Source organism: Microtus pennsylvanicus, chromosome 9 (assembly GCF_037038515.1).
Source record: "Microtus pennsylvanicus isolate mMicPen1 chromosome 9, mMicPen1.hap1, whole genome shotgun sequence".
Lineage (NCBI taxonomy): Eukaryota > Metazoa > Chordata > Mammalia > Rodentia > Cricetidae > Microtus > Microtus pennsylvanicus.
Genome location: NC_134587.1, coordinates 724,034 through 784,981, shown reverse-complemented (window position 1 = coordinate 784,981; position 60,948 = coordinate 724,034). Strand labels below are relative to the sequence as shown.

General features: G+C 52.4%; 2 protein-coding genes across 6 annotated transcripts; one reads left to right on the top strand and one right to left on the bottom strand.

The window, feature by feature from the left end:
- Positions 1-1,319: 1,319 nt before the first annotated feature.
- Positions 1,320-25,648, top strand: Slc43a1 (solute carrier family 43 member 1). Of its 2 annotated transcripts, none has more exons than XM_075984683.1 (15): positions 1,320-1,447; positions 2,570-2,736; positions 11,089-11,266; positions 11,364-11,419; positions 11,524-11,600; positions 14,219-14,311; positions 16,171-16,304; positions 17,221-17,399; positions 18,560-18,706; positions 18,819-18,854; positions 18,981-19,134; positions 21,106-21,247; positions 21,679-21,752; positions 23,423-23,546; positions 24,948-25,648. In XM_075984683.1, exons 1-15 carry the CDS (start codon positions 1,332-1,334, stop codon positions 25,092-25,094), a joined length of 1,824 nt encoding a protein of 607 aa, XP_075840798.1. In that variant the 5' UTR covers positions 1,320-1,331; the 3' UTR covers positions 25,095-25,648. The 2 variants fall into 2 exon arrangements, with proteins under 2 accessions (XP_075840798.1, XP_075840799.1); XM_075984684.1 differs by lacking the exon at positions 1,320-1,447 and adding an exon at positions 2,070-2,231.
- A 7,081-nt stretch (positions 25,649-32,729) lies between these two features.
- Rtn4rl2 (reticulon 4 receptor like 2) lies at positions 32,730-49,206 on the bottom strand. 4 transcript variants are annotated; one of them, XM_075984678.1, is made up of 3 exons: positions 48,792-49,206; positions 42,468-42,949; positions 32,730-34,117 (listed from the first exon to the last, which is right to left on the bottom strand). In XM_075984678.1, the coding sequence occupies exons 1-3, from the start codon at positions 48,820-48,822 to the stop codon at positions 33,368-33,370; spliced, it is 1,263 nt and encodes a 420-aa protein (XP_075840793.1). In that variant the 5' UTR covers positions 48,823-49,206; the 3' UTR covers positions 32,730-33,367. The 4 variants fall into 4 exon arrangements, with proteins under 4 accessions (XP_075840793.1, XP_075840796.1, XP_075840795.1 ...); XM_075984681.1 differs by lacking the exon at positions 48,792-49,206 and adding an exon at positions 48,386-48,627; XM_075984680.1 differs by lacking the exon at positions 48,792-49,206 and adding an exon at positions 48,410-48,627.
- Between the last annotated feature and the right edge of the window lie 11,742 nt (positions 49,207-60,948).

The window sequence follows — 60,948 nt, the reverse complement described above, 5'->3', positions numbered from 1 at the left end:
AGTCAGGATTCCACATAACCCAGGCTGGTAACCCAGGCTGGCCTCTAACCAGCAGTTTGAAGATGACCTTGAACTTCTGACCCCTTCCACCTCCACATCTCCTTTGTTAGGATTAGAGACTTTGGATAGACCCTCGAGGCTCAGGCATACTAAGCAAGCACTGTACCAAGTGAGCCATGTCCCCAGCCCTACAGTTTCTCCTCTCTCTCTCTCTCTCTCTCTCTCTCTCTCTCTCTCTCTCTCTCTCTCTCTCTCTCTCTCTCTCTCTCTCTCTCTCTCTTTCTTTTCCGGAGACAGGGTTTCTCTACATAGTCTTGGCCATCCTGAAACTGGCTCTGTAGAGCAGGCTGTCTGACCAGGAACTCAGAGACTTCTGCCTCCCAAGTTCAGGGATTAAAGGTGTGCGCCACCACCGCCTCGTTTTGTACACTTAATGCGCTGAATTGACCCGCATCTGCACTCTCCTTCAGCACAACTGTTTCCTTAATCTGCACCATTGTCCTCGTAGGTACTGAATACCTTCCCTGTTTTACAGACGAGGAACTTGAGGCCAGGTGGGGATGAACGATTTACCAAAATCAATCACTTGTCGACCAGAAGTGCCTGACCATTGAGTCTTGGGAAATAACAAGGACAACAGTCGCAACAATTAAAACTGCGCTCAGGTGTACCCAGCGTTACAGTGGCATCCTGATTCCAGCTCCTCTCGACAGGCAGGCAAATTCTACTGCCATCCCACTGTGTAGCGAAGGAAACTGAGCTCCGAGAGGTTAAGTGGCCCAGAGTATCCCAAGTTAGTCAGTTTTCAAAATGCAGACTCGAAATTGAAGCATATAAACTCTCAGAAGAAAACACTCCTCTTAATTTCACAGTTCAAAACCCCATCCAAGCCTTTCCCAGCATCCAGACTAACTCCAGTCAAATATTGGGTTGTTTTGAACAAAGATACAGAGAATGCTGTCAAACGTTAGTTCAAGGGGTCAACAGAGATGGTGCGGGGGTCGAGAGTGGAAATTTAGGCGCCCCGGTCTAATTGGGTAAGAAGAGTATCTGGGGACCAACAGGCGAGTCACGTGTGAGTGAAACTCGACCTAAGGGGAGGGGAAGGGAAGGGAACCCCCGCCCCCACCTTGGGGCGCCGCTCTGGACGCCTGTAAATACAACAATCAACTCGGCCGATCGGTAGTCCATGCCCCGGCTTCCCGGCTTCCCGGCTCTGTGGCGCCCGGACGGTTCCCAGGTCTACCGCCTCTTTCGAGGGCGCAGACGAGGAGAGATCGGCAGGCTCCGAGGCCCGCTGGGTCTGGCACGCCCGGAAGACCCCCGCGTGGATGCGACTTGGCATTGGGATCCTGGGTCTCCGGCGATCCGGAGTGTGGGAGCGCCGCGGAGGCTCTGCGTTACACCGGGTGTCAGCGGCTGCGGAAGGCAAGTTTGCCGGGGACAGGTGAGCAGTTGGTGCAGCTCAAAGTTACCCAGCCACATTTGCAGGTCCCCTCGAAGCGCCCGTTACCTGAGACACTGGGCATATTGTCCCCTCTCTCCGATCCCTCCATTCTTCTAGTCCACTCTGTTTAGAGCCACAGTTGTCACTTTGGGAAGGGACCTCCGGGAATCACTGAATCGAAAGCCCCATTTTACAGATGAGAAGCTTGACCACCCTCTGGAGAAGGGGCTAGCGTCTCCTTCCCCTTCGTCTTTCTAGCTTGCTGTTCCCTGTGTGCCCTCTCTCCGCGTGCCTGGGTCTCGCCTCCCTTGTTGGCGGTGGCGACCGCGGCCCGGGCGAACTCCGATTTCTACGTTCCCTTTGGTAAACACACCCGCCCGCCAGCCATCCCACTCTCCGCCACTGTCCTTATAAAGTCTGCAGGCACAGGATTTCCTGCCGGAGCCGCAGCCCTCTCCCCGGGACCGAAGGGCTGGCGGGTTCCCAGGCGCGCGGCGGAGTGAGGGGCGCGCGGGGGCGCCACGGGGCCCGCCCAGGGTCTCCCTCCACGTGGCAGCTTTGGGGTTGGCCCAGGAGACCGGAGGGACACGAGCGCCGGCTGTGGCGAGCGGGAGGAGTTTTTCTACCCGGGCCCTGAAGAGGAGGAGTAGAATGAAAGGCGTAACAAGAAGAGAGGGTCTCGGGCTAGCCCCAGACTTCCCTTTCCGCCTCCTGCCCGCTTCTGAGAGTTCAATCTGGCGCCAGAGGCTGGCTAGGCGTGGGTCAGCGGTGGCTACAGAGCACGGTCCGCCCCTTGCTGACTTTGGAAGACTTTGGGAACTTGGGGTTTGGCTCCAGGAGCGGGCTCTGTGCGCTCTGGCCCGGGTAGATGAGCCCGGCAGCGCGCCAGGAAGTTGCTTCGCTCTTTCTAGTTCCTGATAGTGCCCTGCGGGCCAGTGGCGCGTTCGCCCCTGGCACTGCCAGAGCGCGCGGAGCCAGCTCCGCAGCACCGGGCTCTATGGGACCCCCATGAGGGCTCCATCTCGGGTTGGCTCCGGGGGTCTCGGGAGCCACCATGATGGAGTACCCTTCTCAAGGGCCGCTAGGAAGCCCTTCTTCTCTCAGCGCTCTGTTTCTCTGCAGAGTTTCGGCCACCATGGCCCCCACGCTGAAGCAGGCGTACGGCAGGCGCTGGTGGATGGCTTGCACCGCTGTGCTGGAGAATCTCTTCTTCTCCGCGGTGCTCCTGGGCTGGGCCTCCCTGCTGATCATGCTCAAGAAGGAAGGCTTCTATTCCAGTCTGTGCCCAGGTATATCTGAGAAGGGTTTGGGATTGGGGGTGAGGACCGCGAGGAACGGTAGAAGAGAGGAGGTAGGAAGTTGGAAAACAAGGACAGGTGGTCAGGCGTAGACAAAGCAGTGCTGCCCAAGACTGGAACTCTGGGCAAATAGGAATTGGACAGCCTCACTTCTTGACTTCTTCCAACTTCATGTGCCCACTCCGTTAGGATTCTTTGATTCAGTGGTCCCTGAATGCCGGTGTCCTGCTGGTCATCCAAGTCCCTAGACTGCCTTTGACAACCTCCAGTCTCTAGAGTAGTATGTAGATTCTTTGAAGTGCTGTACCTACGTGGGTAAGAGTTAAACCCAGGTCTTTTGCATGCTAGCAAGCATTGAGCGACATCACCAACACATAAGAGAGTTCTTATGAGACCAAGCAGAGGCACACAAACGGGAGTATGAAGGGCCTGCACTCTTGGCCTTTTCAGGACCTTGGAGTCCCGAGTTTAACAAATCACTCATTTGCATACAGTTAACAGCTCTGTTTCCTCTAGAAGGGATATCGGTGGTGGATTTCTGGTTTTCTAGTAAATCAACTTGGTCTCGTGGAGTGGGAATCCTAAACTCTTTGAGAACAGTAACTGCAGCCAAAGCCCTACTGCCTGCATCCGGGAGGTGGGGGGTGGGGCGGGGCTCCTAACTTGGTGGCTAGGACTCGGTGGATATTTGTGGATATTTTTCTTTCCCGGATAGGAGAGTGCTGTCCTCAGCAAAGGAGCTGTGTGGGGGTGCGGTTTGGTGTGTCTCCCTCTGTCCCTTTTCCCGCCTCCGCCATGTTGTAGAGCAAGCATGGAAGGGATTTCGATCCCAGCTTCCACCTCATTTAACCAGTGAGTCCCTTACAAATTGAGCATCCATTACCTAGGGACATTAGTAATATCTGCCCGTTGGATGTCCGCGAGACTCAACAATACTTGGCAACTGTAAACGTCCTTCTGGCTTCCTCAGCTCAACCCTTGCCGCATAGCTTATATGGAGAGTGGGGAAGGTCTGAAAGCCATCTCCTCGAGGGTGGAGGTGGGAAGGTCGTGATATCTGTTCTTATTTGCAGCACCAGCTATACCGTGGAGGCTGCCCCACCCCTGCCAAAATTATCTCTAAGGAAGCAATGGGTTGCACCCAAGTATGGCACCCTGCCCCTGTGGTTGGCCCCAGTTACCAAGGGCTGGGACTGGAGATGAGGGAGTTAGCATCAGCCTAGGAAGTCAGTAGGAAGACTGAGGTGGGATGATAGGCATTCTGGGAGGGTTGAGACGACCCAGTGAGAGGGGACCTTAGAAATGGAGGACCACCCCACAAACTCAAATCCCTCTGAGTTTTTCCTGGAGACTAAAGAGAACCTTTCTTTTATTGCCTGGTGGCCTTGATGTCTGCTATAACCCATGCAGTGGCTTCTTCCTGACTTCTGCACCTGGAGGTAGTAGGGTTTCACTCTACTGAAAAATTACCTTGTACATTTTTGGTGATGTTTGACATATTGATACATTCCAGTATTCATTACAACAGCCAATATTTACATTTCTACCACTCCCAAGACTTTTAAGGGCCTACAATTATATCTAAATCCCTCATTTAAGACATACAATATAAGCCAGATGGTGGTAATGCATGCCTTTAACCCCAGCACTCGGGAGGCAGGGGCAGACCAATCTCTAAGTCTGAGGCCAGCCTGGTCTACATAGTGAGTTCCAAGGCAACCAAAGCTACACAGAGAAACCCTGTCTCTAAAAACCAAACCAAAACATACAATACAATAGGTTCTAGTGTATTCGGTCTCACATAGTCACCCCATAATTTAGAGCATTTACGTTATCAACCCTTTACCCATTAGCAGCACCAGCCCCCCTGTTTTCTCTCCAGGCAACCACTTGTCTGCTTTCTGTTGTAGGTTGGCTGTGACGAATACCAGCTATACCTATTCGGAACATTTCCTATAAATGGAATCTTGTCTTTGTGGCTGGTTTCTTTCACTTTGCCTAACATCTTCTTGGTTCACCCTTTGTCCACATACAAGCTAAGCTCTTTTTTTTAAAATTATAGCTAACTCTCCATCATGTGTACTGATGACTTTTCTTTATTAGCTGATAAGCACCTGGGCTATTTTCACTTTTTGGGTTGTGAAGGCTAATCCTCCTGTGCCTATGTATTTATTTTGGAGTGACTCACTGGGTTATGAAGGTGACCTTAATGTGTTTCGAAATGAGTCCCATGTTTTAAATTCTCACCAGCAGCGTATGAGGGGTTCCAGTCGCTCCACATCCCCAATAGTGGTTGTTTCTAAGTAGTGTTATTTGCTTGTTTATTTTCTAGAGCTTGGGCTCTGGGCCTTACGTGTGCTAAGCACTGAGCTGCTGAGCTGTCTTCCTCGTCCTGTCTTTCCCTTATTGAAGTGTACGAGTTCTTTATATATCTCAGTCGTTTTTGTAGTTTTCTTTTACTTCTTTCTTTTTTCTTTTTAAACGTTGGTGTTTTTCTTTTTGCGTATGTGTATCTGTTTCGAATGTTGTTAAAATCCTATTTGCCTATTTTTTTTATTCTGCTACTCCATCCTGTTTAAGAAACTGTTGACTCAATTTAAGGTCACAAAAATCTGCACCTGTGTTTTCTTAGTTTTGTGGTTTGGGCTCTTGCGTTTAGATCCTTGATCTTATGAGGTACCGACATGATGTTTTGAGTTGCTCAAAGGCGGGTGTGTGGTTGAGGCTGGTTGTTTGTGGTAAACTAAGTGAACGCTTGTCATTTTCTCCCAGAGCGGGTTTGTTCCTTTTTAGAAAGCAGCAGACAGCGCCTCTCCCCAGCTCCTCGTTTCAGGGGCTCTGCAGGCTGGTGGATGGGATGGCGCGTACCTCCGTTCTGTCTTGCTCCTGCTGTCTGATCAGAAGCACCCCTTTCTGCTTCCTGGTGCCTCACCCATCGTGAGTCCTCACTGACCTCTCTAGGAGATGCAGACTCTCTGCAATCCTCCTCCTCTTCTGGCTTTTGCAATCCTCTGTCCCCGCTCCCATTATGATCCTTGAGCCTTAGGCATAGGGGTTGTGAGGTGGATGTAAATGAGGCAGCACATGGCTGCTTGTTTTCTGCGTTTTCATTGATCGTGATTTTCTGTAATGGCCCCCACCTGCACAACTGCTGTTTTTCTTGCCGCAGAATAACACGCGACTCAAAAGGTGCCCTTTAACAAACAGTTGAAGAACTCAGCAAATGCCAAGCTCATAACTGAGGTTGATATTAGTACAGGCTTTGGGGTTTCTTGGTCACACTGTATGTTTTGGGGACCTTCCCCCCAATCTCTGGGGTGGGAGCTAATGGGGACGGTTACTTAAAATTTAGTCAGGGCCATCTCAGTTCATGACACACTAATAACAAAACAAAACAGCGCTGCAGCCATTAAATATTTACTCTCCGTTAGGTCTTCAGATCTCATTGTAAACCCCATTTTGGGGAGAGAAACCTGCACCTGGGGGATGCTAAGCAATTCACCTAAGGTCACCCAGCTGGTAAGGAAGAGAACAAGGGGTGCGCCCTAGCAAGTGCTCAGCTGTGGGCTCCGCTCTTAATACCTCTAGGTGTGTGAGGATTCACTTCCGCTCTGAACAAAGAACTTCATTACAGAGCCTCATGAAATAGCTTGTATGTCCCAACCACCAATAGCTGACGATCGTGTCCAGCTGGCTTAGTTGCTGTTCTATTGTTATAAAGAGACACCGTAACCAAGGTAACTTACAAAAGAAAGCCCTTAATTGGGGACCTGCTTATAGTTTAAGAGGGCGAATCCATGGCCATTATGGCGGGGAGTCCGGCAGCAGGCAGGCAGGGCATTGGAGCAGTAGCTGAGAGCTCACATCTGACCCACAAGCAGGAGGCAGAGAGAGACAGGCTAAGTCTGGCTGGAGTTTTTGAAACCTCTAAGTTCACCCCAAGTTACCCACCTCCTAACCCTTCCCAAACTGATCTACCTACAGGGAAGCAAATATCCAAATACCATTCCCATTCAAACCACCGCATTCCGCTGCTTGCTCCCTTGACTTAGGGCCGCATCATAATACAAAATGCATTCAGTCCAACTTCAGAAGTCCTCGTGGTCTATAACAGTCTCGACATTTAAAGTCTCTTCTGAGATTCAAGGCAGTCTCTTACCTGTAACCCCTGTAAACTCAAACCCCTGTAAACTTCCACACGCAATGGCACAGAATACTTATTGCCATTCCCAAAAGGAGGCAAGGGGCATGGTGAGGAGATACTGGACCAGAGTGAGACTGAAACCCGGCAGGGCAAACTCCAAATCCTATAACCTCATGCGGCTTACACAGGGCTCTTCCGATCTCCCGCCATCTTCCCTCTTTGTTGACTGTATCCTGCTTCTCTGTCTTGGGCTGGTTCCACTCCCTGTTGGCAGCTTTCCTTGGCAGACATCCCATCCATGGCTCGGGAATCTCCAACAGCTTGGGGTCTCCAGTGCAGCCAGGCTTCCCTTTTGTAGCTTTCATGAAATGCTCTCTCTGGGCCTCCAGGTAGAGACTTCCTAGCACGCGCTGGGGCTCAGTGACTTTCCTTAACAAAAGAGAATGATTCAGCGAAGTATTTACCACTATCCTTGAACCCTGGACTTGAGGCTGCCAAACTCTGCTGGTGCTGGAACCCGGCCCCCTCCTTAAATTACATTTGCATTCGGTGGCTTTGACTCCTTGGTGCTTTTTGGGCGTCAGGCCCCTCAGGTCTTTTCCTTTCACAGGCTGCAGGACTAGCTGGGTGGGGTCTCACTCTGAGGGGACCACTCCTTTTACTTCACTTAGCATCAGGCCTGTCTTTAAACTTCTTATCTCTAACGGAGCACAGTCCTTGAGACTCCAACATCACGTTCCCAGTGCCATAGACAAGACTTAACCAGCTAGAACTTTGTCCAATACCAGCAGGAAAATAACATAAGGAGGCAAACATGGATTAGGAGACAGGGAAAATCATTTTCAGTTTGCTCTGCATGTACGGTCCTCAGCCCATCCTCAGATCCAGGGGTCTCGGGTCATTGTCCCCATTTCAGAGGTGGGGGCTCAGAGGATTTCAACAGCATAGCTAGTGAGGCCAGAACTTCATTAGAGGTGCATGCTTACCCATGATCTATTTCCCAGGGTCTCTCAGACATGATCATTTATTTACAAACCCCCTTTGGAGTTCCTGTGTGCCTTAGTTACTGTTATTTAAAGTGTGATATAACCTTTGGTTTGATGTTGTATACACACACATATGTATATATAGTCCTGAGAAATACATATATTCATGCATGTTTCTAATGCACAAGTAACTAATAACTGGAACCTCAGAATTCATTCCACATACTACCTAACCCCAATTTGAAAGGCCCTGTTGCGTGCACGGCCAACTGTGTTGTGCGTAGGTCACCCAGCTAACAAGGAGCAAACAAGAGCTGGAGCATAGAGGTGGAGACTCCTTTCCCTTGGTTGTCAACCCAGCAGCCTCACTCGCTCACTGGGTGCCTTCACTTTCCTCCTCTCAGGCGTTATCCGTCTGTGAAAATGGGGCAGCTGGATGCCGGACTTATTCTGCTGTGCGTCTCCTGGACGCAAGTTCTTTAACCAGTCACTCAGAGTGATTGGGTTTCAGGAGCCAGCTCATATTGAACTCCCAAGAAGCTGACTGATTACAGCAGAAAAAAAATTACATCTTAGCGGGCCTTGAGCAGCCGTCAGCAGCCTGCTGGGCTGGGTACCTGGAGCGGGGTACACGTATTCACTGGCATTAGAAGATACTTGGGAAAGATTCCAAGCTGGCCTCTGGGACAGCTGGCATGGTGGTGTGACGAATCTGTGCTGCTGGCTCTGGGTCACTGTAGGCCGCTGGGTGGCTGAGTACTTTTGCTTCCGGGAGCCTCATCATCTGCATACAGACCTCTGTATTAACTTTTTAGGGTTGTGGTAAAGATAGAGTTTTGGCCTGGCACAAAGTAGGTGTTTTCTGCGAACGCGTGGGATTACATGGGAGGATGCAAACTCGTGGAATTACCTGAGAGGAGACTTGTCATTTGATGGTGAAATTATCTAACTCAGGGGCTACGGATTCAGCTGCCATGTAAGGGCAGGAGGATGGTTATAAATGAGGCCAGCAGGGCAGGTGTGAGGTAGCTAGCTAGCATCCAGGAGCTGTGAGACAGACATAAACCTGTTCAAAAGAGAACAGTCCTGGTGGAAGAGGAGGCCAGAAACAGCTAGATCTTTCTGGCTTTCTCTCCCTTCCTCCTCTCTCTTTCATCCTCTCTTTTTACTATATTGCTCAGATTGGCCCAGAACTCCTGGGCTCCAGCGATCTTGCCTCAGCCTCCCAAGAAGCCAGGACTGTGGTTGCATCCCACCATGTCCAGCTGAGGTTCCCAAATTCCTAAGAACTAGAAATCTGGATTTCTTTTTAACGTGATGCTCAACCCAAGTTACTGGTGGTCTACCAAAACATGGGTAGTGAGAGAATCGGGGTGGTCACCCGTTTGTGGCCTTTGGTCTGACTTCTCCTTCTGCCCCAACACAGTGCTGTGGAGTAATCAGAATACACCCACGTGGACAAACCCAGTGGAGAAGTGGGTGGCATTCACAAAGATAGCGAAGGAAGGAGGTTAGCGTGAACCTCAAAGGCTGAGTGGTCGAACCCCTAAGTCCTTTCTCCAGGTGTCCTAGCCCTGGCCCTAGCCTCCCAAGGTAGTTGGTACTGCCCAAGGCAGTTCCTTTCCTGGTAGCCTGCTCTTCAGATCTGACCCATCTTTATGTTCTTTCTATGCTAACACACAGATCTCATTACCTACTGCTACCTGTAGGTCCTTTGACAGCTCAAGGTTACTTGAAGTCGGGGTCAAGGGCCACCCTCTTTCCCAGCACCCAGGTACAGCCCTGTCCCTTCACAGAGCTCACCACACGTTTGTATTTTTAGTTAATGATTCTCTCTCTCTCTCTCTCTCTCTCTCTCTCTCTCTCTCTCTCTCTCAGAAAAATCTCACACATAGCTTAGGCTGGTCTGGAACTCACTATGTAGCTCAGGCTGACTGCAGGGCTATCCTCCTGCTTCACCCTCCTCAGGGCTGGGATTACATTCATGGGTCACTACAAACAGCCCTCCTCCCCTCTAAACAGCATCCATTCATTCCCTGTCTCAAACCTTTGCAGAACTTCCAGTCTCAGGGTGTGATCCGGTGGGTCTGTGTTCAACCTTATTGTCAGCTATTTCTGGAGCTCTGGAATGGGCCTCAGTCCTTTCCCCTGGGCCAGGAACTGTGCAGAAACTCTCTCCCTTGTCTCCAGCTGAGGCTGCTTGTTCTCTGCCCTTGTTAATAGACAAGGAGCCTGAGGCATCCACGGAGGGAGTCAGGTGGGCAGTGGGAATGGAGATCCTGTTTGGCCTGTCTCCTAGGTAATGCCCTGTTTTCCCCTGGCAGCACAACCCAGAAACAGTTTGGAGGTAGCCAGCCACCTCATGGCTCAATGCACAGAGTTAAGTCAAGTCACCCTCTGTCCCCGCTCCTGGCTCTTTGCTTTACCTTGTCCCAGTTCCCAAGCTCACAGCTGAAGGGCCCCAAATGTCGCACTTTGGTCTCATCATGTGGGGGATGGAATGTTTTATTCATGGACCCTTGGAAGGTTGTTGTGACTCACAGGATCTGTGCAGAGCAGTGCCTGGAACACAGTTTAATGCTAGATAGTAAATGCTGAATACTGAATCCGAAACAGGACTAGCTGTTGCTATCAATATCACTTATTGAGGCTTCCCTACTTTTTATGTGCATTCCTGTTACGTGCATTAGAGAACGAGCCCCTGATTTTGCCTTCTCATTTGGGGTGTTCTCCACTGGTGCTCCCAAGCGACATCACAACCTGGTACACATTTTGCTGTCCACGTTCTCAGTTGAGCTTGTTGAAGCCTCGGATTGAGAATGTGTGTGGGGCCGGGTGATGGTGGCACACGCCTTTAATCCCAGCACTCGGGAGGCAGAGGCAGGCGGATCTCTGGGAATTCAAGACCAGCCTGGTCTACAGAGCTAGTTCCAGGACAGGCTCCAAAGCCACAAAGAAACCCTGTCTCGAAAAACAAAAACAAAACAAAAAAAAAAGAGAATGTGTGTGGTTCTCTCTAGGCCAGATGCTAAACTGCTCTCACTCTTGGGCTCTTTTCCCATCCCAGACAGAGCATGTGGGACTTGGCATTAACTCTAGGAACCCCTGGTTAGTTCAGGCCAAGGCTTCAATCGGTAGGCAGGACCCCTGGGCCAGGCTGTTTTCCTGTTTCTGTTGAGCAAGCTGAGCCCTCCCATCCCCCCACCCCCGCAGCCGAGAACAGGACCAACACCACCCAAGATGAACCGCACCAGTGGCCGAGCTGTGACCAGCAGGACAAGATGCTCAATCTGGGTTTCACCATTGGCTCCTTCCTGCTAAGTGCTACCACACTGCCTCTGGGGATTCTCATGGACCGTTTTGGGCCCCGGCCCCTGCGCTTGGTGGGCAGGTGAGGTGGCTGGATTGTGGGGCGATGCCGGGCCAGAAAGATGATGCAGGGGATGGGAGGCTAATAAATTATACCGCACTTTTCTGTGCCCTTGCAGTGCCTGCTTTGCCGCATCCTGCACCCTTATGGCCTTGGCCTCTCGGGACACTAACGGTGAGCCGTCTGTTCTCTCTAGAATGGGTGGGGATCAAGGTGGGCTTTGACGCCATGGCTCCACAAATGCCCTCATCCGTCCTTCTCTCTCTCTCTCTTCCCAGTCCTGTCTCCGTTGATATTCCTGGCACTATCCCTGAATGGGTTTGCTGGCATCTGCCTAACGTTTACCTCACTCACTGTGAGTATGACGGACACGTCCGGGCAGCCATCCAGGCACCTGGGAGTGGGCGGGGTTAGATGTGAGTGAAGGGTGGCTGGAGAGGCTGATTGGCAGTTAAGACCATTTGCTGTTCTTGCAAAGGACCAGAGTTTGGTTGCCAGCCCTCCCTAAGTCCTGCAGCAGCTCCCAACTGCCTTTAAGTCGAGCACCAGAGAAACTGACAACCCTCTTCTGGTCTCCAAGGGGACCACACACATGGCGCACACACAGATACACGCATATGCGTAAATAAAAATAACTGTAGAATCTGCCGAGAGGATGACTAGTAGCCAGATCAAGTGCCTGCGTGTCAAACCGTGCAGGTGGGGAGCTAACGGGAGGCACAGAGCTGTGTGTGGGTGAGGCTCTGTGTGTGTACTGAGCCCGTGAGCGTTGGTCGAGCTCTGTTCCTGCACAGAGTCTACAGTACAAACAGGACTATGTCCTCATCTCCCAGAAGCTTCCATATGGGGCTTAGGGAGGGGTGGAACAGAATAAGCAAGCACACTAATAAATCACGTCAACCGTCATAACTACTAGGAAGAAAACTCAGCTGGGTCAAGTGGTCGCGAGGTTGAAGGAGCAACTTAGCCGCGTGGACCTTTTGCCACATTCTGGGGAATGTTGTGAGAGAGCTTGAGAGGAAACAGGCATGTGCGAGGTTGTACTCGTATGAATTTACAAATAGTTAACTAGTTTTGACCCGCTTTCGTGTGACCCCGCCTATCACGTATCTGTGTGAGTTTGTTTTACCGTATTTATTTGTGGATGTCTGTGGATATACGGGTTAAAAGTTTAGCAGGGTGGCGGTGAGAAAGGAGAGGTCCCGTTGGGCCGTTTCTGGTTGTTTATCTCTGATGCGGCCAAACTGGATGTTTTGGCCCAATTTCTCATCCCAGCAGCTGCTTTTAACTGCAGCTGGGGACACATTTCACAACTTTCAAGGAAGCTGATCCCTTCCGATCCACCCTCTGTGCAGCAACCCCTTCCCGCTGTGCAAATTGACTCCGGTCTCTAAGTCTCTTCTGGGGCTGGAGCCGGAGGTTTGACCTGGACCCTGCCCTGGGTTGTGGAGGGGATTGGAGGGCCAGCCAGTCTGCGCTCCTCTTCCGGTCATCCCCTCATCTCCAGCCAATGGTATGGCCTGGCGCCTGCCACACCCCGCCCCTCCGCTTGTTGCCCTGACCCTGACCTGTTGCTGTTTCAGACCAGCAGTAGGCGCTAACTAAGGCAAATTGGCCAATCAGCTACCTCCTGGGTGAGCCTTTGGTTAGCTAGACTGAGGCTGAACCTCTTCGAGGGACAGGGATCTAAGTCCTAGCATCTTTCCCTTGCAGGGAGCATGGCAGAGAGAGGGCGCTAGGGAAACCTCTGCTCTAATGGGAGTTGCTTGGCCTCCCCTTACTTTATTCTCTTGGGATTGAGGATAACTCCTTTCTCTGTTTAAATATTTTACTTCCCATCGCTGTTTGGGTTTCCTTGACTGAGACGTTGTTCTTGTGACCTCTGTATGACATCTAAGGTCCCATCCAGCTATGTTGTCTCCTAACCCTGGAAGTCAGTGGGATTAAGAAAGGAGGATACAGATGATCTTGAGGACTTCGCCTTCCCTTTCTTGGAGGGCCTGGCACACTGTTAGTGAGCAGAACATATCACCATCAATTAATTCATTACTAGTGGGTGTTCTAGGACACCAGAGCTCCCACCAATTCATCCTTGCGTTCCTGGTCTTTCCATGATTTATCCTGGCTAAGCAGAGCCTGCAGGCTGTGGTATTCGGGCCCCAAGACCCAAGAGAGGATTATAGGTCATCTTTGTGTGATAGGGTCATCCACAGACACAGCCTCCATGGGGCCAGCTGAACTTGAGTCTTCTTCACTTCACAGCTTCAGTTTTCTCGTGTTAGAAACGAGTCGGCTTACATCAGTGTTTCTTTTAAAAAAACTTATTTGTGGGGTGGGAGGAGGGGGAGAAGAATGGGAGGAGGGGGAGGGAAATGGGAGGCTGGGAGGAGGTGGAAATTTGTTTTTTTTTCTTTCTTTTCTTTATTCTCCTTTTATCAATAAACAAAAGAAAAAAAAAGAAAAAAAACGTATTTGTTTATGTACATATATGTTTTGTCTACATGCATGTCAGTGCATGCAATATACATACCTAGTGACCTGCAGAGGCCAGAAGAGGCTATCAGATCTCTGGAACCGGAATTATGGACAGTTGTGAGCCACTCTGTGTGCATGTTGAGAATTGAGCTCAGTGAGCTCTCCTGCCCTAGATCAGGGTTTCTTCTTACCTGCTCTTGGGGGTTATCCAGGGGTCACTGAATAAAGGGGTCCCCTGAATAAAAACCCTGGGCAATTCTAGGAAGAATTCTAGGAAGAGACAAAGTTAAAACTTCTCTCTAGGGATATTTCTGGACCGCTTTTAGGTGCCCAAGGACTTTTCTGTAGGTCTTCTGGGGCCGCCCTTCCTGGAGCGCTCCTTGAGAAATGCCAGACTGGAGCCCCGAGCTTTTCTGTGGAGTGCTAAGACGCTAACACAGGGGAGCCTGGCATGATATTAGCATATCACCAGCTCACAGAGTTGCCCCTCTCCCTCAGCTGCCCAACATGTTCGGGAACTTGCGATCCACATTCATGGCCCTCATGATTGGTTCCTATGCGTCTTCAGCCATCACGTTCCCTGGAATCAAGGTATGGAACCTTTGGTAGGGCTGGGCTGTCATTTTCCTTCTTTCACTGTGCGTACGTGCATGTGTGTGTGTATGTGTGTGTGTGTGCACATCTGTACGTGTGTGTGCACGTCTGTGTGTGCGTGCGCGCATACACCTGTACATGTGTGTGTGCACGTCTGTGTGTGTGAGCGCGTGTCTGTGCGTGTGTGCACGAGCGTGTGTGTGCGAGTTTGTGTGTGTGTGTGCACTTATGCATGTCTGTACGTGTGTGCTTGTGTGTGCGCGCACACGTGTGCACGCCTGTGCGTGTGTGCACGCGTCTGTGTGTGAGTGTGTGTCTGTGCGTGTGTGCACGTGTGTGTGTTACAGTTGAACTAACTCATGCTTGCTCATGTGGCAGCTAGAGGTTGATATGGGGTCTCCTGTCGCTCTCTGTCTTGTTTTCTTCTTTTTTTAAAAAAAAATATTTATTTATTTATTTATTATGTATACAGCATTCCTTCCATGTATGCCTGCAGGCCAGAAGAGGGCACCAGACCCCATTACAGATGGTTGTGAGCCACCATATGGTTGCTGGGAATTGAACTCAGGACCTTTGGAAGAGCAGGCAATGCTCTTACCCTCTGAGCCGTCTCTCCAGCCCCCTCTGTCTTGTTTTCTAAGACAGAGTTTCTCACTGAACAAAGCTTATGGTTTCAGCTAGACTAGCAGGCCAGGAAGCCCTCTGGGGTCTGTGTGTTCCCACACCACAGCCCACACTGGGTTGCAGGTGTGTGCAGCCACACTCTGCCTTTACATGTATGATGGAGCCCCAGACTTTATCCACTGAACCATTTCCTTCATCCCCTGAGCTGTCTGTTTGCCTCGACACCGGAATTGGACGAGGCTGGGTGAGTGGTGCTTTTACATGGAGGAGGCCAGATATTTAGGCTGTATCTCCCTGCTGGAGAGGCCGAGTAACTTGGTCTAAGGTCACAAGGCAAGTCGGCCAGAGTAGATCCTGGTCAGGCCCGCCTGATGGGCCTGGGAACTGGAGGTCTGAGCTTTAAGCTCGGGTGTGTGTGGGGGAGGGGGGCGGCTCCTCGGTCAAGTTTGTCCGAGCAGCCTTTCCACCGGATCAGAGCTGATCTTGAGTTATTTTGTTAGTTTTATGGGCGTAGGAGTCCTATGTTATCCCTACGTGCTTAAGGGGTGCTGTTTATTGAAGCTTTGTCTTGCCCCCAGAAGGAAGGACACAAGGCCCAAATTCCAGGAAGAGTGGAGGTTTCTCCCACACAGTGACTTGAGCTCTCAGTAGGGGGCTGTCAGGAAAGACAATGGGAAACAATTCTCTTATCAGAGGGGCTGTCCCATCTGAACTAGATCCCAGCCCATGCAGAACCTGTTTGTTCTGGGGTAGAAACTTTCTGGATCACCCCACCTCTCTACTGCCTGTGCACCTGTGTGCACCTGGGAGCCGTGAGATAAGGCTTCTCAGGTTTGATTTGCCTCTCCGTGAGGAAATGTGCTAGCTAAACCCAGAACATTAATTTCCCTGTGCATATGATAGGAAACATTATTTTTGTTCAAAAAGTGAGCATTTCTAAGGAGTCATGGGCAAACACTGGGATTTCCCAGGCACGTTGAAGGAGTGGCGGACACCTTCAGTGCTTTGTAAGGATAATTCCACGCCCCCTTAGTGGAGCTCAGGTAAAGGAAGGGATGGGACAGCGGACTTTCTGGGTCTGACTTTCAATTTCTTGCTTTGGTTTCTCCGCCTGCACATTGGGTATAAGGAATGGGATGGAAGGGACCTTGGAGGCCCCAGTCCTCCAAGGGTTCTGCCTCTGTGGGGCCCGAGCAAGCTGGCTCCCTCCATGGCCTGTCCTTCTCCAACAGCTGATCTACGATGCTGGCGTGTCCTTCATGGTCATCATGTTCACTTGGTCTGGCCTGGCCTGTCTTATCTTTCTGAACTGTGCTCTCAACTGGCCCGCAGAAGCTTTTCCTGCCCCCGAGGAAGTTGATTACACGTGAGAGGCTGGGAGAGGAGGTTGGAGACTTGGATTCCTGTTCCCTGCCCCCTGCAGTAGAGGGTTGAAGCCAGGGCAGTGAGGATGTTATCGATAGAACCAGCTTTGCCCTTACACTTGGACTTCAAATTTGGTTTTGCAAATGGCCTCAGACTTTCCAGCTCTGCTTCTGCATCTGATCCACCGGCTGGCGGGTGTTTTTTTTTTTTTTATAGTAGAGCTGGCCCATAGTAGGTAGTCAACAAGTGCTTTGTTATTAAGGGTAATCTTCTCTGACTATGGAGGAGAAGGTCAGAGTGGGAGGCCCCACTCCCACTCCTGAATTAGTGTTAAGTGTCCCATGGACCCAAACAAGGCGCTGCCACGCTGCCAATTTAGCATACTGCTTTTTGTGGGGGCAGCCTGCATGCCAGCCTCTTCCAGTCCCCTTTCAGTTAACAGACAGCAGGAGGAGGTGCTGCAGAACCTAGCTCAGAAGGTAATAGTCACATAGCTGATATTACTGAGACCTGCTATCTGCCATAGACTATCTGCCATACGCTGTCCTGGCTGTGGGTTGGAAATGCTGTTATTAACACTATTAATGACAAACTGACTCGCTGAAGGTTCTAGCCTTGAAAAGAGGCGAGGCGAAGTTTGGATGGGACCTGGCTGAGCCGGTGTCTGAAGCTGCTATGCCACCTCCTCCATAGAAATAGACCAAGAGGAAAACACTCATCTGCCTTTCGGTGTCTGGATATCTGTATAAGCAGGTGTCCAAGCCAGGCTCTGAGCAAAGAGATGGGGGCAGCATTCGGAACTTATTTCTAGGAATGTCAGTGCTAGATAAAGAGGTGTTTATCTTGGACAGGCTGGGACGGTTGAAGTTTGGCTTTGCATGACTAGCTCTCATATGCTCTGGTCTGACTGTTGGCAGGAAGAAGATCAAACTCATTGGGCTAGCCTTGGACCATAAGGTCACAGGTGACCGCTTTTATACCCATGTAACCATTGTGGGCCAGCGGCTGAGCCAGAAGGCCCCCAGCCTGGAGGAAGGGGCTGATGCCTTTATTTCATCCCAGGATATCTCTGGAACTTCAGAAAAACATCACGAGAGTGAGTGTCTGGTCAGGTTTCCAGCCTAGGGGGGCAGGTAGGGTGCACCCTCATCCCTCCTTGGTCTTCACAACACCCTCTGTAGATGTAGATATGGGAGCCAAAGCTCAATGAGACCAGGGAAATTCAGATTCGGGGTACCCTGCTGGATCCTCTGGATGAGGACAGGACCTGTTGAGGCAGCTGAGTCTCTGCTCACTACTGAGCTTAATCTCTCGGCCAAGTCCGAGCTCTGAGACAGTGCCTTCCATGTCTGGCATGCCTACACCCCCTGCTGGCCATAGGAAGAGCTGCACTAACCTGAAGTTCACTTCCAAATGTACTTTAGCTCCTTCTGGGGCTCAGTGACTTGACTGGGGGTGGAGCATGCACCTTGGAGTGCAAGCTTGAGTCTTGCTTTCCTTGTATGACATCAACATTGGTCCTCACCCTCTCCTTCTTCATTTCTGAAACCATCACCCAACAGGGAGGTTAGTTATGAGGACCGGAAGACTCAATGGGCAATACAAGCTATTCATATATATAGTGCAGGATGGGTCCAGTCATAAGATTTATCATCCCCATTGCTCAATCTTACAGGAGGATGATTAAGAGTAGGAGACTGAGCTAGGCGGTGGTGGCTCACGCCTATAATCTCAGCACTTGGGAGGCAGAGACAGGTGGAACTCCGTGAGTTCAAGGCCAGCCTGGTCTACAAAGCGAGTTCCAGGCATCGGGACTGTTACACAGAGAAACCCTGTTTCAAAAAACAGACAGACAGACAGACAGACAGACAGACAGAGAGAAGCCAGGTTGCTCTGCTATTTCAGTCCTGTGAGCTCAGGCCAACCATTTATCTGCCTGGGGAGCAGTTTCCTCGCCTGCAACATGTGGGAAAGCCTGTCTCAAAAAGGGGAAAATTTTGATTTGGTAAAATAAAGCTTGTCATATATGTGGCTCAGAGCAGCTGCTTCATAGATGTTGGAAGCCTTTAGGTCACCTAACCGTGTTCTACAGAGGCTGTCACAGAGCTTAGCAGGATAGTGCGCCTGAACCTTTTGTCCCTCAAGAAGCTTGTTCCTCTCTAGAGTCCCACAGTCACCGTCTTAGCACTGCTAGACCCATGTAAGCTGGGAAACAGGAAGTCCGGGGGCTTGACTGCTAGCCCACTGTCTCCTCAGAGTCTGTTCCCTTTCGCAAGAGCCTCTGCTCCCCCATTTTTCTGTGGAGCCTCGTCACCATGTGCATGACCCAGCTGCGCGTCATATTCTACATGGCTGCCATGAACAAGATACTGGAGTTCCTTGTGGCTGGTGGCCGGGAGCATGGTGAGGCTCTTCGGAAAGCCTGCGTGGGCGGGGCCGGTGGGAGGGGCGGAGGGCGGGACTGGAGGGCCGGTTGGCTCAACTTTCCTACACCACGTCTTTCCTCTCCCCACAGAGCAGAACGAGCAAAGACAAAAGGTGGAAGAGACAGGTAGGGAGATGTCCCATGTCCCATTCCTTGGGGGTCAGAGGGAGGCTGTTTAAGCCTCGTCCCCCTCCGCTGGGGGTCGGGGGCTGAGCTGCTGGCGTCCTGACCCCCGCTTCTGTTCTTGCCCAGTTGAGTTCTACTCCTCCATCTTCGGAGTCATGCAGCTGCTGTGTCTTCTCACCTGCCCCCTCATTGGCTACATCATGGATTGGCGCATCAAGGACTGTGTGGATGATCCGACCGAGGGCGCCCTGCATGAGGGTGCTTCCTCCGGAGATCCCAGGTGACCCACAGGAGCCCAGGCAGCCTCTTGCCTTTCCTCCAGGCTTAGGCATATAGCATCCCACGTCATCCCAGGAGGTCCGAGACAGCACTTCCATATCTTGCAGATAGGGAAACAGGCTGGAGGAGGCTTGGCCTGTTTGGCATAAGGATGCCTCTAGGTGTGGGCTGGGAAGATGCTAGGCACTTTGCATCATTTCAGTCTCTAGCAGGTGAGTTCTTCATGGGCCCTCATGGGCAGATGAAGATGCTGAGACCTGGGTTGTACCACTAAGTAACCAGCCCGAGACCACACAGCAGGCTTCTGAACCGGTGTCCTAAAGCTCACATTCCTAAGCTTGTCTGAGCATGGTGACTTATGCCTGACATCCAAGCAGGAGGCTGAGACAGGAGGTTGCTATGATTTGAGGCCATCCTACATCATCATCTTTTGCCTACTTCAGCTATAGAGCGAGGCCCTGTTTGAAAACAAAGGCTAGGAAAAGGAAGGATTGGCCTGTCAGCTGTCCATGGCTGTGGAATGCACAGCCCTGTCTCCAAACAACAAATGTTGACTCTTCCCTACAGCCGCTGAGGGTATGGAGTCTGGGCATGCCCTAGTGTGATGGACTTGACCTGGGCTTTCTCATGAGGTTGTGTTCTGTCTTCCTGCCGGAGCTGTGCCATCCGAACCCTTCTGTGTCTGGGTTGGAGAACTGCTTCTGGGTTTGCTTGTATAACTGGACAAGAAGTTCAGGGCCTTCCAATGTGGCTTAAATTAGGGACACTTTTGGTATGGAAGGTGGCTTCCTGACAGAGTTCTGAGAAAGGGGAGAGCTGTTGTGTCTTCTGATACAGTCTGAGTGGTAACTGCCATCATTTCTGCCTCGTCTGTGGTTACAGAGTGAGTCTGGTGTTGCAGAGGAAGGCCCGGGGTTACCATGGGCATCTTGCCGGCTAAAGACTGAAATTGGGTCTTGAACTCAGAACTCCTGACTTTTTTTCCCTGAGAATGTGGGAGGGGGGATTAGGAGAAAAGCACCCAAGGATGGACCCAGTGGCTTCCCTTTGTTTCCTAGGCTCCAGCCTTCTCTCTTTACCTTCTGCTCTTGAGGTGCCAAGGCTCATTTGCAGAGGCCACCCTAGACAGACGGGCAGCCGGTGCTCACCCCAGCCTGCCTGCTGCCCTTCCTTCCCGAGCCAGCCCAGAGCTCTTGGTCATGCCAAAAAGATTTGAAAAATTTCTGGGGAGTCATGCCAAGCTTCAGTTCAGGCCGATGGGGAAGATGGTATGGGGAATCCCTTCTCCACCTTCCTGCCAATTCCTGGGTTTCTTTCTAGACATCCTGCATTCTGGGGGTGGGCCTGTAGATTTACACCCCCTCCATTTGTTGCTTGTCTAGTCAGGGAGGAAACCACACTTATGAAGAAATAGCTTTCTTTTTTCCAAGTGTGCGTGTGCAGGCATGAGTGTGCACTTGCACGTGGAGACCAGAGGACAACCTTGGCTGTTGGTCCTCAGGTGCTGCCCATGCGGGCTTTGTTTTTGGCATAGGTTCTCCCTGGAGGTTGTCCCGTAGGCTAGACTGGCTGGCAAGTGAGGTCCAGGGTCCCACCTACTCCACCTCCCCAAGAGTGAGTTTTCAGGTGCTACCACTTAACCCAGATTTATTTTTAGACACAGGCTAGCACTCATGTAGACCTGGCTGGCCTTGAATTCACAGCGCTCCACCTACCTCTGCTTCCTGAGTGCCAGAATTGAAGTGTATGCTATACCATTTTTTAATGGGATTTAAACATAAGAACTCAGATTCTTATGTTTGCAAGGCAAGCCCTTCACTGACCAAGCCATCTCTCTAGACAGAGAAACGGTTTTCTGCTGTGGTTGCTTTCCGAACTCTGCAGGCACACCAGCAGAGCTTGGCGCCAGGCTGGTACCAAGGAGCTTCCAGGAGTTCCAGGCAGCAACCAGTGACTTGCCTGCTCTTTTCAGGGACGGTACTACCACCAAGTTCACCAGACCACGCTACCGAAAGATCCAAAAGCTCACCAATGCCATCAACGCCTTCACCCTGACCAACATTCTGCTTGTGGGCTTTGGCATCATCTGCCTCATCAGCAACCTACACCTGCAGGTACCTGCTTTCCTCCACTCCTCCGTTTCTAGAGCTTCCCCCGTGGGGATGCTCTACCAGGGCCTGAACACTCCAGAAGCATCCCCTTTCCAGGTCTGCTTCCTGGGTTTTCCAGGAAGCCTGTCTTGTAGATTATATTGGTGGAGGTTGGGTCAATATTATGTTGGTGGAGGTTAGGCCAAGATTATGTTGGTGGGGGTTGTGTCAAGATTATGTTGGTGGACGTTGTGTCAATATTATTTTGGTGGGCGTTGTGTCAAGGTTATGTTGGTGGAGGTTGGGCCAAGATTATGTTGGTGGGCGTTGTGTCAAGATTGTGTTGGGGGTCGGGTCAGGGTAGAACTGTGTAAGTGGACCAGCAAAGCCCGTGTCCCTCTCCTCTCTTCCCTGATCTTTCTGACCGTCTTCTCTCTCTCTCTCTTGGGTTTCAGTTGGTGGCCTTTGTCCTACACACCGTAGTTCGTGGTTTCTTCCACTCGGCCTGCGGAGGTCTCTATGCTGCCGTGTAAGTCACTTGGACCATGTTGCCTTCTGGAGCTTTGCCTGAACAGTTAGGGATTCTTAGCCAGAGCCGAAAAGGCCACAACTTCCTCCAAAGCAGTCTTTCTCTTGGCCTTTCTTCGACTGTGAGAGGGAAAGTGATCATGGGAGCTCTTTGTATCTCATGGTGGGAGCTCAGTGAACACAGAGAGCCCACCATCTATTCACAGAGATGCCAAAATTATGATGTCTTTCTCAAAGAAAAGGGGAAAGTCTGGTCTAATGAACTTTTTGGCCCTGAGCCTGGGTTGAGGCCTCCTTCCCTGGGCCTGTCTTGTAGAGATTTCTTATAGCGTCCCAATGAACAATGCTGGTTTCCTTCTCTCTTCACGCCAACTGCAAGGTGCTGTTGAAAGAGTTCTCTGCACGGATCATGTCACACGGTGTCCTTTCCCTGGAAGGTTCTGGGTGGGTGCTTGGCTACACTTCCTTGTAGCCGTCTCAGCAGAGGGCAGCCCCTCTCCTTAATTGTCCCAGCCAGTGCCTCTCAGTTGCCTTTGAGGTCTTCTCTCTGGACACTCATCTGCAGGGTATTTGCCGTCCCTTGGGCTCCATCCTTCACAGATCCTGCCTCTGCTTTCCTGACCCTGACTGCCTCAGTGACACTCCAGCCCACTCTCATCTCAAGCACGGATCATTGCAAGGCTGCATCACCTCTAGCTGCTGCCTTCCCCGCTTTGTCTTTTGTTTGTTTTTGTGTTTTTGAGACTGGGTTTCCCTGTGTAACCCTGGTCATCATGAATCTCGCTCTGTATACCAGGCTAGCCTCGAACTCAGAGATGCTCCTGCCTTTCCCTCCCAAGTGCTGGGATTAAAGCCATGTGCCACCACCGCCCACCTCCTCACTCCCCTTTTAACACGAACTGGCTCACTAGGTAGGACCACCACTCTTGACATGACTTATGGTTTCCCGTCTCCTCTTGCTCCAGAGTTGGGCCAAAGTTCCCAAAGATCTGGGCCCAGGGTCTCGTTGCCACTTTCCTTTCCCTGTCTCCCTGTCTCTTTGCTTCAGCTTCAAGAGCCAACTTGTAAACAAACCCCAAGTATGTTCCTGTCTGTCTCTTCCTCCAGCTACCTGCAAGGTTTACAGGTTTCCCTCCTCAGCTTCTCCGGGGGCACATCTATTAGTCCTTGGTGTGACTGTCTCTGGCCGCCTCATCTACATTGCAAGCCCCTGGACCCCCTCAGTTCTCCACTTCTCCATTCAGCTTCCCTGCTTAGCTCTTAGGATTAACACGCTATGCATTTGTCTTGCTTATACCACCACTACGGCTACAAGATATCTGTCTGGTTCATGCTTTTCTCCAGTGCTTAGAACAGTGTCTCACGTAGGAGAAGCTCAGTAAACATTTATGAAAAGAATAACATAAAAACCCGGTGAGGCTTGTCCTCTCCCTGCTCTTGGTGAAGGAAGTGGGGCACAGAGAGGTTGACCACACAGACAGTAGGTAATTGAACTCAGCCTGCTGGTTCTGAAGTGACACAGACCCCAGAGGGTAGGGACCCAAGGGTACAGACTTGAATTCTTCAAGCAACATTCTTCCTGGCCAACAAGGAGTGATGTCTGGGGAGGGAGCAGGGTGGGTGCTGGGCTGAGAGGGGGTCCTGCCTCTGACTCTTGGCTGGCCCCCTCAGGTTCCCGTCCAATCACTTCGGGACACTGACAGGCCTTCAGTCCCTCATCAGTGCCGTGTTCGCTCTGCTGCAGCAGCTGCTCTTCATGGCCATGGTGGGACCTCTGCATGGAGACCCCTTCTGGGTGAGAGCTCAGGGGACCCTTCCTAGTACTGGGGAAGGGGCGGGGCTGGAATGTGCTAGAACCCCTCCAGGCATCTCGGCCAGCAGGTGCCTTGGAGATCCCTAATGTGGGCTTATCAGGATGCCTGTTCATCAGAATCCTCCCAGTCTCTGGTCAGCCTCTCTCTTGATCTGGTGCCCAGAGTCCGATTTTGTTCTATTTCGTTTTTCAAAAAGCTTTGTCATGTGTGTGGTAAGCATGCATGAGCATACTCATGCTTGAGTGTATGTGTGCACACGTGTGTGGAAGCCCCAGATGGACGCTGGGAGCACTCCTTGACTGCGCTGCCCCTTATATTCATTGAGGCAGGGTCTCTCAGTTGAACTCAGAGCTCAGCAATGTGGGTATCCAGTTACCTAGTTTTCTCCAGAGAACTAGAATAGAGGTGGACCACCATCCCACTCAGCATGTATATGCATTCGGGGGATCCGAACTCTGATCCTCGTTTATGTGCTGAAAGTGCTTTTTCCACCGCTCTATTTCCCCAGCCCCAGGATTTGGTTTTATTAGGTCCCAGTTAAGTTGTGTGCCCAGTTAAGCCCCGAGGACTGCACTCCGGTACCTCTCTGCCCGTTCATGTGGACTCGATGCTGTCCTTCTCTCTCAGTACTCTGGGAACAGGATCGGGAGGCTCAGCAGCAGGTGCCTGCTCCTGTATGAGGCCCCGAGGCACCACTGTGATTGTCAAGGCCCTTCCTTGCAGAACTCTCACCCACCTGACCCTGACTTCTGCTTGTGGGGCACCCAACCACGGGCCCCTCTTCTGAGAGAACTGTGACAAGTTACCCTCCCCCCGACTTGCTGAGGAGTTGCTGTGCCAAGCATGGCGGCCTTTTCTTTTTCTTCTCACTTAGTCTTTGCCACAGTAGACCCGTGAAGGGGATACCCAGCTGAGATGAGAGTCTTCGCCCAAAGTCACACATGAGTCAGGGAGTAGTGTGTGATTCACGGGAGCTCATGAAGGTCACAGTCCTGGGTGTGGCAAATCATCTGTGCTCCAGGCTGGCTAGATATCCACCCTGGTTCCTTTGACCATGCCAAAGACACTCTAGTGGGATCCTACTAGCCAGCATGAGCCAGGCTTCTGGTGCATAGATTCCTCCACTCCAGAGAGCGTGGCATGGTGGGGCATGACTGTCACTCCCTAGACATCGGTGTTCTCGCCTCAGCCCCTTTGCCGACCATCTGAGGTGCTGGTGAAGGAGTCACCACACCTATCTGCTGGGTCTGACCACATTTCTTTTGGTCCTGGAGTATAGATAGCTGCCCTGTCCTCCATGTTGGGTGTCTCAGGCAGGTCCCTGAAGAGGATGCACCCTGCTAGTCCTAATTTGGCTTTGTTCTTCTTTCCACGCTCCGAAGGTGAATCTGGGCCTCCTGATTCTCTCGTTCCTGGGATTCCTTCTGCCCTCCTACCTCTTCTACTACCGGTCCCGTCTCCAGAGACAGTATGCCGCCAGTTTGCCAGATCCACAGAAGGTGCTCAATGATTCCAAGGTGGCTACATAGACTCCTAAGGCTGAGGGACTCAGAGGACCAGCAACCAAGGCGTGATAAAGCAAAGGGAATGCCCCAGTGGCTTTCTGCCCACATCGTGTGAGTGGAGCCAAGGGGCCGAGGATTTATAAATACTAAGAGAGTTCTATTTTTGTAGGGCTTTGCAAAAAGGGAAACAAAACAAAACAAAAAAAAACAGCTCTTAAAAATATTCTCTAAAGCAAGCTGTCTACGAACGGAAGGCAGTGTCTATTCCAGTGTTATTGAGCCATCTTCTTGGACTGAAGGAAACCAGAGGTGGTGGGGGGGAGGCTGCCCTTTCTCCACATTTGTCCCAGGAGCCTCTGTGGGTACCGCCTTCTGAAGACTCATGGGATCGGTGAACAGTCTATCCTAAAATTCCAGCTGCCAAGTGTGCACACATCCCCCTATGCACACACACAGGCAACCTCTCCTGCAGGAGAGACTGACATGCTTGCTGTGTCCCCCTCGGGTGTGAGGGCTGGAGGGCGGGTCCCTCCCTGGTGCTGTTTCTTACAGGTCTTAGAGGAAATAAAAAGGGGAATCAAAGACTGGCAGTGTGTGTCTGGAGGGAGGGGTTTATTGTCCTTCCACATCTCCACTCCTGTCTCACCACACGTGGCTGGGACTTTAAGAAGGATGATTGGGGAGCTGGAGAGGTGGCTCAGCAGTTAAGAGCACTGGCTGCTCTTCCAGAGGACCTGAGTTCAGTTCCCAGCAACCATATGGTGGCTCACAGCCATCTATAATGGGATCTGATTCCCTCTTCTGGTGTGCTTGAAGATGGGTCACTTATATATATTACATAATTTTTTTTTAAAAGAAGACATAGTAAGCCAGACATGGTGGATCCACCTGTAACCCTGGCACTTTGAAGACTGAGGCAGGATTGCCATGAGTTTGAACCTAGTCTGGACTACATAGCAAATACCAGGCCAGCTTGAGCTTCAGAGTCAGAGTCAGTCTCTCCAGTCTCTCTCCCTCCCTTCCCCCCCCCTCACACACACACACACACACACACACACATTAAAGAATGACTCAAACTTTCCTACCATGTCTGGGACCTGCTGAAGGCAACACCTATTCGTTGCTTCCTATTTCATCCTAAAACACCAGGCAAATTCTGATGTTACACTATATTTACATTTATTTTAAACATTAAAGCGAGGCTCTAAAATAATTCACATTTAAAGAAAACACTGGGCCTGGAGAGATGGCTCAGAAGTTAAGAGCACCGACTGCTCTTCCGGAGGACTCGGGTTCAATTCCTGGCACCCACGTGGCAGCTCACAACTGTCTGTAATTCCAACATCTGACACCCTCACCCAGACATACATACATGCGGGCAAAACACCAAGGCACATGTAGTAAAATAAATAAGCTATAAAGAAAACACCGTCTTTAATGAGGAGAGACATTTGAGAAAGGTGTGACCTTGTTTGTCTCAGCCCTTGACTAGACTGTGCCCTGGGACAGAAAGCCTTAGCAGTCAGGCACAGACTGGCAGAGCCTCTAACGCCTGCTGACACCTGTCTTCCACACAGGTGAGCCATATTAGCACAGCTGTAGCTGGAGAGCTCGATAGTGTACCGCCATGTAGATTAGGAAACACCAGAAAGGTTAAGGCCAAAGCCGAGTGGCAGCCAAGGACAGAAAGGATTACCCAAGCATTCTAGTTCTGGGCTGGGTTGCCTTGCTAGTGTGTTTGAGGGTTTCACACTTTAGCCTAGGCTAGACTATCATTCACCATGTAGCTGAGACTGGCCTCCAATTTGCAATCCTCTTGCCTCAGCTTCCCAAGTGCTGGGCTGAGATGACCGCCACGCCCTCTGACTATGGAGTGACCCCGGGTTCAGTCCTGATCCATCCTCTTGGCCCTTATCCCGTGGAGGATCTCCAAATGCGAGGGCTGGGAGACAGCGTTCCAGATAAGCTTCCTCTGTTTGTTCTGACTTCTCTTGAGGAATAAAGGAGAATGACCCGCCCATCTTCAAACGACAAGACTGCAGGGAGGTCTGGAGAGAAGTCACGCAGCAGATGGTTGCTCGAAGCAGACTCCTGACTCTCTATGTGGCCTTTTGTGCACAAGAAAAATCTCAGAATGGGAGAGATCCTGTCGGTGAGGCTGGCTAACTCCCAGAGGCCCTGCCAGGGTCTCCCTGAGCTCTAATTTTGCCAACCACAAGCCATCAAGGGACCTGGCTGGCATCCCATCAGCCGCTAATGAAGGCGAGCGCAGGAAGCCTAGTGTGTGGGCGCGCGCGCGCGGTCCTCAGTGTGCCCAGCAGGCGGCGCTGCGTATTTGCGGGTGGGCAAATCGCGGGGTGGCAAACCTCAGGAGGGGAACCCCAGACCACTGTGCTCAAATCCACGTTTCTGGCACCCGGTTTTCCTACCTCTGTCTGTTCTGCTTTTTTCCCGAGGTCTCCTCCATGCCTTTCCCAGATCCCCAGCTTTAAGCATTCTCTCTTCAGTTCCACGGACCCCGTCGGTAGAAGGGGGACCCCCACAGTTACCCTGCCCAATTGAGCTAGGGGTTGAGTGAGACATGGAGGTTGACATGTGGACCTTCTAGGAGAGGGGTGTCATCATTCTCCCACCCTCGGGGATGGGGGAGTTTGGGGAGGGGGCTGGGTAAGGCCGGAAGCAAGCTAGAGCTGTGTTTGTCGCTGCGCTGCCTAGAGGAACAGATGGCTGGGGAGGGGAGAGGGTGCCTTGCCGGGAGGAGGGGTGCGGGGGCCGCAGGATGAGGAACGAGGAATTTCGACGCCCCGAGTCTCCCGGGAGAAGTCCCCCTCCTCATGCCTTCCCAGAAAGAGGGGCGGGCGAACTCCTGTCGTTTTCCCGAGGAACACCGGCCTCCGGCCCGCCCTTTGCACAGTCAGCCGCCTAGGGGCGCGTCCCGGGCTTGCGGTCTCGTACGAAGGGACAGGCCAGAGGCCAACGAGAGCCGAGCCGCCTGGGTCTCAAGGGTTAATGGAGCTGCGATCCGAGGGACGAGGGGGCGGCAGGAAGCCGGCTCCGGGTTGGGAGCGAGTTCAGGGATCGCAAACAACTCCAGGAAAACGTGTTAATTGGAACTTTATGCAGATGAGTTGGAACTGGGGGCTGAGGAAGGCCGGAGGGAACAGGTCAGAAGGATGCTGGACACCCCGCGGGTGCAGAGGTTAGGGAGGTGGCACATGCGGGCGCGTCTTCCTAGACACACCCTATAGAGGTTCACTGGTCTTGGTGAGTGACACGCTTGCTCTCAGGCCCTCCTCTCCAGAAAGCTAGTGAGAGGTCTCTGTAATTATCTCACAGAGACCAGTGGGTCCAGCAAAGCAGAGTTTCAGGAGGCCGTGAAGAAGAGTGGGTGGGCACACCTTGCATGGGTCTTCCCAGTCTCATCTTGGCTATGTCCCACCCCCATCCGATATGGGTCCCTCTTTCTACATTTATCATACTACCCATTTTGGGTTTTTTCTCTTCTCTTCTCTTCTCTTCTCTTCTCTTCTCTTCTCTTCTCTTCTCTTCTCTTCTCTCTCTCTCTCTCTCTCTCTCTCTCTCTCTCTCTCTCTTTCTTCAGGACCTACCTCACTTTGTAGCTCAGGTTAGCCTGGAACTCCCTGTATAGACGGAACTGACCTCGAACTCACGGCTACCCTTTTGCCCAGCTACCCTAGTGCTGGGATTACAGGAAACAACAGTCGCTCAGGTTGACATTCTCCATCTTTTATTCATCCCCACCGTCCTCAACACCTAATTCCCATCCACAGCTTCCACCAAAAGTGTTTGTTTGGGGAGGAGTGCCAGCCTTCCTTTGCATGGCCCTGTCAGTTCCCCTCCTTCCTCCCCTTTCCACCCTCAGTAAGATGACTCCCAGACTTGAGAGAACTTACAGACATTTTCCACTTGATAAAATGCAAATCCCTGGACCACCAGCTATCTGATTCAGCAGCGGTTGAGGGGCTCGGAAACTGTCTGCTCACTTAATCAGATAGAGAGGCCCTTATTTTTAGAATCACCGTGCAAGAGCTGAATGGGCTGGGAAAATGGGGACCCATTTCCTCTTACTGCGTCCTGTGTTGCCCTCCCCTCCCCCTCTGTGGCGGTCTCTTTCCGGTGTGATGGGTGCATGGAAGGAAAAAGAAAGGGTGGAGGCAATGGAGAGGGGGGTCCCCTTTCTGTGCCCACCCTCAGGGGTTCTCCCCTCCTGCCCCCACTTCCCTCCCACTCTTTGGCTTCTCTACTGTTTACTTTTTGCTCAGCCAGCCTTGCCCACATCCGAATCTCCTCTCTTCTCATTTGTAGTCCTTGGTAAAATTGCAAGGCTTGGGCTATTTGGAGTTGACTGGGGACACCAAAAACAACTAGAGTAGAGAGAGAGAGAGAGAGAGAGAGAGAGAGAGAGAGAGAGAGAGAGAGAGAGACTTTGTCGTTGGAAGAAAACAAGAGGAGAGGAGACAGGGCTAGTGAGGCCATGTTAGGGGCTTGTTCTCCTCTTCAACTCAGTTAAGTCAGGGACTCTTTGTGTCCTCGTTCCCTTCCCCCCAGATGTCCAAAACAACAGTTCCAACAATAAGAACAAAAAAAGATATCAGGAGAATTTGCCAAGACCACTTGGTAGTGGGAGAGCAGCAGACCTTCTCCAAACCTCTTCCCTGAGCATAGTTGCCCCAGAACCCCCTCCGATGCCCATGCCCCAGAGCAGAGGGATGGAGAAGGGCATCGTGGACAAACGAGAGGAGATGGACTCTCAGGTTTCAGGACATCTGACAGGTTTGGCTGTAAGCATTAATAATTCATAGAGAAACCTGACCCCAGCAGGACCTTGGGCCTGCCACCTGGACTGTCCCTGCTTCGGTGGCCTCTCAGTTTGTTGGCCAACTTTCCCTTCTGAAGGGTCTTGGAAACCCCATCTTCATGTTTTTATAGAGGAGCTCTCTCACAGATTAGAGATCTAAACGGGGAGCCAGCTGCTCGGAAAACTGGGCTGAAAACACCCTCACCCCCCACTCTGGGTGTAGAACCTGAGAGGCTTAAGGGCTTACAAAGCTTGTCATCTGGCGGCCTGCTATTTCTCTCCCCAGGCGACTGCTTGCTCAGTCTGCAGTCTGCGATGACAAACCTGCCCGTGCTTCCCACGATGGTCAGTAGGGGGCAGCCATCCTCTGGCCTATTTCATCCTCTCTGTACTTTGAAGGACAGGAAAGAGCTCTGGCTACCCGTAGGGAGGCAGGCTTGGCCTTGAGAAAGGGCTCTAGAGTCTGGGATCTGAGAACAGCAGGGAGGAGTTTCCTAGTTTGGAGGCGATGAAGGGACTTTAGGCAGCATTCAAAATAGATTTCTAGGTTTCTAGCGTACCAATTTCTGGGTTTCTAGCTTACCAAACCAGGTGGCCAGGTGGCCACAAACATTCAAGCGTTAGAGTGAAGGCTGGCTGGTAGCCATTGAGGGCGGAGGCTTGAATAGCAGCTGTTTCTTGACAGTGAAACCCCTCGGGTGCCTGGGTAAGGTGTTTTACTTTGAATCTGAAGGCATAGGGAGAATGACCTAGTGAGGAGATCCTCCGTGTGGCCAGATGAGTCTGGTCGCCGTGGGCAGGCTGGGTGGGAGTCGGGGAGACAGACCGAGAGCAGAGAAAGCAGAGTAGAGATTGCTTCCATTTTCTTTTATATTCCAAGCACACGGTAATGAGGAGCCGTCAGCAGGGAGGTGGCAGGGAAGAAGAGCGTGGCCAGGGGCCAGGAGGGGGACTTGGGAACTGAACAGATATAGGAGATTAGAGAAAGGAGGAGCTAACGACAGCGACATTGGGTGTCTGAAAAAATGAAGCATGCAGAATGGGGACACACTCACGGAATGTGGGAGGTGAATGGATTTCTGTTTCTTTCGGGAGTTAGGAGAGTCACAGACAGGTCCACTCCCGAACACTCTGGACTCAGTTTCCTTCTCCGGACATTGGTGGGGGTTGGAAAACATGTGTTTGCCCATCTATTCTGGAGTGTGATACTCAGAGCTGTCAGTCTGGGTTGTTTGGGGAGGCTGGGGATCTGAGCTTGTGAGATTGCTGGGGGTGGGGTCCTGGGTGAGAGGGTGAGGGTACACCTCCATGTCTGGGGTGCATCTGCCTGTATGTGGGACCCATGAGTGGCTGGTGTGCTTGCATGTGCCACAAAGCTCCATTTTGTGCGTGTGTGTGTGAGTGTGCGTGTGTGAGCTGAGGAGTGTGGGTGTGCACGTGATGGGCGTCCCTTGGTCTGTCTGGGCTGTCAGTGGCTGTGGTGGGGGCCAGTGGGGAGCAGCATTGCTCAAGGCTCCTTCCTGAGGCTCTCACACGCTCCTCCTGCGCCCGCTGTTCTGAAATAGCATCTGGACCGAAGGCCCATGAATATTTCACAACGATAATTCTGTGACCTGGACAGCCTGCCTCTGATTTACCAGCACACTCCCCTCCCCCGCCCTGGCCCAGAAGCCCCTCCTCCAACTTCCCCAGCTCTCCCCATCCCCCTCCACCTTTTCTCCAGGCCCAGTTCCAACCTCACTCATGAGCTTCCTCAGAGCCGGACCTTGTAAGACCCCAGCTCAGAGCTCTCCAGTTCTGTCTGACCGACCTCTGCTCCCACAAGCCCCTCAACCATCTCACATTCCTATCCAAAGTCCATGTGCTACAGGCCGAGGATGCTGATTCCTGCCTGTTCTACCTTCTTCTTCTCAGCATCCTGGGATATCACTGGTCAGAGTTATAGGGTTCCAGTGCCAGCTCCCAGCACCCATTCCCACCTCCCAGGCTACAACCGCAACTCTGGGTCCTTAATCAGTTCCCATCTGCTGAGACTCAGGCTAAGGTTGATTGCTAGCACGGCTCCCTTCTCCTCCCCACCCCCTCTCTTTACCTACCCTAGAGAGGGAGCATCTAGCTATGATCCAATGTAAGACACCCCACTTGAAACCTTTGTCCCTTGATCACCTTAACCCTCTTAGTCGCTCCCTAATCTGCTCAGAGAACGGCTTGACTTGACCCACCCATGAAGGCTTCTGCCTCGCAGGGATAAAGAGCTGATGGCCCCATGGCCTGTGGGGGCTTTGAGAACAGCTGGGTCTGCTGAGTACATCACAGGGGTGGTCAACAAAGAGGGCAAACACAAGCTGGGATGTAGTCCTGGGTTCTGCTCTTTAAAGCTTTTGTGGTGCAACTGTGTTCCCCCAGGAAGCTGTGCCTTTTCCAGATAGGCCCAAAGCTGTGGTTAGCTAGTTGTGCCGGGGATGTCTAAGTTACGCCTACTTGCAGGGAAACGCGGAAGCTTTCTTTCATGGTGGCTACTTAGCTGAGCTGGTGGCCACCTCCAGACTTACTGTTCAGCAGCCAAACCCTTCAGGGCTGGTGGCAGCTGCTTCTCTTGGGCAAACTGGTGCCATCAGCACACACCCTCAACAGACAGGGTAGCTCAAGAAACGGAAGCCTGGGCAGGATCTGAATGACCTTGAGGTGTAAGTGGGGTAAAGTCACCCGGCAAGTCCACACTGCAGAAAACCCTGGTGGCCTGAGATGGTTCTTCCTTGTCTAGCCTCCAACCTTTAAAAACAATTCTAAGTCCTACTTCCGCTTTTGAGGTCTTGAGGAGGGAAAAAACTTACAGGAGATAAAATAATAGAATTTTTTAATAAATTTTCCCCCAAACAACTTCTTTTGATCTTCACCACACAGGGGCCATGGTGGAGAGGAAACTCTCCGGGCACCCTAAAAAGTGTTCTGGGTAGACTTAGGAGAAAAGTTATTCCTCCGGGTGTCAGGAGGCTGAAGGAATCAGGACAAGCATGGTCCAGGAGCAGCCTGGGCCTTGCTGAGGCAACCCTCCCAAGGTCCGGGGGAGGAAGGGAGGCTCCCTGGGGGAGCTTTCAAAGGCTCTGCTGGTGGAAGGTGCTCTGTAGACAAAAGCCCCTCCAGTCCACTGTGGGGCCCTGGAGAGAGGAGCGACGGCTGCCTGGGGTGCCCCGCCCCAGCCTTGGGATTGGGGAAAAAGAGTTAATGGCTAGAATCAAGACGAATGGGGCCGAGCCGCCTTATACACCGTCTTAGGGGCTGCCATACGTAAGTCAGAACAGCCCAGAAGGCAAAAGAGACAGCGTGGTCCCCGGGAAGAAAAGGAGCGAGGGGGCCTGGGGAAAGCGCCGCAAAGGCCGGCCGCAAACAAGGGGCGAAGAGGATGGAGCCGCAGCTCGGTGGGGCAGAGAAGGGGTGCGGGGCAAAGGCCGTGGCCTCTTCCGTCTGAGCACCACAGTCAGAGGTGATGGGGCGCTAGGAGCAAGAGGCAGAGCAGCGGGGTGCGCAGCCCGGCCGAGAGCGCGGGGCCACGCGAGTCCGCGGGCGCCTGGCACGCGGCCCCGGGACACGTCTGCTCGCCCCGCTGGTCCTCGCCGCCGTAGCCGCCCCAGTAGTCGTCCTCGGTGGGCGCGTCCCCGCCCTGGCGCCCCCTGGAGTCCTCGGCGGGCAGGTCTCGGTAGAGCGTGGACGGGTCTGCGGGGGGCGCGCCCGCCTCGGCCACGCCGTACAGGTGGTTGGAGGAGCTGTTGCCGCGGGCGCGGCTGCCCGGGCGCGTGGGCGTGGGCGGCGGGCACGCCTGGAAGTCGGCCTCGCGCAGCGCGCGCAGGTCCCGGCCCTGGCGCTCGGGTGGGGTGGCGCAGGTCACGTCGGAGCTGGACACCCGCGCGCGCTGGAACCAGGCCCAGAGCGGCCGAGCGCGGCAGTCGCAAGCCCAGGGGTTGGCGTTGAGCCGCAGGAACTCGAGCGCCGGCAGGTCGGCCAGCGCCTCTCCCGGCAGCGAAGCCAGGCTGTTGTTGAACAAGTAGAGGATAGTGAGGCGGCTGAGGCCGCGGAAGGCCGCGCGGTGCACGCCCTGCAGCCGGTTCCCGTGCAGCAGCAGCCGGTCCAGGTTGCCCAGGCCGCGGAACACGTGTTCCGTGAGCAGCCGCAGGCGGTTCCCGTGCAGGAAGAGGTGGCTCAGGTTAGCCAGGTCCGCAAACAAGTCATCCTGAGTGAGGCGGGGAGGGGTGGGTGGGATGGAAACAGAAGAGAGAGGCCTGAGACAGATTTGGGGACTCCGCTCCAGGACCTGGGGGGAGGGTAAGAAAGGCACAATGGCAGGCGGAGTACTGTGAATAGTGGAATGGGCTTCATTTCATGTTTTTGAGACAGGAGATCATGCATTGCAGCGATGGGACCACGAGAATCTATTAAATTCCTGCCTGCACCTCTTGATTTCTGAGATTTCGGGTTTTATGCGGTGCTGGGGATCAAACAGGGTTTCAAACATGCTAGGCAACTCTATCAACTGATTTTGAAACGAGGGCTGAGTTTGAAACGTGGATCATCTAATCTATTTCCTATGGAAAAAGCTGTACAGTCGAGGGAGGTCAGTGGGTTCCTTTTGCCCAGTGCCCCAAGGGGCTGAGCCCAGCACAACGCCAGACAAGAACTCTTCCCCTGAGCTACAGCCACATCTCCCTGCCTACATTTTTTTTTTTTGAGATAGAATCTCACCGAGTTGCCCAGACTGACTTTGAACTTACTGCAAACAGTGGATCTTCAACCAGCCATCCCGTGTCTCAGTCTCTCAAGTAGCTTAAATTAGCTCTCAGCAACACAAAACCTAGTTATGTTAGTGGGCCTTTAGATTTACTTGTTTATTTAATCTCTCTCTTATGAGTGTGTGTGTGTGTGTGTGTGTGTGCGCGCGCGCGCACACGGCCTGTGGGAGTGATCCTCTCCTTCTGTCATGTGTATTGGAGATAACCACCTATCTGACAAGCTGTCTTTCCTGCCTTTCTAGGTGAATCTGCAGCCTGTCAAGAGGGCAGTCAACACAGGGACAATGTGCCTGATTCTAAACTTCAGGGTGTATCCAACCCTTTCAGGTTTCAGGACCTCCCCAGTGTTTGCCATTCGGCAGGGGTGAGGTAGGCTGAGAACAAGTCTGCCTTTCCTGTGTTGATGGTGAGGTTGCCTGAAGACCGTGCTTGGAGCTTGAGAGTTAGATTTCGGGTCTGTTGTGAACTGTGCTATCAGGGAAGAGTCACTGTGTTTCTGTGCCTCAGTTTCTTCCTCTGTAAAATGTGGCAATTAATAGGGAAGCATGTATTAAGATGCCTGGTATAGGCCAGGCAGTGGCAGTGCACGCCTTTCATCCCTACACTCGGGGAAGCAGAGGCAGGTGGATTTCTTGAGTCTGAGGCCAGCCTGGTCTACAGAGTGAGTTCCAGGACAGCCAGGGCTACACAGAGAAACCCTATCTTGGAAAAGAAGGAGGAGGAGGAGGAGAAGCTTGGGATAAGGTTTTCACATAGGCAGACAGACATGTGTGAATTAGCCATGTTTGTGAAGCTGGTCAAGTCCAGGTACCTCCTCGAAGCAGGCTTTCTCCTCTGTAACCTGGAAATGAGTGTTCCTAGCTCTCGAGTCTGTTCTGAGGACCAAGGAACAGAGTTCCCAGAAGGTTCATGGGGTGGAGTGCTGGGTACAATTCTTGCATATAGAGGTTTTGTTCAGGGGTGAAGCCCACAGGCTCAGGACTTAAAAGCACTGACATAAATCCCAGCTTTTCCTGTTTCCCTGCTGGTTAACCTCACACAGTCTCTGTTCCCTTAGTATATATATCTCCCCTTAGAAGGTTCTTAAATATTCAGGAGGTAGTGGCACACGCCCTTAATCCCAGCACTTGGGGGGCAGAGGCAGGCGAATCTCTCTGAGTTCAAGGTCACACTGGTCTACAGAGCAAGTTCCAGGACAGCCACGCTACACAGAGAAACCCTGTCTCAAAACATCCCCCCTCCAAATGTTCTTAAATATACTAAAGGAAGGTTAGATGTTACAGTGCTGTTGAGGGTACAGCACCCGATAGAGACATAGTCAGCCATCCATAATCCACGGTTGTCATGACAGCAGGGGCTCATTTAGAATTCCATCCCATCCATTTTCCTCTAAGGGAGGGTTTCTTTGGGGACTGGAAGTTCCACCGCGGTCTGAGTTAGGGGACCATTGTGTAGTGCTCCACAGCCCAGACTTAGCACAAAGGCAGGAAAAGAAGTTGAAGTCCCTGATGCCCTGTCATTGTCCCTCCCATGGTGTGGGGGACAGGGCCTGTGAAGTCATGTTAGAACTGGCAGAACCTTGGGATTATGGCTCAGAAGGTAGGGTACGGCCATGGCTGGGTGCTCTGCATTTTAACCAGCGTGCCAGAGAACATTCGGTGGTCAGCTGGTGCAGAACTGTAGTTCAGGTGTAGAGTTTGCCTATTCGTGTTAAAGGTCCTGAGTTGGATCACCCCCCCCTACACACATATGCAGTGTGATTTGGGAGCTACTCAGTGTCCACCCATCAGAAGTGAAGGGTTAACTGTAGAAAGAGCCACACCCCCATTCCCATCACCCCACTGCCTCGCCTCCCTCCCCAAATGGCCATGGTCAGCAGGTCCCAGGAGATGGGGTTAAGCAGGACAGGAGCATCCTCTTTGCTGAGGCCCGTTCATCCTGGCCTGTTCCCTAGCTCTGGTTCTCTCCCACGCCCCCAGTGCCTGGGGAGATGGTTTCCTTCCTCCTGCTACCTGGGCACCTGGTCGAAGGTCTCAGGAAGGGGAGTATGCGGAGTCCTCGCCCATATCCACAGCCTCCACCTTGCTGAGTTCCTGTGTGTTCGCACCTCTTCCCATATGCCTTCCGCCCTCTCCACTACAGGAACCAAGTCTGCCAAGAGCCCTTCTCTTGGCCACGTTGAGATCAGTCCTCAAGCTCCCTACTACCTCTGACACCAGCACAGTGCTCTCCACCCTAGGATGCTCCCACCCTGAATGCCAGCCTGCTCAGGTCCCTAGCTGACCTGCTCACCCCATAGCCTCAGCCTTGCTGTCCTGCCCGGAGCGTGCTCTGAGTCCTTCCGCTTAACCCTTTCCTTGGGGTTCCTCTTCTAGAGTGTCAGCATTAGTAGGACACACCCAGAGATGTGTGGCTACATCAGTGTGGAAAGGCAGGAGAGAGTGGCACTGGGGTTCTAGAGGGGATGACATTCCAGGGAACCCAGATTTTTCTTTTTAAACCACAGCCCAATTTTGTATTCTAGCCTCTTCTCCTCTCTTTGGCTAAAAGTCTCGCCCCTCTAAGCATTAACCTTGGGGTCCATTCCCTTCCCCCACCCCACGTTGTGGCCAAATCCCATGGCCACTTCCTGGGCTGCAGCTCTCAAATCCGGTCCTTCCTCTCTCCACCATTAAAACTTTTCTCTGTGCATTAATGAGCTCTTGACTTTCACAGCCCTGGCCCCTCCCCCATCACCTTCTCTCCCGCCCCCTCCCTCTGGGCTAGGAGCATCTGCTAAAGTCATCCCTCTCTTCCATTTCAAAAACCACATTTCCCTCGCCTCCCGCCTGGCCGGTTCGCAGCTCTCTGTATCCATTTGGAATCTAAATGCAGCATCCCCGAGCTCCTCAGCCTTGCTGAGAGCATCCTGCTCTTAACCTTGCCTTCCTCCTCCAATCTTCCCGCCCCTGGCCTTGGTACCGATCTCATCAGCCTCCCAGGCTGTGCGACCTTGGACAGCTCCAGGCACCTCTCCAGGCCTCCGTGAAGTGACTCTGAGTGGCTGATCCTTTGATAATTTTCACTCAGGGAGCCTGGGAGCTGATCTCACTCATTCAACAAAGCCGTTCCATGTGCACTCTGCTTTGGGCACCCCCGCTCGCGGTGCTTGCCCATCCATGGCAGGTGTCACAATCATTGGCGTCAGCAGGTGATTTGCCAAGTTCCCATTGAATGCCAAGTCCTGTGTGGCACAGATCCTGATAGTATCTTAATCATCAACACTCTGAGGCGGATGCTGTGATCCTTCTCTCTTTGGAGACTGAGAGAGAGGGGCTCAGAGAAGGGAACCACTTGCTGAGGACCCAACAGCTAACATGGGCGTGAGCTCCAGTGGCAAGACTCCCAACACCTGTGCTGCAAAGCCTAACAGGCCTGGGCCAGTTCTCCCCGGGCAGCTCCAAAGCTGATGAAGTCACCACTGCCAGTGACTCCCACCCAACTCCGTATTCTTTCCCTTTAGTCCCCACAGCACCTCCTACCCTGAGCAACAGACCACGGTGTCTCTCTCATAGGTGGGACCCTGAGGCCACAGCAAATGAGAGAGGACTTAGATTAGAACTCTGACCTGCCGGTAAACATGAAGTAAGCCACAGCTGTAACCAAGGGAGCGATGCCGCTTTACCGTCTGGCCCCCCTCCAGCAGAGCAGGGGTACTGTTTCCATTCAATCCGTTCACCCTGTAATCCCTGGCACCCTGCACGCTGCCTGGCATGCAGTAGGTGCTCAGTAAGGAGTCTGCTGGTGAATGAACCGGCTTGGCACAGCGCCTAGCCCTCAGCAGACATGCCACGAGAACCGCCACCATTTTCATGTGCACCGGCCACAGCCTATTCGTGAGCCGCCTTCAGAGCTCCCCTCTGGGGCAGGCTGGGCTCCATCCTGGGTCACACCTGCTCCCCGAGGATCTCACCGAGCCACGTGTTTCCTCACCTGCGTGTGGCATCTCCTAGCCTAGTTCTATCAGACACCTCACAGACAGAGGCTGTGCTGTCTCTCTTCTCTATAAAGGGCCGGGTGTGAAGAGGCTTCCTTCCCATGACACCCGATGTTGCCCAGGTCAAGATTGTTCAGAAAGAGGTGCTTTCTAGTTCAGAAGACCCTGAGGATCACCTTGAGCTTAGGTGGCCCCAGGAACAGATTGCTGTCTGTGGCCTGGGGGTCAGGAGTTATTTACTTACTTATTTACTTTCAAGATAGGGTTTCTCTGTGTAGCCTTAGCTGTCCCGAAATTCTCGAACTCACAGAGATCCACCTGCCTCTACCTCCCCAGTACTGGGATTAAAGGCGTGTACACCACCACTGCCTGGCAAAAGTAATTTATTAAACCCTAAGAGATGTACTCTACACATGAACTTACTAGCATCTCACAGTCTGTCTTTGTGGAAGGCCTCATTTTCATAGTTCCCCACTAGGAAGAGGAGATGGAGGCTTGGGAGGGAGGCACCTTCCCTAAAGCTGAATGCTGAGTAGCTGTAGCTTCTACGTGTTGATAAGTGTTGGCACACCTATTCAGAAGGACACCCACATCAGATAAGGAGATCAGGGACTTAGGTGTAGTCACTGAAACAGAGTCAAGGCCAGCAAGTTGGCTCAGTAGGTAAAGGTGTCTGCCACTGTGGTGGTTTGAATGTAATTGGACCCCGTGATCTCACAGGGAGCGGCACTATTAGGAGGTGTGACTTTGTTGGAGTGGGTATGGCCTTGTTGGAGGAAGTGTGTCACTGTGGGGTGGGCTTTGAGGTTGCCTATGCTCAGGGTACTGCCCGGTGTCTCAGCCGACTTCCTGTTGCCTGCAAGATGTAGGACTCTCAGCTACTACTCCAGGACTCTGTCTGCCTGCCTGTATGCCACCATGCTCCCTGCCGTGATGATAAGGGACTGAACCTCTGACCTGTAAGCCAGCTACTCCAATTAAATGTCTGCCTTTATAGGAGTTGCTATGGTCATGGTGTATCTTTACAACAACAGAAAACTGAACTAGGACAGTCACCAGGCCTGACAACCTGGGTTCCTCAGTTGCGACCTGGTTGGAAGGAGAGAACCGACTCCCCCAAGGCACCCTCTGACATCCACTTGCATGCCACAGCACAAGCACGTATACCCACCTTCCCCTATGGGTATAAAAAATGTAATTTAAAAGTGAAAAGCAAAAGCCGAGCGTCTTTAACCAGAAAATCTGAACACCCGCCCTCCTCCAATCCAACTAAAATCCAAAACTCTCAGAGGTACAGCAACATGTCACCACAAGTGGGGAAATCCCCACCATGAAGTGTGTTTCATGGTCAGAATTATGAAGTAGTATGAAATTTCTTCAGGCTGTGAGTCCAGGTGTGTAGGAGACCTGGGTGAGCTACATGCTTGGACTTGGGTCCTGTCTCCATGATAACTCGTCATGTGGATGCAGATCTTCCAAAGTCTGAAACAAGCACACCTGATCCCCAGCACTTCAGGTCAGGTGCTCAGCCTGCAATAATCACAGTACTTCTATTCTGGAGTTGCGGCCTGCGTTCAATTCCCTTCATTTTAATACCGATGACCCTTATAGGCAGATAAACATCACTAAGGTGCCAACTTAGGGATGTGGAAAATAGTTTATCTAAAGCCACACAGAGAGGCTGAGCAGCGCTTTTAAAACCGAACCCACAGGGGATGCGGCTCAGTTGGTAGAATGGTTGCCTAGCCTTCACCAAGACCAAGGTTCCTTCTGCAGCCCTGCACAAACCAGGCATGCTGGTATAGGTCTGTAATTCCAGCACTCAGGAATCAGGGGTGGGAGGATTTACCAAGTTCAAGGCCAGGACTGGAGAGATGGCTCCGAGGTTAAGAGCACTGGCTGCTCTTCTAGGACCTGGGTTTGATTCCTCAACACCCACCTGGCCACTCAGAACCACAGGTAACTAACCCCAGCTCCAGGGAATCTGGCTTCCTCTTATGGCCTCAATGGGTACAGATGTACATGTAGGCAAACACCCATACATATAAAAATAAATCTAAAACAGCAACAAACCGACGGCAAACCAGCAAGCACGCTAGCCCAAACCCCTAGCCCACTCAGTTGTATTTCAGGGTACAAGCCCTCTAAGGTATGGTCGTACTGGGCAGATCAAGTATCAACTCCCACTTGGCTGTGGAGTCTCAGTCAGTTCCATTCTGTGTCCCTTCTTAGCCTTGTCTGTCCCTGCTGCCAGGGGCTCAGCTTGGTGGGGAGCCCAGTCAGCCCCCAACCACAGGGACTTTGGTCCCACAAATCCTTAGGGTCTCCAGTGTGCATGTTGTGGTGAAAACCCCCACCTCCAGACGCCTGTACGCTTGCGAGGGAGAGGCAGCGTGCACGTTGTAACCATGTCGCTCTCCGCAACTTTAGGAAGAAAAGAAATGGGAGGTGTGTGTTGGATCCTATCCATGGCCTCACAATAATCCTTAGAGTTGACCCAGATTTCTAAGATGAAGTTCAAGCTGGGGCACTTCACTGAGACCAATGTTAAATAAAGTTCATTTTAAAACACACGGCATTTTAACGAGCATTTATATGGCCCTTATGTATGCCAAGCACTATTCTAAGTGGACACTACAAATTATTTATGCATTTAGTGTTTACAAAATCCCTGGGCAACGGATGCTCACATTACTCCCACTTCACAGAGAGGAAAACTGAGGCCCATGTTTGACCATGTCACACGCTTGCACACGGTAGTGTTGATGTCTGTAAAGTGCTTCGCCTCGGGCCCGATACAATGTGCACTTACTATGTGTCTGCTGAATTGATCACCATCATCCAGCAATAATGAGACATATCATGCTGGTCACTGTGCCTTTTCCTGCCCTTCTCTCCATCTGAACACCGTTTCCAAGGTTGCTGTCCTTCTAGAACGGCTTTCCATGGATTCTCAACACATTGACAAACTATCAGTGCTATTGCTATTGTCAGGAACGTCGGCGGGGACTGATTTTCCAACCCACAGACGGAGGGAGGACCTGTGGGTACCAAGGCCTGGATAAAGAGAAGGTCCCCTGAACTCAAGTGGAGGAGTGTCCCCCCTAGCCAGAGGCTGTGCTGCTAGGGGACATGACCTTCTTAGGGGTTGTTTTTGAGGCTGTGTGACTACTTCCCAGAGAAAGGAGACGTGAGGGTTTGACTGCCAGACAGTGAGCATAATGACAATAATAAATAATAATTAGATCAATAATAATAACAGTAAATAATTATTCTATTCCTTCCATTTCTCTTTCTCCAGAGCCTCCATTTTTTTTAGCTGTGTAACAGAGTTTTACCTGAGACAACAGGCTTGAGAGATGGGATCTACAGAGGGCAAGACTTTCCCTTCTGTTACTACCCAGCCATCAGAGGAGAGTGTGACTTCAGGAGACAAGCCCCTCCCTGGCAATGACTCCACCCTTTGTCCAGCTCTCCTGGGAAGTGGGAGGACGTGGGGGTGGATGGGAAAAGATCATGTGAAGCCCTTTGGGCTGCGGCTCTCGGGGGAAGGAGAGCTACACAGACATTGTGGGGTGTGCTGAGTGGGTGCGAGAAGGGAGACAGACAGAAGAGGCAGAGGGAGACATATGGGAGGCACGTCAGGAGACAGGCGGGACAAATGGGGGTTACGGAGAGAGGTACAGAGAGAGGGGCGAGTGGGGTTCCTGATCCGGGTGAACGGACATGGGAAAGGCGACAGAGACACGGGTAGGTGGACGTGGCTAGGCAGGTCCAGAGAGAGAGGTGGAAGAGGCCCAGGGAGGTGGTTGGCTCACCTGTAGGTGGAGCAGGCTGTTCTCCTGGAGGTAGAGGTACTGTAGGCTGACCAAGCCTCGGAAAATGTTGCCAGGCAGGCTGCTCAGCTGGCAGCGGTACAGGTGTAGCGACTGCAGGCGCTCCAGGCCCTGGAAGGTGTCGGGCTCCAGGGAGCGAAGGTGCCGGTTGTCACCGAGGTCCAGTTCCTCTAGGGCCTGCAGATGGCGGAAGGTGCCGGGGTAGATGGTGGAGAGGTTGTTGGAGAAGAGCCACAGGGTGAGCAGGTTGGGCCCGAAGGTGCCTGGCCGCAGGGAGCGGATGAGGTTGTTCTGCAGGAAAAGTCGTTGTGTGCTGGGTGGTAGGGACAGCGGCACCGAAGAGAAGTTGTTGGCCTGGCAGCTCACGGTGGGCGGGGATGAGTAGCAGGTGCAGAGCATAGGGCAGCTGGGAGTCACCGGAGGGAAGGCCAGGAGTGTCAGCAGTAGGCAGGCTGAGGCAGGACCTGTGGGAGAGCAGAGGGAAGGCTCACTGGGTGCTTGGTCAGGGGTCTAGATGCAGCTTAACAGGCTCAAGAGGCTGAGTGGCCTCCCATCACTCTCCAGCCCCCTTTGAAGTGTGCAAACCTCATTTTCTTTTTCTTTCTTTCCTTTTCCTCTGTGTGTGTGTGTGTGGGGGGGTCTCATGTAACCTAGGTTGCCCTCAAACTTAGTGTTTACCTGAGGATGACCCTGAACTTCTGATCCTCCTGCCTCCACCTTCCCAGTGCTGAGATTACAGTGCTGTGCTCCATGCCTAGCTGATGCTGTGCCTGAGGCCAAACCCAGGGCCTTGTGCATGCTGGACCAGCGAGCACTCAGCCCATTCAGCTGCAATCCCAGTCTTCAAACCTTTTGCGAGTTATAGTTTGTTAAGAATGGATGCCTGTGTTTCTCTACTTTATCAAAGAGTGAAGGGTCTCTCTCTCTCTCTCTGTCTCCTCCCTCTTTCTATTTCTTTTTTCCAAGACAGGGTCTCTCTGTGTAACAGTCCTGGCTGTCCTGGAACTCTCTCTGTAGACCAGGCTAGCCTTGAACTCACAGAGATCCTCCTGCCTCTGCCTCCCAAGTGCTGGGAATAAAGGCCTGTGCCACCTGGTGGTGAGGGTAAGCTCAATGGAGCAGATAAATGTGGAACCAGTTTTTGCCCACTTCCCTCTGTCAGGGCTCCCAGGGCTCTGAAGTTTCCTCGGGGGAACTTTGCCTGGGACATGAGGAGGGCTTTGTAGATAGCACTGAGATGTGTCTAAAGTTGTTCGGGGAACAGGTGTCTTTCCTATCCATCTGTTTCCATTGTTGTGTTTGACCTTGTTTAGAGTTAGGGTCAAAAGTCAAAGGGTCGGCGTTTCCTCTGCTTTGTGCTGAAGCAGGGCTGGGGATTCTTTGGGATGGGGACGGCTCTTCTCAGGGTGTTAAACTTCAGCCCTGCCTTCTCTCCAGCAGATGCCAGCAGCACCCTGCCCCCAGTTATGACAATCAAAATGTCTCTAGACATTGCCAAATGTCCTCTGGGAGCAAAACCAGCCCACTCGAGAAAGCTAGACACTAACTTGAGGCTGTCTGTGACTAGAAGGCCTGTGGGTGTCCTGGTGACCCACACCCTCCCCCCTCTTCTCCCTGCAGGCCTTGGAAGAACCCTAGCCTTTTCCACTTGGGAAGCGGCTGGAGGGTGGGGCTGCAGAATCAACTCTCCACTCATTCAAAGTCTCCTTCAAAGCCTTTGCTTTTGCCAAAGTTACTGTCTGGGGTTTGGTTGTGGGCTAATCTTCTTAGGGTACAGACCAGAAAGCAGGTGCAGGGGACTAAGGTGCTGAGGATGGGTGCCTGTTTTCTCTGCCTCACCAAGGAGCAAGGTAGCCCCTCCTACCTGCTTCCCTACCCTCTGCTCCTCAGTGCCCCAGATAGAGGTTCCTGTTGGTAGACCTTAGTTCTAGCAGGGTTTTCAGAAGGCCTGAAACTTCCTGGGAATCTTTGCCTGGGGAGAGGTGAACCATTCCCTCAGCCAGGCAGTCAGAGGTGGGAAGGCCTGGTTTGGGGTGTCCCCATGGTTCAGGGAGTGGGTAGTTGAGAGGTGGGTAACTTTTAGTGCCAGATCTGTAAGGCTGTGTGCGAACCGAGGTTTGAATGCATCCTGACGTGGCTGTGTGTATGGAGGTGTGCCTGTGATGGGGGGGGGGCAGCGTGAGACAGGTGCTCACTACTGAAGGTGCAGCGCCACCTGGTAGGCAACGTGTGTCAGGCATGTACCCCTGGGGAGCTCCACGCTGGTGCAGAGTGGAGTATCCTGGAGTCCTGGTGCTCCCCAGCTCTTCATTCGGGCGCTTCCCAAAGCCACCCCAGCCCGCTCGTGTGTGTCACTGGCCCCTCCTGCAGCGCGAGCGAGCGAGCAAGCAAGCGTGTGCTGGCGGTCCTCCGCGTGTGTGAGTGCCGGGCCCCGTGCGTGTGTAGGCTGGGTGTGATGTAATATTCAGTGACACAGCGCGGCTGTTCCATTCGTTCACACCACCTCCGCGTTTCTCGGTCCTTCTCACCCCTCCCCCGTGCGGCGGTTCACGATTACTTTTCTCCTCCTGAGTTTTTTCAGAGCCACGTGGGGTGGAGGAGCATGTCTCTCACCCTTGATCTTAACCAGGGAGGAGTGGGGTGTGGGAGTCCAGTGGTAGACCCTGGGTGGGCTTCCTGAGCACTGAGGACTGGAGCTCAGAACTGGAGATTTCGGAGCTGTGTAAATCCTACGGAGACGGCAATTTGGATCTCCGAGAAGGCAAACAACTTACCCAAGGTCACCACTAAAGTGGTGCGGGACAAGGGCCAGAAAGAGACTGGCCTGGTGTCCAGCAGGACATTCCTCTTCCTGTCACTCACTGAGCTCTGCCTCTCAAAGGATTTTACACCAAAGGAAGCCAAATCCTCCTCTGATCCCCTAATCCCACCCCCCTCCACAAGCTCACCAGAGTGTGAGCTGCACGGCTCTCAGCCTCCCCGCCCCCCACCCCCCACCCCAAGGATTACCAGGCTCTTCTACCAGCCTCCACGGCTGACTGACTACTTTCCCAGGATAGAGAGCGGAAAGGGCTACAAACCCAGAAGGCCACAGGTTCAGAGGGCTACTCCCTCGGCCTCAGGTCCCTTTCCAGGCTGAGGTCAAGCTCATCAAGGGGCTGGCAAGTTCCCCCGTCCTTCTTGCCCCAACTTCCTGTTTGGCTCCCCCACTCCTTCCAGTTCTCCCGCTCCTCTTTTCTCTGCCGGCCTCCCGGGCTGCCCCCTCCCGGCTACCCCCCTTCACGCTCCGCTTCTCCTCCGTCTCAGCGGTATTCCCTGCAGGCCCTTTGAGGAGGGACCCAGTGTGTGGTGGGGTGCTCCAAGGCGGCTGCTGCGTAACAGTGACTCTGTTGCCATTTCTGGCCCTCACTGTCGCGCAAAGCAGCTGTAACCCAAGGAGCTTCATCCATAATTCAGGTTGTGGCTCTCTCACTGGAGGCAGGGGGGAGAGGGAGGGGGGCTCTAGGCTTCTCTGCCCCCAGGCTGGGTTGGAGTGGGCACTCCAGGCAGAGGCAAGGCAAGGCAGGGGGCTGGGAGAGCACCTTTCCCTCCCTCCCCTCTCCTCTACCATTTTCTTTCTCCCACACCCCCCCCTCCCCAGCCCCACTTTTCACACGCCTCTTCACAGCCATCCCCCCCCCCCCAGGACCACAGCTATTCTCTAGGCTCCCCTGTGCACGTCCTGAGCAGGCACAGTGTGCCAGAGGTGGCCCGGGGATCCTCAGCCACTCTAGAATAAGCCACTGTAAGACCGAAAACATCACCGAGGACTGGAAAGCAGTGAAGTTGGCTTCTGGTTGGGTAGAGCCCTTTCTGTCCTCAGAATCCGGGCTTCTCCCCTCCCCTGTAGTGAAGGGAGAGGGAAGTCTTTTTCTCCCTCACCCTCTGCTCATCCCTTCCTCTAAAGTCAGCAGGTAAGCCCCAAGATGAGCAGTGTGTGGGGCCAGAGAAGGACTCAATCTGTTGTGGTGTGCTCACTGTACACCAACACTTACTCGCTTGTGCACGCTGCCTTCTCTATCCAGAGACCCCCAACCTGTCGCGACCCCTGGGGAGAGCAAGAGTACATAGGTCCCAACCTTCTTAGGAAGGGTGGGAGACTTCACTGTGCAGCCCAAGTGTAACATGAGCTCCAGGGCAGCAGACACAGGCACTGGACGGCGGTCACAAGATGCACTCTGACTTTCCTTCCACCACACCCCCTGGATGTGAGCCTGTGTCTAGAGGCAGAGGGACTGTAGGTACTCTGTGCATATGCTCAGGCCTGGGACGCTCACAATGCTAGCAGTCTGGCTGTTCAGGGTCAAGGGGGGAAAGGGGCCTAGGCTCTCGCTATAGATTTCCACTCCTGGGCTCCAGGCTCTGGTTACAATTGGGAGTCAGAAGGAGGTGGCCTATGACCCCAGGCACAGCCACATCAGGCCACAGGAGGGAGCGGAGAGAGCCACAACATGATATTGATCCTGGAAGGCTAAGGTAACCAGAGCCAAAAGGTTCCATTCACCAAAGAACCATGCTCAAGGCCCAAGGGCTGCCAGACCTTGGAATACCCAGGTTCTTAGATGAAGATCTCAGCCTGTGCCAACCGCTAGGCCAGAGGCTCCTGGGGATAAGAAACTTGAAGCGGTGTGTGTGTTGGGGGGAGTCCAAGGCAGGAACTAGACTGCACCATAATGGGGCACAGATACCCCAGGAAAAGTCGACAGGCCTCTGGCTCTAGAAACAGGGTTCAGGATTCCAAATACAAGCACCATCTCCACACTTGACACACTCCTCCTGGGAAGAGCCAGGGGCCTGCCCAGCAGATGCTGAGGGGGCAGAGGCTGAGGGGGGTGGCTTAGGAGTGGCATGGGGGCGATGGCATACCAGTGACGCAGGGGCCTGGGGAGGCACTGATGCAGGTGACTGGAGGGTTTGAAGCTGCTGCTTCACTCTGTCTGAAACAGCTTCTCACGCTGCCAGAATGTAACACCCCAAAATAAGCAGCCACTGTGGGGCGGCAGGATCCGACGTCGGGGCTTGAAGATATAAATGGCAGCCCAGGTGCCCACCCCGAGGAGGCTGCCACCTCCCCCCACTACAAAGTCCTCAGCCTCCTTCTCTTACAGCTGCCCCAGACCCTGAGCTCAAGGTCCCCTGGACTAGCCCACAGCCACTCCCCGAAAGAAGGGGTAGAACAGGCAGGCGCTTGAGAATGGAGTGTTTCCCACGTGGAAGTGGTTACCAGGAGCCTCTTTGTCTCTTCCCTGAGCACCTCCTCGCTTCTCTTCTTTCTCCTTCTCTGGCTTCTGTTGACACCCCGAGCCTTCCTTCTCTAACCACTCTACCCTGTAGGGATCCGGGTCTCCAATCCTGGTGACCGTTTCCCCGCCCCCGTGTCTGACCCTTCCATCTATTCTCTATCACCAGCTTCCGCTGGCTTCTAGTCTTCCCATCCCCTTTCCAGTCCAGTCTCGCGGAGGCCCCGTCCTCACCCTTCCGGTTATCTCCCCGGCCCCGCGCCCCGCTAGCTTTCCATCTTAGTCTTTACATTTTTCTCCTGAACTGGTCCCCTTCTCCTCTCTTTTTCTTGGTCTTCTCTTGGACCCTGGTTTCCACTAAGCTTTTCCTGTCGTCTAACCTTTATTGCTCCCCCCGCCCCTCCCCCATCCCGCCCCCACCTCCTCTTTCTCACTCCCCACCTCTCTAGACACTTTTCTCATCTTGACTCCCCTCCTCCCTCCGACCCCTACCCTCCCCGCCCCCAGTCTCCAGCCCACACCCTTAGCTGTCACTCAACGCACGGCACTAGCCTCCTTCTAGCCCCTCCATCTGTCCGATCAGGCAGGGCCATGGGGGAAATCGCGCTCTCTGCCTCCTACCTTCCCAGATAGCCCCCTACCCACATGGCTTGTCTTCCCAGGTGACTGGAAAGTGCTGAGACACCGGGCACGAGGAGTTGCTGAGTCGGCGCTTCCCCAGCCGGCCCGAGTCCTCGGCGTCCCCCGGAGCAGGTGGAGCCGGGACAGCTGAACCCGAGCCTCTTTCTCCTCCTCCCAGCCTGCTCGCTCTGCCCTCCGCGTCGCCCCTTGGTCACGAGCTCCCCGCACACTCCCGCAGGCTCCAAGCCCAGTGCCCTCCTGCGGCTGGCAGCTATGGGGGCGGAGGCGCGGCTCCCGCGCTAAGCGGTTTTTTTGCTCCCAGCCCACCCCACCCCCTTCACTGCCCCACCCTCACGCCCAAGGAGAGGGGTGCCCCTCTCTAGGGTCCTCCAGCCTGTGTCCCTACCTTGCAGCAGGCGCCTGAGCCCGGGCAGCATCTTGTCTCGACGCTCGGGGGAGGGGGCGGTGGGGGGGAGGGCTCTCCCACTCACCCCCTTATCCCGCCGGACAGACGGCGGGGACTCCGCGGGGCTCCGGAAGGACCCGAGGAGTCCCCGGGCTACGTTGCCGGGCTGCGGAGCTCTACCCTGCGCCCCCCGGACTGCGTGCCTCCGAAGGAGCCATCGGCCCCGACGGGACGGGGCGGGGCACGACGGGGTAGAGAGGGCTGGGTTGGCCCTGGACACCTGGTGTCCGCGCCCCCTAGGCAGGGCAGCCCCGCAGGGAGTCGGTTAGTCGGTCCGTCCGTGCACCCCGGCTGCTCTCCGAGGGAGAGTGGGGACAGCGAAGAAGCACTCCCCCCCCATTCCCGCACTCGCTGGCTCCTCCCTCGCTTCCCGGCTTGCCGGTTTAACCCTTTGCTGGCTACTGGGAGGCGGGAGTGGTTCTCCGTCTAGCCCACTCCTCTGGCCCCCTCCCAACCTTGGGAGACCCGGAAGGCTGTGTTCCCATATCCTCCCCGGCGCCATGCCTTTAGAGAAATCCCTTCTTGGTGTGTGTGTGTGTGTGTGTGCGCGCGCAGTAGTGTTAAGGAAACCCCCACCCCCGCCCCCATGGACTTGTCCGGGATTGGGGTTTCTTCTCCCAACTTTCCCAGAAAATAAACGGTTTCTTGAGTAGTTTCCCGCTCAGCGCCCCTCCTCCTGCCCTGTCCCTTGCGATCGCTGTGTCCCCCTAGAAGAACTTCAAGATTTCACTTTCTCTCTGGTTCTCAGACTCCTAGCCCTGCTTGTGCAGCTACAGGAGCAGTGTGTATAGGAGTTTTGTGGGAACAAGTGTATAGGCACGTGACCCCCCACCGCGCGCAGACACTTGGGCAGGTGTAGCTGAGGGCTGGCTTTTTATCCCCGTCGGGGAGCAGGGCGGGGTGACGTGAGTGCGCGCGTCGGTTTCTGCGCTAGTGGAACGCACGAGGGCTGTGTGAAATTTCGCGCGCGAGAGTTTGGGATGGGAGGCGAAGGGTATATGTACTCGGGTGTGTTGTACGCACCTTGAAAGCTTATACTAATGGATGTAAGTTTGGGCGCGCGTGCGGGGTGTGTGTGTGTGTTTACGGGATATGCCCCAATGGGGATATCTCATCCCTCGCCAGAGGGCAGAAGAGGACCCCAAAGTAGGATTGTTAGTTTCAAAGAAACGCCTTCCCCTTTTACAGAGGGGTGGAAAGGGGCCCTAGACACTTCTAGTGGCCTCTTTGGGGGCAGTATTAGCCAAACCCTGACCTAAGCGCCTTTTAAAGGTCAGCCCACGGTGCCTAGTAATTTGGTTTTTGAGAGCCACTAGATGAAGGTTAGTTGGGGACCGTCGCCAAGTGGCGCGCAGGGTTGGGATTGCTCCAATGGTGAGTACTGCGGGTCCCAGGGTCATCTGTCGGTGACAGCGTGGAAGCACTGCGTGGCCACTCCCGTGAGCGGAGCCGAGGAACCCTTAGTCCGGGCATTTGGCTCCTCCTTTCGTGTCTGTGCCAGCGTTCAACGCTGTGCACGGCATACAGTCGGCGCTTTATAAATGCTAGTCTCATTCTTCTCATTCATTCCCTGCTCCGTTTATAATCTGTCATTCTTCTCTCGTACTCATTCGATTCCTCTCATTTTCTCCCCCAACCCTTATTCATATTTTATGATCCCTATCTCTATTCTCTCTCTCACTTCCCTTCCCTTACTTTCCAGATCTGTCCTTTCCTCTCCAAACATGCATATGCTTTCTTCTGTTTCTTTGCCTGTCTTTGCCGCTTTCCTTTCTTTTTCTTTTCTTTTCTTTCTTTCTTCCTTTCTTTCTGTTTTTTTGATTCGCAGCCTTTTGGCCTCTTCTTGTCTGCATGCATTTCGTCGCCCCTCCTTTTACATGTCTCCCTTCCCCCTTTTCATCTCGGGGTGGTGGTGGTAAGGGCTCTCTTCAGCCTTCTTGCACCTCACGCGCTGGGGTGCCCCCTGCTGGTTCTATCTTTTGTTACTTTCAGGGCTCCCAGCCTAGCAGTCCCTGAATTTTCTCTCCCGCTTTTCTCTTTTCCAGGTCAGGTAGAAACAAAAAGGGGCTTATCTGGGCCTCCTGTCCCTCTTTTATAAGGCCGGAACAGGGCCCTGCGTTTCCCTGGGTCCCACTCTGCGCAGGGCCCGCTCCTGAGGTGGGGGTAGCGCTGGAGGGGGCGGCAGGGAGGGAGTATTGGGGGTAGCAGGGTGGGATTTGGCGTCCTTCCCCGGAATGAGCCGCGGCACAATCTGTCGCTGGGTTTGTTTGCCGAGCTGCCTCCGGAGCGCAATGGGGCTGGCTCCCGGGGAGCGAAATATCACAAGATGCGGAGACAGACGCTGAGGGGCGGGTGGGCGGCGGGCTGACTCAGGTGTGCTTCATCGGCTCCCTGGGCCGCATCTCTTCTGTGAAGGGTGGGAGGGGGACACTGGCCCCCCAGCACAGGCTGGCAACCAAAGCTCGGAGGGGAGCCCCATCTTGTGATGAGCTGCGGGGGACAGGATCCTTAGCTCCAGGCCTCTCCTTCAGCCCAAGTTGGGATTCCCTAGACAGTCGCGTGCTCTCTAAGCCGCCCCCTGGTACAGGTGTCCGGGTTTCCCATAGTTATCTGCTGAGTCACCACTTCCCACTCTAGACTGCCAGCGTTTTGAGGGCAGGAAAATGCTTCTTACACAGCGTGTCCAACAGGTGCTGAGCAAGGCTGTTGGACCACTGGCTGGTGGTGGGTGGGCGGGTGGCTAGCATCGGTTTCCCAGAATCTCATTGAGCATTTGGCTTTCCCTGTGGGCTATTCCTACTCCTTGTTTCTCTCCCGATATTTACATTTGGGGTCCCCCCCCTCCTTACACTTCTTGACAGCTCCCTCTGGATCGGAACACCAGCTTTCTCTAACTACCCCTGGCCATTCACGCTTTTCCTTATGCCTCCATTTCCTTTTTTGTACACAGAGACTATACTACTTAACAGGCTACATAAAGTCTCCATCTCTCCAGGCTGTATTACTGTTTCGAAGGCGTCATTGTTTTGGGATGGGCTCTCTCACTAGAAGCAGACCTCGTGATGGACTTTCGCAGTTAAATATTTGGAAATCCCAAGGAGTATACTGATGGCACAGCGTAATGGGGGACCGTGGTTTGGTCATGTAGGCCCATCTCTGCTTGGACAGTTGGCCAAGCTCTGGGTTCTTCTTGGCCACAGAGCTGGCCCGCCCTCTGCTGGCTGTAGGTGGAGCTGCAGTCCCATTGGAAGGCAAAGAAAGGGGTTGAGGAATGAATACAGACTGTATTCAGAGCAAGCCAGTGTCTGGAGAGAAGAGGTTGTTGGCACAAACGGGCCTTTATGTTCTCCAGTGAGCACGAGTGTTCTTATTGTGTCCCAGGGGCCCCTCTTCCCTCTGGTGTCCCCATTTAGTGAGCTGACAGAGCTGTCTCCTAAACTCCGTCTGTTTGGCACCTTCAATATCAAAATCCCGGTCGGTCAATGTCCACTGTGAGCTTGCTCAGTGGCCATGAACGTAGAGGTTCTGCAGAGTTTCTGTCCACAACTCACTAGCTAAACAGGTGACCATCACCAAGTAAGTGCCTTCACTTTCCTGAGCCTCCAGGTTTCTCGTGTAGAAAATGGAAGAGGAACTGTCTTAGTTTCCAGGTCATAGAGTTGATTGAAGATTGGATGAAGCAAAGCATGAAAGAATCTCATAGTCTCTGACCCTGTGCTCAATAATGCTAAATAATGTCATTATTTGTGGTTTTAGCCACATGTAAAGTGACCCGGAGACTAGGATCTGCAGCCTAAGGGTAAAAGGCAGAGTTAGGACCTAAGTTCATCAGGAAGAAGAGGCAGTGCTAGGCTCCAGAGTCCTTAGTCATAGCGGCCTCCCTGGCTGAGCTTGACCTAGCCACCCTCTCCTGGCACATGCTCAGCAAGGTTGCCCTGTGTGGTGTCAGGATTCCCAACCTGAACCAGAAGTCCCAGCCTGAGTTCTGTCTGTGAGTGTAACGTGTGATGGCCTTTCAGGGCTTCAGTTTCCCCATTGTTGAAATGAACACTATGGGTTCGGTGTTCCCAAGAGTCCAGGTTTCTGGCATTCCTGGTTCTCGGGGGCTTCGAAGATTGGGCTACTGAAAGTGGAGTCTGTCAGCCAGGTTCCTCGCTGCTCCCACCTGCCCAGCTCCGGTGGGCTCTCAGTAGATGGTTAGGGTTTGTAGAGACTCTGCCATACCTCATCTGGGGCTCCTTAGCTCTCTCACCGTTCACCGTGTAGGGCTGGTGAGTGTCCTCTGCATTCCTCTGATCTGCTCAGTGACCACACATGGCACACTCTTGCAGATGCCCCTCTGCAGCCCAGCGTACGGGCACACTCTCGAGGATGCCCCTCTGCAGCCCAGCGTACGGCACACTCTTACAATGCACCTCTGCAGCCCAGCATACGGCACACTCTTACAATGCACCTCTGCAGCCCAGCGTCTTCTCCTTGAGCCCTGCGCCTTGCTCTGCCACCCTGATGGGGACAGGAAACAACAGCAGATCCTTTTTAAATTGAGGAATAAAAAAAATCCCAAACCATATTCATTTAGAGGTCAAGTTTGGGACCTGGAGAGGTGGCTCACTGATTAAGGGTGCTTGTTGCTCTTGCACAGGACCAGGGCTCTGGTCCCAGCATCCACATAGCAGCTAACAACTGTCTGTTGCTCCAGTTCCAGAGGATCCAGCTCACATTATTTATGGTACTGTGTTTAAGTACTTACTTCAGGCCACCAACTTCTGTGCCCTCTGTGAGGGAGGGTTTGTTTAGAGCCCTTTTAACAAATGGAACATGAGCTTGAAGAAACCGGAGCCATCTTGTAGTTGTGCAGGAGGAGTCTTGCCTTGAGTTCCATGCTCTTAGAACTCTTTTCTGGCCCTTTCTCCAGCCAATATCTCTCAATGGAATAAGAACTACTTAAAGCAGGGGAGATGTGCCCTCCTGGAGCCTGTATGACCCTGGTGGGGACGGCAGTGTCTTTTTCTCAAATGGTCCAACTCTTCTTTGAGGAGACCCCTGAGTCCTTTCTTTAACTCATCTTTTTGTTGTGTGTCCCCATAGCAGAAGCTGGGCTCCAGGAAGGTGCTTTGGCGGGAATGCTAGGAAGGGGTTTTTATGTGCATATCCCCAAGGACCCTTGTTTAGGTGAAACGACACTTGCAAGAGACTAGAACGCGGTATATTTCTGTGTAGAACCATATGGAATCCAATCATTCTAAATTTGAATCTAGATTTCTAATATTAGGTTTCTTTGAAGAATGCAGGAAGGGTGCCTGTGGCTTGGGAAACAAGGGTTACTTTGAGGGGAAGTCTTGCTTGCTTTCGCTGCTGTGTGAGTAGAGAACTCCCAACCTATGTTACATAGTATTTCTATTTGTACTTGTGCCCTGTTCTCATACAGCTTGGGGCCAGCTCTGCCAAGAAGTCACATGACTTCATCAAAAGGAGACAAGACTGAGCAGCCGCAGAGCCGGCCTCTGCATCCCGGTACATACTAACTTCTCCTCTCTGGCAGCCCCACGCAGTGCTGCTCCTCAGTCAGGATTCGACTTACTGGAAGTTTATTAATTCAGAAGTTGGGTCCCACTGTGTCGTAGGAAGAAGGCCCCTTGTCTCCTTAGACCGTGAACTTGTGACCTTGCCTAATGCGGAGTCTGCATTTTCTCTGATTCTATTTATTTTGTGCACCTGGAAGCAATGTCTGTGATACATCACACACACGTTCGCTGGGGCAGCTCTAATCCCTAATAATGGTGGTACAAGGATCATGTTGGTATTCATCAGAGGGTGAAAAAGTAAAGTGGGGTGGGGCAGGGCTCAGAAGTCCTGCTTGTGGTGTTTATTAGATGGGTTGCCTTGGACTCTTAGTCGGGGAACCATATTAGAGAGAGCAAAAAGTCGATGAGTCCGGGCTCCCTCTTGCTGTGAGCTCCTGTCTTTTCATCACCTCTATGAAGATGCCACATAAGCCTGGGTGTTTGTCATCTCTTCCCTGTGGGATCCTCTTTGGGAAAGACTTTCTTTAGCCGTATAGTGATGGACAGGGCAGACTGGTCCTTAGTTTCACTAGGTTTTCAAGGGAGGGCAAGTCCATGAGAGAGGGGAATTGTAGGATGGGGGTGAAGAGAAAAGCCACAAGCTTTAGGAAGAGGGACATAAGACCCCTACAGACTGGGAGTCTGGGATCTCTTCCCAGTTCAAGCCCCCATGAAGATCCCGCTGACAGCCGTCTCTGCCGTTCAGTTCATTTCCCTCAATTAATCTGAGGATGGATCTTCCTAAGGTGTAGTCCTGAGCATGCATCATTCTGCTGAGCTGAGAAGCCTCCATGGCCAAATCTGGCTCTGTCGAGGGGCTCCTTCAATCCATCACAGGATTCGAAAGACTTCAATAGACAAAGCGGGAGCTGTGTGCTGGCTGCTTCACCCAGCTGGGTAGGGAGAGAGCAAACAGATACTTGGAAAACAGTTCAAACTGTCTGTGATCAAAGAGATGGAAATGAAAGCTGAATCGGGATAGCATTTCAGACTGATTAAATTAGCAGAATTTAACAGACATCATCATCCCGCGCTGGCAAGACTGGGCAAAGTCTGTGCTTCTGCGTCTTTGGAAGCAGCGTGCCAGTCTGCAAGACAATCGAGTAAATGTAGCAAGAACCTTGAAAGTATTGTTATCCTTTCACTCACTAAGCTCTCGTCTGGGAATTGGTCTAAAGAACTTAATTCAATAGGTGAAAAAAGAAAGCCCTAGGCATCACTCGGGCGCTTCGCTTTCTTTTCTCCAGGCAGTGAGATGGTTAAGAAAATCATGGCTGATCTCTTCAATACAATACTGTACACCCGCAAAGATGGTAATGATCGAGGCTATGCAGAGACATGGAAACTGTTTATAACGTGCTTGTTGATAAAGTGCATGAACACGGACTGCCGACATGCAAAATAAGTGCTCATTTGACAGGGTCAAGAGAAGAATATGCAAAAATGAAAATTATTGACTGTTGGGAGAGTGAGGGGTGGTTTTCCTTTTTGGCTTAACCGTCTTCTTTGTTAATAATGGGATGTTCCACAACAGGATGGGTTCTATAACCGAGGAAATCAAACTCCTTAGTTTATGCTTGCTGTAATTACAATGGTCACATTTATTAGGCACTTTCTGTATTCCAGAAAGTGAAGTGAGCACCTTGTGCGTGTGACGTCACTGATTCTTTGAGGGCATCCTGTTGCAAAAAAGTCCCAGTCCCTGGCCAACCATTGATTGGTCCAGCCTCAGACACATGCCTCGAGAGTGAGCCTGGAGCGCCAGGACTCAGAGACTGGATGGCCCAGAGACCTAGGATAGAACCAAACACTAGAGAAAAAAATGTCGTACAATAATGCCAGATGATATTCTGCTATGCTCATTGGGTGCTAGCCCGATCGTCATCAGAGAGCCTCCATCCAGTAACTGATGGAAACAGATGAAGGGATCCACAGTCTAGCTTTAATTAGGTTGAGTTCAGGGAATATTGCTAAAGAGAGGGAGGAAAGGATAGTATGAGGAGTCAAGGAAACCCACGGAAACAACTAACCTGGGCTCATAGGAGCTCACAGAATCTGAATCCACAACCAGGGAGCCTGCGTGGGACCAACCTAAGCCCTTGACATATATTGGGCGTTTATGGTCTTCTTGTGGGAATAGGAGTTGTCCCTAATGTTTTTGGGAACCCATTCTTCATATTGGGTTGCCTTGCCCAGCCTTAATACAAGAGGAGGGGCTTAGTTCTACTGCAACTTGATATGCGATGCTTTGTTGATATCCATGGGAGGCCTGTGTATCTATCTATGTATCTATCTTTCTATCTATGTATCTATCTGTGTATCTACCTACTTACCTACTTTTCTTGTGTGTGATGTATGTGTACATGTTCATGTGTGGGCATAAAATATCAACTTTTACAGTATTTTAAAAAACCACAGTCGGGGCTGGAGAGATGGCTCAGAGGGTAAAAGCATTGCCTGTTCTTCCAAAGATCCTGAGTTCAATTCCCAGCAATCACATGGTGGCTCACAGCCATCTGTAATAAGGTCTGGTGCCCTCTTCTGGCCTGCAGGCATACATAGAAGGAATGCTGTATACATAATAAATAAATAAATATTTAAAAAAAACCCACAGTGTTCAGCCAGGTGGTGGTGGTACACGCCTTTAATCCCAGGACTTGAGAGGCAGAGGCGGGAAGATCTCTGTGAGTTTGAGACCAGCCTGGTCTAAAGCAAGTTTTAGGACAGCCAAAGCTATGCTGAGAACCCTGTCTCAAAAACAAAAACAAAGCCGGGCGGTGGTGGCGCACGCCTTTAATCCCAGCACTCGGGAGGCAGAGGCAGGCGGATTTCTGTGAGTTCGAGACCAGCCTGGTCTACAACAGCTAGTTCCAGGACAGGCTCCAAAACCACAGAGAAACCCTGTCTTGAAAAACCAAAACAAACAAACAAACAAACAAAAAACCCCACAATGATCTTGTGTATCTCCCTTTAGGTAAAATCTATGCCACATAGTGAGTCTCAGTCTCTCAGTCCACACACTTCTCTCCTCTGCTTCTGAGGCCTGAATCAGTCCCTACTTTTTCTCCTTAGCCTGAGCTTTCCTGGCACCTCTTACAGGGTGCATTCAGAACGGCACCCTCTACCTCAGGCACAACACTTCTCCAGGTCTTGCCTGAGTCAAATCTAGATCACGGAGGAGACTTGGGTTCAGACGCTTGTCTGCTACAGCATCAGTCCCAGGGACTTTGTACGCGCCTCTCGTCTGCTGGCTCTTTATAATGGCCAGGTATGGTTTTAAAAAGATTTATGCTTTGCACATGAGGGATATGAGGCCCACCCCAAGCTAAGGCATTTGCTTAAATTACACAGAGAACACGTAGTTGAGACTGGGCGTGTTGACCTTGTCAGCGATCTCAGTGTCAGGTGATAAGAAGTGGACCGGAAGTAGGTGAAGTAGGACCGGAAGTTCAAGGACATCCTTGACTACAGCGTGAGTAACAGCAAAGCCTGAAAGATAGTTGAGACCTTGTTTAAAAGCAAACTGAGTGGCCAGGATTCAAGTCCGGCATCACTAGACTCGCAAGCATCTTCATCTCACAGATCTGCATCCGTGTCTTAGTCATGATTAGGGTCGTCTCACAGGCCAGCATCCCCCTTTGTGTGCTCTCCAGAGTCGATCTGCGAGGCTCCTCAGTTGTGGAGAAGAGAGGAGCGCTCATCTATCACGGGTGCGGGTGTTAATTGGTATGGCTGCTTTGAAGGTCAGTTTGATAAATGGCTATTAACTTTAAAATGTACTTACTCTTTGATCTGGAAATTCACATTTTAGAAAATGATCCTGCAGTTATTCTTGAAGTGTGCACGTTTGCATCATTTTTAGTTGCTTATTAAGTTGTCAAACAGCCTCAGATCACCAAGGAGGCATTAGGGTCTCCAATCCTACTCCGTACATAAATACTCCCAGATTAGTGTTGAACTTAAGGAAATTAAATGTTGAAATTATAAAAATAAGAGTGGGGGCTACACGTTCTTTTGCGGAACAGAACTAAATATACGAATGTGGCTGGAGAGATGACCCACTGGGTAAGAGAGTATATTGTTCTTCCAGAGAACCTGTGTTCAGTCCCAACACCCACACCAGGCAGCTTGCAACTGCGTGTAACTCCAGTTCCAGTGGATTGGACATCTTCCATGATGTACATGGCACGCACGCACACACACGTGCACACATGCATGCACACAGACGTGCACACATAAAGGACATCTTTTAAGGAAACATAACAAGTTAGTTAAGGGTTGGGGAGACAGCTGAGTTGATTAATTGCTTGCTCTATGAGCATAAGGACCTACCTTCGATCCCCAGGAAACACACAGAAAAAGTTTTCATGGTACATAGTTGTAATCCCAGAGCTAGGGACACAGAGATAGATGGACATCTAGAACTCTTCGGCCAGCCCAGCCCAGCCTACTTGGTGTGCTTCAGGTCAATGAGACGCCCCAGATGAAAGAGTGAGGTGGATGTCTTCCGAGAAACACCCATGGTTGTCCTCTGGTTTCTATATTTGTGTACACACACACAAAGGTATCTCTCATGTGCACTGACACGCAGAGAAAGAGACAGAACAGATACAAACACACTAAAGATACCATTAACAAAATAAGAGACAGAACGATTTGACAGCATGCTGCCACCTGTGTCAAAAGCATGTGGGACGCAATAGTGATACCACAGTCATGCACACATTGTACCGTTAGATGCAGAGACTGTCTCTGGAAGAACTCAGAGGAAGCAGTAGCAAAAGCTGGCCAGCATTCTGGATTGGGCTGGAAGGCTAGCAGGAGAGGGCAGGGACTGGTCCTGACACCAGGTTTGCACAACTGACTGACTGACTACTTGAATCACAAGCCGTTTTATGGGTTTGGAGATATGATCTGAACAACAGAGACTGTGGAAATTCTAACTCTTTAACATCATCCTGCATGCACATTGGGTACTCTTGATAGATGAGAGCCCCCCCCCTCTTCTTTCTCTCTTACCCTCCCTCTCTCCCTCTCTCCCTCCCTCCTTCCCTCCCTCCCTCCCTCCCTTCCTTCCTTTCTGTTGCTGTTGAGAGGAATGTAGGAGATCAAATTGTGTTCTATCCCCAAGCTATGACCCTTGCCCTAGATTTATGTTTTACTGTATAACCTTTGTACATTTTAAAAAATAAGACCTGGTGCAGGTATTATCTCTTTAATAATTTAACATTTAAAATTAAAAACAGAAGAATTTCTTGCTTGACTCATCCACTGAAGAATGGGGGCTTTGCAGACTGCAGGGGGAGCCTCAACACCTGTGGGCTACAGCGGGAGAAGTCCACACCCGTGGGCTGCAGCGGGAGAAGTCCACACCCGTGGGCTGCAGCGGGAGAAGTCCGCACCCGTGGGCTGCAGCGGGGGTAGTCTGCACCCGTGGGCTGCAGCAGGAGTAGTCCACATCTGTGGGCTGCAGCGGGAGAAGTCCGCACCCGTGGGCTGCAGCGGGGGTAGTCTGCACCCGTGGGCTGCAGCAGGAGTAGTTCGCACCCGTGGGCTGCAGTGGGCGTAGTCCACACTGGTGGGCTACAGCAGGCGTAGTCCACACGAATGACTTAAGCAACAAGATATATTATATATTTCATGTGATAGCAGATCTAGAGACAGAGACACAAGGCTTGGTCAGTTCAGCGACTTAATGATGCCATCAAGATACAAGCTCTGTCTGCAGTGTGGCACCATCCTAAACCGGATTGCTTCTGTCTTGATTGTAAGTGGACTTCTAGGACAGTCAGAAAAGACTATATTTTTATGCCGTGCTTGGTATCAAACCCAGGACTTTCCCAGCTGAGCCACCATCTCCAGCCCTATCCATTTAATTTGTGAATGATTACTGGATGCAAATACAGGTGCAGGGATGGAGATTACGTACTTAGTAGCCAGATGTGTCTGTGATACTATGACAAGGCTTGCAGCCGTTAGGGTTTGGCTCAGACCTTCCCAGCCAAAGCTACCTCATCCTGAACCCCAGGTTCCCACTCTCAATTCCACACCCTGCTCCCATTCTCTCTTCCTTTTGTTGGGTTGAAAGCAAAATGTCCTTCCGGCTTCTGATGTGTGACACTTGGTAGCAAAGCTAGTGTCCCTGCTTCAGGAGTTTGTGAAGGCCTTGGGACGTGTGACCTTGCTAGCGGAAGCGGGTCGCTGAGGTTGGGTCTTGCAGGTGATGTTTACATCTGGTCCCAACTCTAGGTTTCCATGCCCTGATCTGCCAGGATGGGAATGTGCTGCCCTGCATGATTCTGCCACCCTGCCCTCCTCACCAGGATGGGAATGTGCTGCCCTGCATGTTTCTGCCACCCTGCCCTCCTCACCAGGATGGGCTGATCACACTTGAATGTAAATCTCCTCCCTCCAGTCACTTCTGCCAGGTTCTTTGCCATAGTGATGGGGGAAGCAATGGCACAGCACCTTCAACCTCCTGATGTGCTTTTTATTTACTCCTTAGGTTTGTTATTCATTGTCAGTTTTCTCCT

Coding starts and splice junctions, on each gene's coding strand:
- Slc43a1 (XM_075984683.1), top strand. CDS start 1,332: ATGCGACTTGGCATTGGGATCCTGGGTCTCCGGCGATCCGGAGTGTGG. Junction 1,448..2,569: donor GGCAAGTTTGCCGGGGACAG/GTGAGCAGTTGG, acceptor GTTTCTCTGCAG/AGTTTCGGCCACCATGGCCC. Junction 19,135..21,105: donor GCTTCCTCCGGAGATCCCAG/GTGACCCACAGG, acceptor TGCTCTTTTCAG/GGACGGTACTACCACCAAGT.
- Rtn4rl2 (XM_075984678.1), bottom strand. CDS start 48,822: ATGCTGCCCGGGCTCAGGCGCCTGCTGCAAG. Junction 42,950..48,791: donor GCTCAGGCGCCTGCTGCAAG/GTAGGGACACAG, acceptor GCTCTCCCACAG/GTCCTGCCTCAGCCTGCCTA. Junction 34,118..42,467: donor ACAGCCTGCTCCACCTACAG/GTGAGCCAACCA, acceptor CGCCTCACTCAG/GATGACTTGTTTGCGGACCT.